The sequence below is a fragment of the Eumetopias jubatus genome, unplaced genomic scaffold, assembly GCF_037043125.1.
Source record: "Eumetopias jubatus isolate StellerSeaLion01/CBP00866 unplaced genomic scaffold, mEumJub1_p1.0 scaffold_3, whole genome shotgun sequence".
NCBI classification, from domain to species: domain Eukaryota; kingdom Metazoa; phylum Chordata; class Mammalia; order Carnivora; family Otariidae; genus Eumetopias; species Eumetopias jubatus.
In genome coordinates, this window is record NW_028274809.1 from 181,169,052 (window position 1) to 181,241,140 (window position 72,089).

The window sequence follows — 72,089 nt, forward strand, 5'->3', positions numbered from 1 at the left end:
CTTAACTGGTGAGACTTGGGTGGGGCTTGGGCACACCCCTCCCCTTACACATACATATACACAGAAAGCAAGACAAAGTGTGAACGCCATGGGGAAAGCTTTAACATGTACTTCAAAGTGAAATACTGTTTCTATACATACTTTTTTTTTGGATAGATAATGTTCAAGTTTCTTGAGAAGACCTAACTCTTAAAATTAGAAAATTTATCATTATATGTATTTATGAAATGTACTTCTGTCCTTTCTGGAACCCTGTAGAATAAAAACAAACAAACAAACAAACAAACACCAAAAAACCAGAAAAAAAAAAACAACACAAAACACAAAATACGTTGATGATAGATATCTGGATGGATAGCTAGTGACCTGAATGACTTGGTAGTCTTTATTTCTGCTTTTGGAGAGCCAGGGTTTGAGGAGTCCTATAAACAGGCCCAATCCCACGCAAAGGTAATTCCCCAAGCCAGGGTTAAACATCTTACTGAGCCTCAGCCCTACCCCCACTCCATTAGTCACAGATCCAGTTAGAAAAACCCGAGGCTTCAGACGATCTACAGCCCTAATACAGACAGCATTGAGCCCCTGGAGCTTTGCTTTTTCAGTATAAAAACCTCAGCAACATATGCTATTGATTGGTCTCCTTTCTCAATAATTTTACTTGGGTTGCTTTCTTTTGAGCACCATAATCATAACCTTAGAATGCCATAAACTACCCATTTTAGCTTCTTTCATTTTGTCAGCATATAGTGCAGAACTGACATACTCAATTTTATTCTTGGAGCTCATTCTTGTTCATATAACCTAATTATGTCGACAGATTAATATCTTTTAGATAATTTTCATATGTTGTAGCATCTTTTCGTTGGAAAGTTTGCATGGGAAATACCCAAAAATCTTCATTAAAAAAAAAAAAAAAAAAAACACAACTAATAAATACCAAAGACCAATCCCCAACAGAATCAAGTCAAGGCAACTTGCATGATGGAATAGTTTAACTCTGTTCAACTACCTGGCATGCCAAGGAAAATAAAAAGGCTAAAATATCCCTGAAATGTGTCCCTCGGCTTCTCTCATTCAGATGTAAACTGGAATCAATTTTGCCACCAGTGCCATTTGCACTGAGGTAGTAGTACCTTGATTAAGCAAACAAGATTTCTCTTTCTCAACTAGTGCAGCCATTTCAACGTGGCTAATCACTCAGTGCTCGTATTGTGAAGCTGTGTGAGAAGCATTAACTAGGACGATAATAAAAGAGGATGTACTGTTCTGTGAGAGTGAGAAGCTGGGTTTTGAGGAGATGACCCTGAAAAAGTAGGATGGATCACTTTCCTTGACAAAATAACCAGCTGGCTGCTGAGAAGGACGACTGGATGGGTCTTCCACTAGGACTGTTCCGTCTTCCCCAGTGCGCCCCAAACCACTGTCGAGCGTAATCCTGTGAGAAGCAGAAGAAATTGATGGAAACAGATGAGGGATGGAGCTCCCAAGTCTGGAAAATTCTTGTAATCACTTGAAAATAAGATATTATTTGAATCTAATTTAAGAATCTAGTAACTGTGAAGGCTGTTATTAGTCATGTTATACCGGGTGAAGAGATTAACCCTAGCATTAAAAAAAAATTACTGTATGACACAAAATATGATGGATCCTCGTGGCCTGTTCATGCTCACTCTGGGCACATACTTGGGCCATTTAACTTCTTTTCTTCTATTTTATTTTCCTTATTTTCTTTTCCCACCAAGTGAGCATAGCTGAATGCCGCCATGTTTATAGAAAGATAGTGCAGTTTAACTGCCTTTCTCCCATTTATATTTTAACTAGAAAAAAAAAAAAGCTTTCACATCAAAAGACTAAAACCCTAGGTGTAAAATTTCAGGCAGCAGTCAGTAGATAGAAAAGTTGATTTTCCAAATCATTCTTGGCCCTTCTAAAGTCCAAGCCCATAGACTGACCTTACCTTGCCTACTGAAGACCTACAATGTTTGAGCTGGGAGTTTCTTTGGGGATAAAGCCAGTTTTAGAGGAAATATCTATATCTCCTCCTCAATGTTGAGAAACTCCCCATTCTTTCCCCTTGTTTTCATCTTCTCTGTTTTACAGGATTTTTAGAAGCAAAGTTATAGTCCATTCAATTGTTCATTCATTTGCAAACGTTTTATGAGTTCCCACAATGTTTTATGCAATGTGCCAAGTGCTGCTAAAACTCACATGAACCAAACACTGTTCCTATCCTCAGTTAGTAGAGGAGATGGTGCAGCAATGTGCTACTGGTGTTAAGACAGAAGTCTGCTCAGGGTTACACCAGGGGTCACAAGAAGTAAGTAGTGAATTCTATCTCCAGTACATGCTACCATACGAACTGAAAAACAGACATTTCTCCCACTGTGTAAAAAGAATAGTGTCAACCCAGCAAGACTTGCCCTTACTTCAAATGGGAAAAGCTATTTTGGAAAATTATGTTCTTATTCAAAATCATTAGGTTAACCAAAGAAGTATGATAAGAATTGTGAAACTTACAACTTAAACATAAACCAGGAAAAAAAGAGATTATAGACCATACATAGAGATGTATCCTAAATAATGCTGCACCTACACTTCTGTAAGCCACTTTTTCAAAGCAAAACCTAGTTTTTAACAAAATGCCTGGTCATCTACCTACATATTTATCTATATACCTATCTGATGAGGAGGAAGTCTCCTTTTATTCCTAGCATAGTGCCTTGCACATTGTCGGTGGTCTAGAATTATTCCTTGAATGCTGATGTTAGAAACCAAATAGCATGATGTGAGTTGTATAAGAATTTGCTTTTTCTCCAACACAGGTGTCTTCTTAATTCTCTTTTGACTTTCGACATGTTTGATATTCAAATAGTCTTGTCAACATGACCTATAAAACAGCATCTCAAACCTCATCTCCATTGCTCCCCTGAACAATCCACTGTCTATCACCAATATAGTAGCAACACTGTTCATTTGAAATGTGTCCAGTCTGGACGCTGTAAGTGTAAAATATACACCAGATTTCAAAGGCTTTGTATGAAAAAAGGTAAAATATCTTAATAATTTTTGTCCTGATTATACATTGAAATGATAATATAGTGGATTAAGTAAAATACATTTTAAACATTAATTTTACCTGTTTCTTTTGACTTTTTTCTGCTATATATTATATTTTATTTTGGAATGTGATTTTTAAAAACCCAAGGGTTTTCTTTTTGTTATATGTTGTTATTAACTAAAGTCCATAGTTTATTTAGATTACCTTAGTTTTTACCTAATGTCCTTATTTCATTTCAGAACCCCATCAAGGATTTTACATTACATTTAGTTCTCATGTGTCTTCAGGTTCATCTTGGCTATGAGAGTTTTTTAGGCTTTTCTTATTTTTGAGAAGCACTGGTCGGGTAAATTGTAGGATGCCCCTCTTTTTTTAAAAAAAAATTTCAGTTTATTTAAACTAAAACAAAAGCAGTTTACCCATATTTCCTACCTCTCAACTCCCCACCTCTAGCACTGACCAATCTGTTCTTTGAATCTGTGAGCTTGTTTTTAAAAAAATTTTGTCTTAATTCCACAAATGGGGGATGGTATGGTATTTTTCTTCCTCTGTCTGGCTTATTTCATTTAGCATAATACCCTCAAAGTCCATTCATGTCATCACAAATGGTAAGATTTCATTCTTTTTAATGGCTAATATATATATATGCATATGTTATATATATAATGTTATACATATATATATACAATTTTTTTATCCATTCATCCATTGATGCACATTTAAGTTGTTTCCATATCTTGGCTATTGGCTATTGTAATACAGCCAATGCCGCAATGAACATGGGGGTGCATAGATCTTTTCGAATTAGTGTTTCCTTTTCTGATGTGGGGTTCAAACCCTTCACTACTGAGGAAGAAGCGCTGGAGTTTGGGTTCCCTCCTCGTTGTGGGATACTGTGCCAGGGATGGGGCTTATAGAGGGATTATGTGCCAGCCTCTCTTACCCATTTCGGCGTGGTTTTCTTCTCATTTGTCCAATGTGTAGTCATCACTCAGTTGGCCTTTAGATGTTTCTTTTTTTTTTTTCTTTTTGCCTTTAGATGTTTCTTGAGAGAATTTTCCCATATGTAGGTACAGACTCAGTGTGACCATGGGAGGAGGTAAGATCAGGATTTTCCTGTATCTTCTTTTCCAATATACACATTAAGTCTATAAATTTCCATCAAAGAACCACTTTGCTGTATCTCACAAGTTTTGATAGATAGTATTTTCATTATCACTAGGTTCCAAGTGTTTTCACATTTCTTCTTTACCCCAGGAGTTATTTAGCATTATAAGCATTTTTTAATTTCCATATGTATGGTTCTTCATTTGTCTTTTTGTTGTTTTTAAAGTTCTAATGTAATTATGAATTCACAATCTGAGTGATAGCTATTCTTTGAAGCGTATTGAGATTTTCTCTATGGTCCACTTTACGATCAATTTTTGCCAATGTTCTGTATGTGCTCGGAAAAAAAATATGTATGCTCTAATCATCGGTTATAGAATTCTCTATGTCTGCCAGTCCAGTTTTGTTAATGGGCTATTCAAATCTTCAGTATCCCTGTAGTTTTTGTCTGCTTGAGTTATCAGTAACTGAGAGAAAAAGATGCACCGTGAGAGTGGAATTATCCATCGTTGTCAGTGTGGGTCTCTGTGTTAGCAATATTCTGGGATTCTGAGGCCTTCTATGCCTATGAATATTTGTATCTCATTCTCATACCTGAATGTCACTCTGGCTGAATATTAAATTTCTGTTTCTAGTTCTTCTTCCTTCAGGATTTTAAAACTCTTACTCCATTGTTTTTCTGGCTTCTAATGCTGCTATTAAGAAATCTGATGTTTAATCTGATCTTAATTTTTCATATGTAAACTTTTAAAACTTTTAGTCTCAGATATCCCAAATTTCTCTATGTCTGTAAGTGTAGGTTTTCCAAATCACTTTTCTTTGAGGCTCCATGGGCCCTCCCCCCGAGGTCTTTTACTTTTTATCCGTCCATTCATTCATGGGAAATTTCACATTATCATTTCTCTAAGAAGTCATTTTCTTATAGGGATTCCCACTATCTGTATGCTGCCACTTCTCTTCTCCATTATCTCTTGATTTTTCCTTTTTCTATTTCTTTGAACTTCCCTTCCTCTTTCTGTGACGTGACCTCAATCTGGTCTCCCAGTTCCCTCATGTGGTCCTTAACAGTGTCCCTTCTGCCATCTTATTGTCCTTTGTTCATTGTTTCAACTACTATACATTCCATTTGTAGTATGTCCACTTGGTTCCTTTTGTGTTTCTTGGTTTTCATATGTCTAACATTATCCCTTATCTTTTTTAGCATGTTTATTGGGGGCTAAATTTAAATGCTTGGTCCATTCTAATGTTTATGCTTCTGATGAACTCTATAATTTTTTTTTCTTCTGAAACAGTTGTATTTCTCAAAATATCTTGTCATGTGCATTCATTTTTTTCCTCCAGAAATGCATATGAGAACAGATGTAGGGTGATCCACTAGGGCTGAGGGGAGTTTGGGGGATGCTGTACTAAAACCATGACAGTTCTGGGGCGCCTGGGTGGCTCAGTCATTAAGCGTCTGCCTTTGGCTCAGGTCATGATCCCAGGGTCCTGGGATCGAGCCCCGCATCGGGCTCCCTGCTCCGCAGGAAGCCTGCTTCTCCCTCTCCCACTCCCCCTGCTTGTGTTCCCTCTCTTGCTGTGTGTCTCTCTCTCTGTCAAATAAATAAACAAAATCTTTAAAAAAATAAAATAATATAAAACCATGACAGTCCCAGGCAAGCCAAATGGTTGATCACCTTTCTAGACCCCATTTTGAGTCACACCAAGGTGCTCAGGGATGAGAATAAATGAGCTCTAGAGCAGAGAACCCCAAGTCCAGGAAAATCACAGGCAATGATTCTTTAGGTGTAGAGTTCATCTTCTGCTTCCCCCAAGAGGAGAGAAGCAACATCAGAAGGAACAGGCCTTAGGTTGAAATTCACGAGCCCAGGGAAGTAAGAGTAGGAGGTGTGGGTGGGCAAATGCCCTAAGTTGGTTAGAACCTAAGGAGTTTCTTGGCTCCTTACAAGCACCTCACAAGCTCCTTACAAGGTCCTGTGTGGCCCTGATTGTCCTCTTGAGTCCACTTAGACTAGAGCTCTGCGTCACCACATGTGTAGGGGCAGGCACTGATTTTCCCAAGGCAATAGTGAGTGAGAAGCATGAGCACATGTGTAATGGTTCTTTTCCTATTTTATTATTCTTCGGCAGTGTGGCTGGCTGCTTCTTGCCCAAGACCTAAACTACCACCACCTTCCTCTCCCAGTCCCCTTACTGAACAGTTCCCTTAAATCCTCTCATTACCAGGGTTTTCTCATAATTTTCTTCATTTGATGGCGTTGTACCCTCTACATTGCTTCCATGACCTTGGAGGAAGGAGCAGTAATAATGCTAGTTCAGCATCTTCATATCACATATTTGTATGGTGGTTCCTAATTATTTTTACATTTTTTATTAAAAAAACTACAAGCTTCTCAGACATGTAGCAAAAGGGCTCTGGAAATGGCAAAGCACCATAAATATTAATGACATTATTATAAACAATATCAAGATATGTTCATATGCCTATGGTGGCCTAATTTTTAAGACATATTCTTACATAAAATAGCATTAGAAAAATACTACAACCATATTTGACCAGAAACCACATAAAATCTGACAAACTTCTGACTTTTGTTGTAAGTATTTATTATTGTTGCTATACCATTACATTTGGCACATCTACGGGTTTTTTTTTTAATTTTCAAAATATGTCACTAATCTGTAACTTATTATTCCTTAGAACTTCTTTATTGAAAAAACTTTTCTATGGCAAGGTACAAAAGGCATTCTAAGAAAAACATTCTAAAGTACATTATTTACCTAAAAGACTATCTTTATATATTACTGGTCTATTGAAATTTTTTTCAATCAAATTCCATTCGTTTTTACATAATGCATGTCAGGAACAGCTACCGTGAAAAAATAACCATAAGCAAAAACGGTTTTTCTGCCTGTCTTCATTTTTTGCTACCCCTCATTTTTCTACTTCTGTTTGTGAAAGTTTGAATTCCACCTTCTTGATGCCCTCAAGTCCATAATTACTTCTTATAACAATTCTTTCATGATGCCCACATTATAAATTATTCATCATTTTGAATAATACCTTAACTTCTTCAAATGTACCCTTGTACTCTTTCTACTTTTTCTTCTGTTATTGTTTTTTCCCGGATTATTTCTATACCTTTTGTTCTTGCCTTGACACTTCTAGCCTCTGATTTTTTTTTCCCCTGATAGCTGTCCCTAGAATGGCACTGCTATAGAGAATTAAAGAATCAAGTGATTCTGTCTTTTCCATATTTCACTCCTACTTCATTCCTGCTGCCTCCCCTTGCTCTCTCAATTCCTTGCACCTAGAGTGTTCCTTTCTGCCCCATCTAGTCTATTCTTTGGCCACTGCCTTCAAAACCTGGCTCCATATTCATTTCCTTCAGACAGCTTTTCTTTATTAAACCCATTTCAGTTTATTCTGTTTCTCTTAACCTCTAAGAATTCATGTATAAACTATACATAATATTATCATGTCCTTGAAAGTGCTTGTTTTTATAATTTTCTTCAGTTATGTGGTTATATATTTTGTAATATTTTACTATTTATATTATTACATCCTTGTAATCTCTAATTTTTTCTTGTTAGCATGAATTATAAGCTGTTATTACATAATGTAAATGTGCAATCAGTTGTTTAACGTCAGTCTCTTCTGTTTATAATGTCTATAACTACAAGCTCTTCTGGCTAATTGTGTATTTTTGTATCCCCAGAGCCTAGAATAATATACATAGTAAGTGCTCAATTAATACCATAATGTCTTTGAAATGCCATTCAGGATATCAGTAGGCTATCCATCAGAATATCACAAATGCTCACTGATCTTTTAAAATACCATTTTGTCTCGAATCTCTTATACTTTCTATGGTAGTTGGGATGTATTTGAGTCCAAGACACAGAAAACCTCATGGACTCAAACTAACACAGACTTCAAAGGAGGCTAGCTGTTTACTGAGTAAGTCCAAAGGTGGGCATTTCCACTATCAGCATGACAGTTCAATACTGTTTTCCAGGACTTGGATTCTTCTCCTCCTCCTTAGCCACCTGAAGCTCGATGGTTTGCAACCTCAGCCATAAGGCATCACAGCCCAAAGATGGTGGCCACAGTCTCTTATTTCAATGTGCAAAGCAGGAAGCAAGGGGAGGGGCACCAAAACAATGGGGATATCTACTCATTCTTGTCAGACTCCCAGGAATCCCCCAGTCCCAGTGGCTTCTTCCCGTTCCAGTGATGAGAACTGAGTCACGTGCCTACTGCTGGTCTAACTGGGCAGAGAGGAGAGGGCTGCCCTTAACGATCAATCCTGACTCATCCCTATATTTTCCAGCTAGAAGAGAGGGAAACTGCTAGGAATGCAGCAACACTGTGTTTACTCTTCAGCCGTGTTAAGCAAACCATACTGGAGCTCTATTTTCCTCTGAACATTCAAGCTTTTAAGATTCTTCAGGCTTTTTTCTTTTTATTTCCTATATCTTAATCATTAAGCCTTTTCCTTCAATAACATTTACTTTTTCAACAGAAGGTTTCTTTCATTGACTTGTTTACATAGTCACTTCATTGCTGCATTCTTTTTCTTTTCAAAAGTGCTGAGACATATTGCATTTTCAAAAAAGAAACAAGTTTATTTTGCCCCTTCCTTTCCACTGTTTATACATACTTCCATTCCTCAACTGTATCAGGAGCCTCAGAGGCCAAGGAAATGTCTTCTGCTCTAAATGTACTTGACTTGCCCTTCCCCTTTATGGCTAATCACACACATGTAGGCTTTAATAGGAAGCAATAGGAATCAGGGTTTCATAGACAAGTAGCACTGCTAATATTACAAACATCCTCTTCTAACTTGTTTGTATTCAGTTCTTCACATACTTGCCTCTTCCTCTAGTCAGAAAGTCCCCAAACACAATGTATTTCCCACTTCCTCCCACCTTTTCCAACATCTTTCACAGAAGCAAAGGAGCTGGGTTTCCACAGTAACACAAGTATGAAGTTGAAGGTATCTGGGTATAGGTGAGATAACTCTCAGATTTAGTGGGGAGAGGAGAAATGAAGCTTTTCTTTTTTTTTTTTTTTTTTTTTGTTCTTCCAGTAATGCCCTTCTGAAGCTAAACAGAGCCTAAAGTGTCAGTGCACAGTGTTAGGTTTTCACTATCATAGAGATTTACAGCCCTTAGAGAAAATTCAATTTCATTTTATCTCATTTTTATTTTGTCTTTCCCACAGACAAATGGAGACATAAGTTTTTATTTCTAAAATCACTCTCAGAATAGATAGTTCATGCTGGCATAAAAATGAACATGATTAAGGAATCAGGAGACAGACACCCATCTCCCAACCAAATCTTCAAAATTCTCTACACGTTCTGACATCCTTTCTTACAGAAGCTAATCCTTCAACCAGTATTTCACATAAAGTCTCAAATTAGGTAAGTACCATCATATAATACAGAACAGGAAAGAAACTATGCCCTACTTATCATGTTTCTTTTGCTTATTAGTGGTTAAAAATCTACCCTTATGGCAACATTGAGAATGAATATCAAATGAATGAGAATGAATATCGAATAGCAAGATGAGAAATATAAATGAGGTGCAACTACCCTAAGGGCAGCAGTCTGTATACTTCTCCTTATCAAGAAAAGTCAGCAGTAATGAAAGGTCAGAGAAAGCCTGAAAAATGTCAAAAAACTCTCCTATTCTTTATTATGCTAAGTGGAGTGACTAGGGAGCCCACTCACTATTTTTTGTGTGACAACTTCTATCAGATGCACTGCAATCCAGAGCTTCTCAACTTCTGGGGACCTAGGAAATGAAAAGTTGCTTAAGGTTACATTGTGGATTCACAATCCCAAAGCAAATTTCCAAAAAAAAACCCAAAACAAAACAAAACAAAAAACAAAAACAAAAAGCCACTGGACCTTTATTTGCTTCCAAAATAAATGATTTTGCAGCTCCATTGCAATGCAACATACTACACAGATTGTAATGATCTATACAAAGAGAGAAAGTTTGATGCTTCTCAAAAAGCCTAGGAATTTTATCACCATGATGCACAATTTGGATCTTAAAGAGACAGTCTGTCTTTCTTCTGAAAAGAAGTGTGACTGTTACAAAGCTAAAGTAACCTCAAATCAGCATATAAGTTTCACACAAAATACGAGACTTGTAAAAAGCTAGGTGAACACTGCACTCATCTACATCTTCTTGAAATAGCCCTGCCCAAAAAGCTCAGATGTGATTTCCTTTCATTTTAATTCACTTTTTCACATTACTAGTTTAGATATCAGATCCTCTATGGTTTCCATGATCTTAAAAGATTCTTCTGATTCGATTTTTTTTGCAGTCTGCCTTCACTGCTGATTCCAGAGGCTCAGATATTAAGTCTCATACTTTGACAATATTTAATCAAGAAATGAAGACTCAGTTTTATATATATTACACATTTTGACATGACACTTGCCCTCAATTAGTTTAAGCAAAAACTTGGTATGTGCTATACTATAGCAAGGTAATGCAAATATAAATTCTCCATTCTAATATAATGGACTAACAGAGGAATAGAACACTGGGAGATCTAAGTACACCTTTGTAGTAGTTTGATAATTGACGGAAGAGATGGCAAAGGAACACCTGGTTTTTCCAGAAACTCAGACCATCTCTCTACCAAACTCAGACCGTCCTCTCTACATGATGACCTTGTGGGGAAGAGAAAGGGCGAAGAGGTATGCCATGATCAAAGAGAACTGCAGAAACTTACTATTCCCAAGAAATGTGATTTAGTAACAGATGGGTGTAGACTAGTCTGAGAAGGACAGAGTTTAAGTAAGGTAAATCCAATAACCAGTTATTACAAAACATAATCCAGGAATACTTGGAAATATAACTTCTATATTTGACGGTGTGGGTATGAGAGAGTGCAACTAACATATCATGTACAGAGACCGAACGGTTAAGTTTAAAAAACTAAGTAGTTTAAAAAAAAAAAAAAAGTTTCAGGAGGCACGCATGGAAGACCCGTGCCAAGTGCTGCAGTATGTCTCCTTAAGTACCGGAAAATTTCTCACCCTAAAGACAAAAGTCCCTGTTTTCTCGATTCATCCCACGATTCAGCCCACATTCCCTCAGCACCATTTCCATGCCCATCATTTAGGCAGCACGCCAAGGAGACGACGTTAAACGCAGAATTCATCACTCTCGCCTGCAAAACACCTTGCTCCTTGCCAGCATAGGACACTGCGACCGGCCCCTCATTCTCCGACCCCTCCCGGACCCCACGAGCCTCCCTGTCTCCATACCACCGGCCCTAGGTGGCAAGGGAATCGCGAGTCCTGGTTGGCTCACATCGAACCGCCGTCATCCGCCAGCTCACCTACGATTGGTTGGCAGAGAGTGCGCAGGGGCAAACGCCCTGCCTGGCCGGGCAAAGGGAGGTGCGTTGGTTGATCCCGCGACCAGAGTTTTCCCCATTGGCTGACGGGTGGGTGTCATGTGGCATGAAGTGGCTCTCTATTGGCCGAGAACGATACCATGGGGGTACAGAAACGTGAACTGGTTGGTTGGACTGAATCCCAGCTTCCTACTAGGTGCCCCCGCTAGCTGTTGCTATGAGGTGTCCCTGGGCCTTCTGTTGCGGGTGGGAGCTCCGTTCTCCCGGTTTTCCAGGCGCCCGTAGCCGAGAGGGCGTGGGAAGAGCTCGACACCAGGCCGGCGCTGGAGCAGGGCGGGACCCCCAGCGACGTCAGCGGGCGTGCGCCTGGCTTCCGCGGACTCGCCTTCGCCACGTCGGGCAGCGGGCAGAAGGGGCCCTGCAGCCCCTCCCTCAGGGTTCGCTTCGTTGTGTTTATGTTCGTCCCCTCAAAAAGGCTTCTCGTTACGTTGATGCAAGATAAAAACCAAAGCTCTCAGGAGTACTGAGAGACTGGGTGGTGTCAAGCAAAATCCCTCACCAAGACCTCCTTTTGGGCCTTGTCCGTTTCTTCTTTTCACTCTCCGCCTCACGTTAAAGCCTGCAGATTGCTCTGCCCCGCTAACATCTCGTCTCCCCCAAATGCCGAGCGTGGGATTCTCCAGTAGACCAGGTTCCCGGTTCAGGCAAACGAACTACGCATGCTCAGGACGCAGGCCCCAGGGTTCGACGGGGCGTGCGGGATAGAGTGGTGTGGGGCGGCAGAGGAGGTTGTTTATCTAACCGCGAGCGGAGGCTTCCGCACGGCGCAGTCTCCCGGGAGCGCGCGCGGTCGGTCGCCTAGGCGACAGGGAGCAGGGGCGGGGCTGCGCCGCGGAGCCCCGCCTCGTGCCGCCGAGCCCCGCCCCCGGCAGCGCTGCGGCTCCCCCTCGGGCGCGCGCTCCGGCAGCCGAGGAAGCTGCGGTGGCGGCGGCGGCGGCAGCGGGCGGGGAGCTGGGCGTGGAGGCGCGAGGGGCGGGGCGGGCGGGTGGCACTGCGGGCCCGCGGCTCGGGCGGCTCCGGTGGCTCCGGCGGCTCTCGCTCGCTGCTCGTGCTCAGTGCCTGCCGGCGCCCGCGAGCCGCATTGCCGCCCGGCTCGGCCCATGCCCAGGGCTGCTGCTCCCTCCGCCGGCGCCCGGGGGGTCGCGGCGGCCGTGAGGTGGGGGCGGCCGCGGGGGGCGGCGGGGCCGGCCGCCGGCGCAGGGTCCGGGGGCACAGCGCGGCGGGCGTAGGTCTATGTCGCGGGCGGCGGCGGCGGCGGCGGCCGCGGAGGGACGATGCGCGAGTACAAAGTGGTGGTGCTGGGCTCGGGCGGGGTCGGCAAATCCGCCCTGACCGTGCAGTTCGTGACCGGCACCTTTATCGAGAAATACGACCCCACCATCGAGGACTTCTACCGCAAAGAGATCGAGGTGGACTCGTCGCCGTCGGTGCTGGAGATCCTGGACACGGCGGGCACCGAGCAGTTCGCGTCCATGCGGGACCTGTACATCAAGAACGGCCAGGGCTTCATCCTCGTCTACAGCCTCGTCAACCAGCAGAGCTTCCAGGACATCAAGCCCATGCGGGACCAGATCATTCGAGTGAAGCGGTGAGAGGGCCGGGGGGAGCGGGCAGGGGGCTTCGCGGTGCTGCCGGCAGCCGACGTCCCGGGGCCAGAACTCCCCCGTGCTCTGGGTAGCCGTGGACAGGGGGAGCTGTCTGGGGAGATGGCTCTGGGGGTCTCATGCTCTATTATATATATATGTATATATATATATATATATATATATATATTTTTTTTTTTTTGCCAGCATCACCACCACCATCATCTTGAATCTCAAATTTGAGTGCTTTGTTTCACAACTCAAATTTGGCATCCCGTGAACCTACAGCACAGCTCTTTGTCTCTTGGATATTATTAGTAGCACTTGTGCAGAACCCCAAAGGAAACAAAGTTTAAAACTTGCAGTGGGGGAAAGGGTTGGGTAGGTTTGTGTTGGGAAGAGGGGAGCTCTGCAGGCATAGTGGAGACATTTTCAGATTGAACAACAACAACAAAAAATCTACCTTGGCAATATTTGACAGCGAAATTGCTCACACATATATGGTAAAAATGTCAGGTCCAGAGGAAAGAGACCTTTCTCCTCTCTTAAAAGATTGAGTGGTGCCAAGGCGTTTTACAAAAATGAACTGTGCCATTAAGACGAAACTTTAAAGACATTAAATTATTTGAAGACATCCTAACAGTTCAGTGAGATTGAGAAAGTTATTAGCATAGAGGAGCACAGATATGCCATTTACATTAAAGAATGCGGCTTAACTTTTTTTTTTAATCCAACTGCCTTACCCCTTCAAAAAAAAAAAGAAAGAAAGAAAGAAAGTAAGGGAAAAAAGCATTCCTGGAAACAAAACTGAAGTTTCTTCAAAGGTGTAACTCAAGTATTAGCTAATTTAAAGTTAATGCAAACAAGCTCTTTCCTGATATAAACTTTTTTTTTACAGTGTGCCTTTTGAAAATATGGCTCGTAGCTTAAATGGCTTAAGATACTCATTTTCTCTTAAATATGAGTGTATATTTTCCTATAATTTCAAGCATCAGAAATGTAATAATATCTCAGTTCAAAGTTTTAGCAAATTTTTCTAATTATTACACATTGTTTTCTGTGATTTTTTTTTTTGAAAGATTTTTTTTTTTATTATTTGAGACAGAATGAGAGAGAGAGAGAGAGCACATGAGAGGGGGGAGGGTCAGAGGGAGAAGCAGACTCTCTGCCGAGCAGGGAGCCCGATGCGGGACTCGATCCAGGGACTCCTGGATCATGACCTGAGCCGAAGGCAGTCGCTTAACCAACTAAGCCACCCAGGCGCCCCTCTGTGATTCTTATTATTAGCTAATAATTGTTAATAATTTTAATGTAGTGTAATTTTTTTTTCCTACCTAACTCTAGCTTTAGAGTTTGAAGACATTTACTGAAACATAGTTGTAAGTGAACTGTAGACACAATCACGTTGTAGGTCAGAGTCACTTATTTTGAAAGAGCAAAGACCAAGTCATGTGTCCTCAGTGGGTACTCAAAAATTCATTACAAGAGGTGGATTTTTAATGCAACATATGATCAAAGGAGATGCCTTGTCCCCATCCCCGTTTAACTCATTGCACATGCACTTTAATAGCGAAAATAAAATTTTGTTTATTATTTCTTGTTAAAACTCAAACTAGAATAAAGTGAATATTTTCATGGTCTCTGTTTCCATTCTCACTCAGATCTGTAAATCTGATAGCTTTTTACTTCTCCCATCTCATTTTCTTAAAGTTAATTGCTGTAGATAACAAATGAGCAGTTTTGGTGCTAAATTTAATAAATGTATACTTAAGGGGCTACATTGAAGTGACTGAAATCCTTAATTAGTACGCCCCCCCATACTACTAAAAAAAAAATACAGAACAGGGCAGTCTAATACATTGTCACGTGTCGATCTTAAGCCATATACATACATCAAATAATAAAGTGAATGCCCCGCTGCTCCAAACTTTACATTTAAATGTATACATATAATTCAAACATTGATAAAAGGGCAAACAAACTTCTTGACAAAAGCCTAGGGGACAGAATATGGCAAAATATCCTCAGATAGTTTAGTCCACATGATTTTGTAGTTTCTTATGATTTCGTGGAGATTACTAATAGTGGGCTAATCTAAACTTGGTATGCTAAAACAATTTGCACCACAACCAAGGGAGAAAAAAAAAAAAGTAAAATTCTATTTGCCCAGGTGTCATTTTACTCACTAGTCTCAGTTCTTGATGTGAAAAAACCATGGGTCTGCTGACATCAAGTTCATAAACTCTTTTCACTGGAATTCATCCATTGTATCCATAAGGACCCCTTGGGCCCTTCTGTGTTCTGACATTATGTACCTCACCCTAATTTTATCATCTAGCCTCCCAGCCTATAACATATTATAAATAACTTACATAGAAAGAAAGGATCTGTGTATATTATGTATATCAGAAGATAATAGATAATGCATATATGATGCTAAAGTAAGCATTAAATGTGCTAGTGAGTTAACTCCTCCCACTTAAGGAGAATAAAACATGATTTTCAAATAAGTAAATTTTCTGTTCTTTTTGGGAATCAGTTTTTAAATTAAGCAGTTGCTATAGGAAGTATTCAGTAATTATTCCCTCCTCTCTGCCCACTAGCTGCTTTACATATTACAACAGTTGTTTGGGGATATTTAATATCACCATAATGCCAGTGACAAAAGCGAAGTGCAGAGAGGTTTGGTATTTTACCCAAGACCAGTCACTGATGGAAGGATATAAACCAAGATCTGTTACAATCCATGTACTCTTCTTCTATACCAGGCTGGCTTTGAACTTGTTATTTACTGGCAAATTCAATACCCAGCTTTTGGTCTAGGGTGGCATTGTTCCATACAAGTATAATGTGAGCCACATATGTAATTTAAAAATTTCTAGTAGCTTATTTTTTTAATTATAACAGATAATAAGGCATTTTTTTGATGTACTATTTGCCATATTAACATGTAACCAATATTCAAAAACTGAGATATCTTACTTTCCTTTTTATTCTAAATTTTCCAAAATCTGGTGTGTAATTTACACTCACAGCACATTTTAATTCAGACATATTTCAGGTGCTCAGAAGGCACATGTGGCTGCAGGCTACCGTATTGGGCAGTACGGGTCTAAGATGTACATATTGCAGGGAAGTAGTAAGCCTCAGTTTCCTTATCTGTGAATGAGATGCACCCTTCAAAGTCTTTATTAGGATTAAATGAGATAATTTGTTTTAAGGAGTCCAACACAATACCTTGAACACAGAAATTGCTCCAAAATTCCAGCTGTTCTTTTATTAATAACCTTGTCACCCTACCTTCTTTAAATTTTATCCTTGCTATAAATGTAATTTTAGGGGAAATAAATTTGTGACTGCCTTTTGAAATTCATTACCTGATATAGACAAGATGAGAATAAAAAGCAATTGGGATTAAAACAACCCTTGGAAAAATTTTGCTCATATATTCTCAAAATATTTTCCCTCATTAAGGGCCTTATGGGAAAGGGGAGGAGACTGAGGATTTAACTTCAAGAATAGCACCAATTCATGGCCAGTGACAGTGAAATGGAGCTTTTTATTGGATTGTTCTTGTATGGAATGTTGTGCTCTTAGAAAATGTAGAACAAGCCCATACTCCCTCAAGTGTTTACAGGTGCAGACTACCTGTCCAAGCCAAGTGGCCCAACTAAAAAGGCTGTATTTGTTAATTCACATACTTTCCCTTTTCAGCTTGACTTCAGATGAGAACACACACTCAAGAAAGTGTGATAGGGATACAGAATATGTTTCAGTTGAAATAAAAGTGGAATTTTTTTCTGATTCCATAATTGCTTTCTCCCATTCCTCCCAGGGTAGGCCATGGTCCTGCCTTAAAGTATCTTGGAACATGCCGTTCAAGCCCTGTTGTTCTCAGAATAAAGCCCAGAAATCTTCTACATGACCTTCCGAGGCACAGCACGCTCCTGCCCCTGTCTGCCTTTCCGGCCTCACCTTTTCAATCTTGCTCTCCCTTAGGTTCCAGCATCCACACCTGCTTTTAGTTCCTTGAAAGTACCTGTCTGGGCTTTCCTTGCATTAACTCCAAAAGCATTTACCTTTTGCAGTTAATTCCTACTCATTTTCACCCCTATTTAAAAGATTTCCTCCTCAGGGAAGCCTTCTTCCTCTTCCCAAGCTGAGTTAACTCCTTCCTGTGTTCCCACACTAGAGGAAAGGTCATGCCTCACCCCTTCCCTGAGCCACGCCTACCTCAGACATCTCTGGTACCCTGAACTTCCCTCTTCTTGTAGCACTCACCAAAGTTGAACTATTTGTGTGATGAGAGATGTGCAGTCGGTCTTTCTCATTAAACTTTAGTCCTGTGTGGCTAGCACAGCTCCCGGCAGAGGGGAAACGCTCAGGGAAAAAAGTGTTGAAAGAAAACCAGTGTTTGGAAAGAAAACGATTTTTATTGTCCTTGGTAGCCCTGAACATTTTAATTTTATAGATGGGGGAGGTGATTCTTCAAAGTCCGTTTTGCACGGGGAGTAGATGGTCTCCCTTCAGCTCTAACATTCTGTCACAGTTTTTGTACCTACTTGAGGTGACAAGGGAAGGGGTGAAGTTTAATAAGAATCTTGAAGCATCAGGAGCTCCAAAGCCTTCCAGATGGAAGTGGCATGGGAAACTCCTACAGTGTGTTTGTTGGCTGTTAAATAGACCAGATTGGCTAAACTAGGAATTCATATAGAAGTGTGAAAGGAGGGAGGTAAGGCTAAAAAATGTAAAGCTAAGTTACAGAAGGTTAAACAGTTTGGACTTGATCTTGTAGTAAAGGACCATGATCAAAATTGGTATAGAAATGATAACATGGAGATGATGTGATAGAAGGTTTGGTGACAATAGACCAGAGTTAGGGGGAATAATCCTGCAATATTGTGATCATCTATCCTAGTTTCTGTGTGAAGTAGAAAGATTCTGAATTAGCATGGTGTCTGTAGGAACAGAAAGGAAAGAAGGGATGCGAATAATATTGTAAAGAATGAATTAAATTTAGTTGCGGGGGGAGGGTCAAATGTAACCTTGGACACTTTGAACATGAGTGAACAGGATTACGGAGGAATAGCGGTGGGGGGGGGACATTATTTCTGCGTTGGAGATGGTAATCATCCATATTGATGCACGTAATAAGTAATTAGAATATTTGAATAAAGCCTGAAAGATCACTTTACATATGAATGTAAGGACTCAGGTTCTTCCCTGCAGTTCAGATGTGGAGAGTAGATGAGACCTCCTGGGTAGAATAGAGAGAGAGAGAAATGAATGGATATGGCCAGAAATAGAAATTGTAAATGAATATGGCCAAGGATAGCACTTGAGGGTTGTTAAGATATATAGAGGAGACTTCACACATTACTAAATAGGCTAGAAGGCATGGGGGGCATTTTAAGATTGGGAAAAAGAGAATGGGAAGAGGCAGCTGATTTGCACTACCCAAAGCGAAATTCGTTACAATTTTTTTTTACTTTCATTACTAATATTTCTATATCATTTTAAGCGATCACTTTTAAGTGACCAAACTGATGGTTTGCACTTTTTCTCCTCACAATAAGTAGCCATAAAAACCTTCTCTAAAATAGAGGCAGGTGGCCAATTGCTAACACATAGATCTTGACCCATGACAGATTGGCGCTGTGGAGCCGAAACCAGGGAATACATCAAATGTTTGTCCCAAGTAAGTGGAATTTCTAGAGTCTCCCACCACTCCTTCCTCCACAAACACCTTCTTCCCCGGTTTGATACCTCTACTGACTAAAATTGTCATTGGAAGCTGGGCCTCCAAAGTACAGAGCGCCTAGAAGCCATGAGTCACTTTTTATAGCCCCCAGGTGTTGTCTTCCTGAAGGGGAACTTGTATTTGCCGCATTATGAAATTAGAACATTACAATGTTATGCTTTTCTCTTTGCTATCCCGAGATTGGAATTGTTTAAGTTCACTTTGCAGATGGAGCAGATGATCTCCCCTTGGCTCTAACATGCTGTTGGTACTTCTCTCTAGTGGGTGCCATGAGGGAAGAGGTAGGGTTCAATATGAGCCTTAACAAATGAGCAGCCTGTGACCCGCAAATCTTGTCTAGTTAAGATTTGGTGGTAATTGTGTCAATGAAATCTATAATCAGAGGGATCATTCCTGTAATTTTTTTTTAAAAGGGAGAGGGGGCAAAAGTAATTTAAGTAGCCAACCGTTCTACTACTGCACACAGACAAAAGATATCGCCTGTCCCTGCATATTGATATAACTCCTCCGGCAGGAACAAATGGATGATTTGAAGGTGACCTCACTGGCCACCCAATGAGAAATATTCAGGTCGCCAGGCAAGTGGTTGATGTTGACTCTCTAGCGCTCCTTTAGGAAAAGGTTAAGTGAGGAATAGGTAAACTTACTAAGGAGAAGGTGGAGGAACTGATAAAATGTCTCTAGATGACTCAGCCAACAGGAAGACCCAACAAAGTTGGAATCCTTTTATTTGTTAAAGTTTTCCAGTTGGTAATACATTTGAGTGTTTTCTCTGGGTCCTCTTCCAGTAAATTATATATGGCACACTAAAATGCATAGATTATACATTTATGTATATTTCTAAGCAATGAACTTTACATAAAAGCATGTACACCATACTTAATTCATGAGGTTTTTTTTTTGTTTTTTTTTTTGTTTTTTTTTTTTTATCAAGGGTAATTTTGGCTACACAGTTTTTTCCTTAGCCATTGTCTTCAAACCTAAGCCCCTGGGGAAGGATGTGTGATTCTACTTTAGGGTTTTTGTTTTGTTTTGTTTTGTTTTTTGCTTCTGTTTTCACTTTTCCTTGTTACCTGTTTCTCTCTCTCTCTCTGTTCTTACCCACTATTTTCTTATGTACTTATATTTTTCTGGCTTATGGAATAAAAAGAATTGTTAAGTACTCTGCAGTTTTTTTGGAAAAATATCTGGGTTTGGATATGAGTAGACTCCAATATGAGATAAAACTGATGGAGACAGAATAATTACAAAAGTATAAATGTACACATACTATTTCCACAGGAAATGCATCATGAAATTTTAAGAGTGTGCAGAAATACTTTTTATTTCTTACTTTCACAGTTGTGGTTAATTATATTAAAAATTATTCCCAGCCTGGCAGAGAAAAGTTAAGTTTCTTAAACATACCGTTATGCTTTACCAGATCAAACTGTGCCCTTCGGTAGAATAATACCAATAATGGTAATGCTATGATTTTAGACATCTGCATTTCCATAAAGTGTGTAAGTAAAATGTAGATATGTTGGTAAAGTTTAAGGTTATCAAAATATCTAAAAATAGCATATCTCTAATTGTGAAGATTTTAACATGATATATACCGAATACTCTTTCAATAGATTTAACTTTATACTTCCAGAAGATTGAAATCTCTTTGGAACTATTGGCGCCAATATTCCAACTATTTCACCTTTTATTCTTGTAGGAAAACCCTAATAAAACACCTACATTAGCCTGATTTTTAATACATTTCAGTTTATATTAAAGGTCACAACTGTGAAAAAAAATTTCTTTAGGCCTGTGAGTCAAAATAAAATTATTGGGTATCTGAATCAAATAGCAGCAGCATATTGTATTGAAATCATGGTTTGGTAAGTCCAGTAACAAAGCAACATTGGGAGTCTTGGAATCTGATTCATTTTATTACTTAATGTTGAAGATACTGCACATTGCTGAAAACTCTTATCTGAATAAGCTATTTAAAACAGATGACAGTGTGTAAATTAAGTACACTTGTAAAGTATACATTCTTTTTACTCAAAATGCTCAAATACATTCACTGTCAGAATTGGCTAGATTATTGTTTTCGCTTGGTTCTGTTTTTTACTTTCTCTAATAATCTTTCTTAATATGTTTAAGGTTTAAAAACATACCAAAATTGATATTTTAAGGGCAAGTATAATGATCTATAATTTTTGTGTTTTTAAAAAATTTATTTTTATTGAGATATAATTGACATACAACGTAGTTTTTTTTCACTTAGTAGAATTATGCAAGAGAAACATTGTAAACTTTTATTTAAAACATTTAGAAGTGTCACTCCCCATAAAACATGATAATTTGATATGTATAGACATTGCGAAATGATCACTACAGTATGTTTAGTTAACATCCATCACCATTCATCGTTGCAATTTTGTGTGTGTGTGTGTGTGTGATGACAATTTTTACAATTTTCTCTTACCAGGTTTCAGATATACAGTACAGTATTGTGACTATAGTCACCATGCTGTGCATTAAACCTCCAGGACTTACTTATCTTGTAACTGGAAATCTGTACTTTTTTACTACCTTCACCCATTTCTCTCTCTCTCTCTCTCTCTCTCTCTCTCTCTGACACACACACACACAAACACACATGCACACGTGCACGTGTTCACGTACACACCCACACATCCTGCCAACCACTTATCTGTTCTGTGTATTTGTGAGTTCAGGTTTTTGTTTTCTTTTGTTTTAAGATTCCACGTGTACATGAGCTCATACAGTATTTGTCTTTCTCTGACTTATTTCACTTAGCATAATGTCCTCAGGGTCTATCCATTTTGTCTCAAATGGCAGGATTTCCTTCTTTTTTATGGCTGAATAACATTCTGTTTGTGTGTCTGTGTGGATATATGTGTAGACAGACAGACCACATTTTCTTTATCCATTCCTCCATCAGTGGACACTTAGGTGGTTTCCATGTCTTGGCTGCTGCTGTAAGTAATGCTTCAGTGAACAAGGGGTACAGATATCTCTTCGAGATAATGATTTTGTTTGAATAAATACCCAGAGGTAGAATTGCTAGGTCATATGTAGTTCTACTTTTAACTTTTTGAGGAACCTCCATACTGTTTTGCATGGCGGCTATACCAGTTTACATTTGCACCAACAATGCCCAAGAATTCCTTTTCTCCACATCCTTGTCAACGCTTGTTGTTTCTTGCCATTTTGATAATTACCATTCTGATAGGTGTGAGGTGATATCTCATTGTGGTTTTGATATGCATTTCCTTGATGATTAAATTACCGTTTCATGTATTTGTTGGCCATCCATATGTCCTCTTTAGAAAAATGGCTTTTCAGATCCTCTGCTCATTTTTTAATTGGGTTTTTGTTGTTTTGTTTCTTTTGAGTTGTATGAGTTCTTTATACACTTAGGATACTAATCAGATCTATGTTTGAAAATATTTTCTCCCATTTCATAGATTGTCTTTTCATTTTGTTGATGGTTTCCTTTGCTTTGTAGAAGCTTTTTAGTTTGATATAGTCCCACTTATTTATTTTTCTTTTGTTACCTTTGTTTTGGTATCACATCCAGAAAATCATTACCAAGGCCAGTGTCAGGGAGTTTACCCCCTATATTTTCTTCAGAGTTTTGTGGTTTCAGATCTTATGTTCAAAGTCTTTAATCCATTTGAGTCGATTTTTGTGTATGGCGGAGATATTGATCCAGGGTCATTCTTCTGCATGTAGCCGTCCAGTTTTTCCAGTACTATTTACTGAAGAGACTCTCCTTTCCCTATTGCATAGTCTTGGCTTTGTTGTTGTGAATTTGTTGACCATGTATGCCTAAGTTTATTTCTGGGTGTTCTAGTGTGTTCCATTGATCTGTGTGTCTGGTTTTATGTCAGTGCCATACTGTTTTGGTTGCTGTAGCTTTGTAATATAGTTTGAAATCAGAAGTGTGATGCCTCCAGCTTGGTTCTTCTTTCTCAGAGTTGCTTTGGCTATTCAGGGTCTTTTGTGGTTCCACACAAATTTGAGATTTGTTCTATTTCTGTGAAAAATGCCCTTGGGATTTTGGTAGGGATTGCATTGAATCCGTAGATTGCTTTGAGTGGTATGGATATTTTAACAGTATTCTTTCAGTCACGAGCACAGAATATCATTCTATTTATTTGTGTCTTTTTCAATTTCTTTCATCCGTATCTCACAATTTTTTTTAAATTGTTATTCCCGTCAAAAAACGAAAGTATTGAAAAAAATAACACATCTCCCTGTCTACTTCTGTGTATTCTCTCTGCAGTGGCTTTCACATTTTCTTAATCATGGCCCTCAGTAAGAAATACATTTTACATTGTGACGGTACACACAGCATAAATACAAGTTTCATGAAATAATAGTTAAACTTGTTATGTTCCTTGTATTATATTTTCTATTTTATTCTTTTAATTTTATTTCATTGTTTTTAAATGTTCCTCTTGATCCACTAAATTGATCTCATCACACACAATTTGACAACTGCTATCCTAGAATATTTGTACTCTAAGAAAAATAAATAGAACTATCTCTGTAATTGTTGGAAACAGGATTTATCTTTTCCTGCTTTTCCAGTTTCCAGCAACCCTATATAAATGCTACGAAAATGAAGTGCCTCCTAACATGAGTTAGTGAATGCGCTCTCCATTACAAAGAAAGATAACATTTAGTCACTAAACAAAAAGACACGTAAAGTCTGTCTTTGAAGAAGCATTTATTTCTGTTGGTTGTGCATATTAGAAATATGGGGGCCTATTTCTCATTTGTCGTGGAATTTTATTCATTCTGGTAAGGCAGGAGAGGTCCTGCCTTGTGAAGACTTTAAACAGAAAGAGATGTAGTAGGGTTCAGCCTGGGATGTGTGCTTGTTACAAGGACTATCCATCACTAGAACAGGTTGCTGAGGAGGTTTGGGAAAGTGATCTTTCTTAGAGCTTTGGTGCATCTGTCCAGGATGTCATTGATTCAGCTCTCCCTTTAACAGTAAAAATAGATGAAGATGACCATAATTATATATATCTTAATATCACTTAGTAGAATTACCCAAGAGAAAGATCATAAACCTCTACTTAAAGCATTTAGGAGTGTTATTTCTCATTCTTTTCTAGGAGCAACCCTTAAAAATTAATAATTCAGATGTGGAAATACTACATCATATTAATAATTCAGTACATATTAGTATTTTCTGCTTTAGGTGTCTTTACAGCTTTCTGTCAGTGAAATCTTAGAGAGTGTTTTTCTCTATTCTGGGATGGAGAATTCTGTTGTTTTATTCTAAGTTCTAAATACATCCATCGTTAGGTTTCCAGTGATTATAACAAATACTGCATATATGATAATTGCTCTAACTTATTATTTTATTTTACCACACATACTGATCTTATTTATGAAGACAGTGTTAATCCGGTTAAAGCTGAGTCGCAGTACTTATTAGTCACATGATTTGGGGCAAGTTAACGTTATCTGCACCTCAACTTCCTCAACTTCTGTAATATGGGTATAATACGAGATAATGTAGTGTTTCTTTACGTAGTAACCCTAAAATATCCGTAGTAAAGTTTCCCCAAAAATCTCACACACAGGAATGCAACTCCAGCATTTATCTGACTTGGTAAAACAGTGTACTGCCACATGATTTCTTAAGAATTGGACTCAATTGCGATTGCCTTACCATATCTAGGTAAACTATATAGCCGATCTGGTAGTGTTTTTCCATTTTTTTCCCCACTGCCTTCTCGCCTGTGTCTGAGTTGCTAGTACAGTATGTTACAGAAATTTAGCATAGACCCTGAGTGTTCTGTCTTTGCCTTCCAGTAGAGACTCTGTTGGCTATAAATGGTAACAGTATGTTTTTGTGACTCACAAAGAATTGTGATGAGTTTTAGTACATATATTTTAAGCATAAGAAGTACTTTATAAAAAGTGATGAGACATATAATAAGTATTTGTTAAATAACACGTCTTTAAGTTGATAATGATAATAGACCTTTTTATGAATACCAGAAACTATACAGGGGATGAAGACAATTTTAACACTCTATATGGCCAGTTTAGATAGGTAGATAGAAGAAGGATGGCTAGTGTAGAGAGAGAAATATGTTGACAGCTTTTTAATAAATTGATTACAGAAGCTTTATCTCTGTATAAAAGTCATCACTGTCAACATTAAATACTATAGTTTAACCCACTTCATTTGCATAACATTGCTCTGGGCGTTATGTAAAATCAGTACAAGGTGGTATCTGTCCTTCTGGTACGCCAAAATGTTCTGTAAATGAATATATATTTGACAGTGTTGAGTTAATGGTATATAGAGAGAGGGACAAAATGCATTCTCTAAAACAATTTGATTTCTAAGTTTCAAAATATTTTTCCACCAGAAAACATTGCTTTTACTAGGCCACCTTTTTTTTTTTAAAGATTTTATTTATTTATCTGACAGAGACACAGCGAGAGAGGGAACACAAGCAGAGGGAGTGTGAGAGGGAGAAGCAGGCTTCCCACGGAGCAGGGAGCCCATTGCGGGGCTCAATCCCAGGACCCCGGGATCATGACCTGAGCTGAAGGCAGACGCTTAATGACTGAGCCACCCAGGCGCCCCTAGGCCACCTTTTCTAAGGACTTTTTCATGCATTGTAACTTGTAGAAATGAAAAATTTGTCTATAAGAGTAGTGCCAACAATGATACATTCACTTTGTTATGTTTAGTATATTTTGATCCTCCCTGGAAATGAAATCTTAGTTTCTGTTTGTATTTGGTTATAGAATGGTTTGAGCAGAATTGTTATTTTAGAAAGCATTAGAAAAGTAAACTGATTTGTGGAAAATTGAGGAAAAAACAATAGCTAGTCATCAGGGAAGTTAGCTGGGAGCCTAGCTAAAGATAAAAGTTGATTATCAAGGATAATCTAATATAGATTAAGAAACGAAAAATAAGCTTTATCTTTATATCATTTTTTGTTTTTGCATTTAGCAAAGTAAGTATCCAACTGTAGTGTATATAAAATTATACTGTCCAAAATATCATCCCCCCCCCCCAGATGATCCACATACACTCAAGACTATTCTTTATCTGCTTTTGAACCAACACTTCAAACAAACTTTGGCCACCAGTGATGTTGGTACAGTGAAGTGCGGGATGCCCGTGGTGAGACAAATAGTTAAATACATTTATGCACACATACGTGAAAGCTAACTGGAAATTAAGATAACTTTTTTTAGTTTATTTTGAAGAGCAAGAGATGAGAAAAGAATTTCTCCATGGTTAATTCAGTTCGTGCATACTGACTAATATAATACTACTAATGAGACAGAACTTTTTTCCCCAATGGTCTTGCATTGAGGAGCAGTAATGTTTGCATAAAAAAAAAAATGTTCTTGCTCTCAAATGGCCATTAACCAGTTTCAGCGTGCTGGTTCCTTAGTGAGGAAGGCTCTAAACAGAGGGTTCATCTCAGTGATGGAGCTGCCCTGCTGAGTGCTGGGTGGGAAGGACCCTCCGGCAGCGTGCGGGCTCAGCAGGGTGAATGCTGTGCCCACCAGCAGCAGTTGCCCTGAGGGAAGCAGCCCGTGTGGCCTGTTCCCATCCGTGCCTAACATGTCAGCACCCTGATTATGGGAGGATACCTCCCAGAGGTACATACATTTGAAAGGCTGCCCTTGATGACAGACAGTGTTTATTCCTGAGGCCTTTCTGAACAGATCATCTGTTTTTGAGAGAAACACTTGGACACTGATGGAAGGAAACAGTTGTTTGGGGGAAGGAGATTTGGTCCATGGCTCTCATCAACTCATCCTATTAAAATAACAAGTCTGGAAGCTTGTCTTTTTGGCCATACTGATTGGCTCCAAACAATCCTATATATCTGTTCCTTTGATTAAGTATCACTGCTTTGATCGCGTCCCTTTTTTCCAGCAGTGACCACGTGTCTCTGTTTACCTGGGACAGTTCAGATGTCTGTTGCCGTGGCACATTTTTGTACAGTGCCCATTTTCATCTCAAGAGTATCTCTGGGCAATAGATTATATGGTCATTCTAGACACTTAACTCAAATGCCCTGTTTTTAGAATCCATCACCATTTAAATCCCATTTTTACATATATTTTTGTGATACCTAGTCTCTATAGAGTCTGTTTCTTTGACCAACATCCTTTTGTATTGCATTTGTTGATGTGGGTCAACAAATCCTGATAAACTGGGACTTTCATTCTGTTTTTAAAGACAACATCATTTTTTTCTAAACACGCTGGATTAAAGATGGCTGCAGAATCTTTACACAACTCCCATCGAGAGGATGTTCTGTCTCCCCTCCCCTTGAGTCTGGGCTGGCCGGTGACTACTTTGACCCACAGAGGATGGCCGAAGTGATGCTAAGCAAGTTTTGGGCCTAGTCACTAAGAGGACTAAGCAGCTTCCACTGTGGTCTTTTGGAGCCCTGAGCTGCCATGAAAGAAGTCCAGCCAACTTGCTGGCGATCCCATGAAGAGGGCTGAGACTACGATGGAGAGGAGCCAGCCCACCAGCATTCCAGGCCTGTGGGGAGGCCATCTTCAACCTTCTGTTCATCCCAGCCCTAATTGAACACCACTGACTGCACCCAGTCAGTGCCATGGGGAGCAGCAGAATTGCCCAGCTGAGCTCTGCCTAAATCCCTGGCCCATACCATCATGAAATACAGTAAAATGGGGGCGCCTGGGAGGCTCAGTCGGTTGAGCGTCTGCCTTCGGCTCAGGTCATGATCGCAGGCTCCTAGGATCGAGCCCTGTGTCGGGGTCCCTGCTCAGTGGGGAGCATGCTTCTCCCTCTCCTGCTCTCCCTGCTTGTGCTCTCTCTCCCTCTCTAATAAATAAATAAAATCTTTAAAAAAAAAAGAAAAACAGTAAAATGATTATGTTAAGCCATTAAGTTTTGGGGGTGGTTTTTTTATGCAGCAGTAGTTATCTGAAACAACAAAATATTTATAGGTACACATGTTATTTTAGAAGTTATTTTGATAAAAGAGTACTATTGATCTTTTGGATTTCTCTGTGAAGATCTTTAAAAAATATTAAAGGTAAATGATAAGTGAATCAATGAGTTGATGTATCTTAACTCTTAAGAGGTAGCAAATTGATGTAAGCACCTACCACCTGCCCTCACATTTATCTGCCCTCACAATTTATCTGCCCTGTGTCATTTTACTCTCCCCACCCACACATAATTATCTTTGAAGATCGCATTTGATTTTATTGAGAATGTAACGTATTAGGGGTGCCTGGGTGGCACAGTCGGTTAAGCTTCTGACTCTTTATTTCGGCTCAGGTCCTGATCTCGTGAGATCCAGCCCCACGTCAGGCTCTGCGCTGGGAGTGGAGCCTCCTTGGGATTCTCTCTCTCTCTCTCTCTCTCTCTCTCCCCCTCCCTCTCTCTCCCTCTGCCCCTCCCCCACCAACCTCTTCTCCTCCCTCTCTAAAAAAAAAAGAAGAAAAGAATATAACATATTAAAGTTTAGTTTCAGCAGAAAATCTTAAGTATATTTGACATATGCTGCCATCTAATTTAACAAAAAAAAATTCCTTCCATGTATTTATTTGGTGGTAGACTGCTTTGATTTTGATTATCAGGCATCTGGCACATATGAATTAATGAATAGAGGTCCCTTCAGGTCATTACATTCTGCATTTTGGCCGTTTTCCTCCCAAATATCTGGAGACACCCTCCCCTCCCCCCTTACCACAAATCAAGCATTTCAGTATCTAATGCAGGGTATAATAAAGAATAAAAAATAAAATATTCTGGATAGTGTTCATCCAAAAATGCTTTTCTCAGACTGGTGGCCAGGGATATTGTTTCTGTGACATTTCCACTGTGGTCTACACGCAAAAACTGTTGTATTTGAAGATCTTCATTTTATGTATTGCTCTGTTCTGTACGTCTATAAAAGAATTGATTCCAGCGTTGGCGATAGAGGTACATAGATACAAAACATTCCTAGCCCTTGTTTTCCTGAGGGCCCAGATCTGACTTCAAAGGTAGCCCCCCTGGTGTAAAGCAGACACCAGACTTTACCCCAGAGCTCCTACCTCTCTTTGGAGTTTTGTTTTGTGTTGTTTTCTATTTTCTTTCATTATCTCACTAGGGCTGAGCCATGGCTCCTATCTAATGACTTAGCAGTGTTTGGAGTGAGAAGATGACTGGAATAAGAAAAGATACTTCTGTTTGGAGAAGATGGGAAATTGTCAGCCTTCGATAGTAGAAGGAATCATATTTATCCTGTTTTTTTCTAAAATCGAATGGTCTTCCATAGACGGTTAGATTTACTCATCCTTGCCAGACCAACGGGAGCCAGAGATAGAAGATTCTATGTAACATTTTTTGTACGTTTTTTACAGATCTATCACCACAATTAAGATTCTAGAACTGACTTAACTAACAGATGGTTTGAGCGAACTTCGAAAAGAATAATTAGCATTTCTGTAGTATTTTACAGTATCCATAATACTTTCAGGGCTAATTCATGTAAACTGCCTAGCGCCGTGTCTGGCACCTCCTAAGCCGTCTACAGATGCCAGCTATTATTAGGAAAATCACCACCGTCGTGTTCCTCAACATAGTAATGCCTAAGTATCATTAATATTTCTGTGTCACAAATAAGGAACCTGCGGCTCAGAAAGGTCACCTGACATCCAGGGAAGCAGAGCTGGGCGTTTTCTAGGTCCCCTAAATCCAAATGCAGTTCTCTCTCCCTTATAATAATGCACACCATCAGGATTTTAGCCAGGGGCCAAATTGTGGTTGACCTTCACTCTTAGCCTAGGGATAAGCTTTATCTAGTCATTGCAGAGCCACTACATTTTTTTTTTTTTTCTGAGGGAGCGGGTTCAGGGGGATGGGGAGAAAACTGTGTGCACTGTTTTAAGATAAGTATTGTGGAAGTAGCATAAAGGATAGAATACAGAGGTGAGAAATTGGAGGTGGGATCAGCTAGGAGACTGTTGCATAGTTCAAGGGTTTCTGTAGCAGGAATGAAAATGAAGGGACAGATTTTCTCACATCCAATGATCCTTGCTCTCCCCATCCTGTGTACTCACTGTACTAGACCTGTTACAGCCCCTCATCCCAAACCTGATTACTATTAAAGGCTACTGAAGACTTTGCTTACCAGCCATTCTTCCTTGCTGGCTCCCACAGAGACTTCTTACAACTGTTTCTAATTTCTTTTACTTCTGTTTCTGTTGGTTTCAATCAGTGTCTGTAGCTCATCCTTCTCCATTGGCTGCTGTTGGACACCCTAACCTCTGCCAATAGTGATAGTTTACAGCTCTTTCATTGTGCATTTGTTTGGTTTTGCATTTTCCATCTGTCACCTGTTATTCTCCTGGTTCAAAAAAAAAAAAACCTTTTTAATCGATATCACCAGGCGGTCTTACGCTGGTTGAACCAACCAATTACAGCATCATGTGTACCTGATGTGTTCTTCCCCCAAGGTCTTTATTGCTGGAGAGAAGAAATCCTAATTGTATTGTCTAGAAACCAAGCTTTCTAGACATCCGATGTATTGGGTTTTGGGGTTAGCTTTTTCTTTCAGATTTATTTGGTGCTGTTTGTATTGTAACTTGTAAAGTAAGAAATATTTTGATATCCTTTGGTGCTGTTTGTATTGTAACTTGGAAAATAAGAAATGTTTTGATATCCTACTGCAATCGTAGAGCAATCTCCCAGGACAAATACTACCCTATTCATCATTTAAAAGTTCCTAAAAAGCTTTAGCTCTTCATAGCTTTGCTGCATCTTTAAATCTTCTTCATTCAAAAGTAGCTTTTAAACAGTATTCGTAATTGAGCTTTAACTGTGTACCAGAGACATAGGAGTTTTCATTCATAAACATTTTTGTCAGAAATTCTGAAATGAAGAGGTGTCAAGGAGCTGTATTCTATAACCTAACCTGGTAAAAATGTATGTAACAGTTCAGAAAACTTGCTGTTCCTGAGCAATTGACTCAGTGTAGTCTCTTCAAGTACAATAGTTAGACCTGTTTTTAAATGCACAGGTTTCAGATTGCAACTGTCACTAAAGGTAAAACACATGTTTTATGTCTGAACACATTTGTTCCTTTGATAGATGAAAGCTGTGTGTTCTTCATATATGCATGCAACCTTGAATTTTCCCTGCTATTTAAATTATGTAGGAAGACCCATACTTTGCTGACAGATTTTTAAAATGATATATTTTGATTTGGTGACTGAATATATATTAAAATACAGATCGAAATTTAGCTACACAGTAAAGTATCAAAGATAGACCAATCACTGCTTTCTACCTTATTTTGGGTATCGTGAATATTGTGCTTTAAAAAAAAAAAAAGAATCAACTGGTTTATTCAGATAATTTTTTGCATTTGGTTTTTAAGTGACAAGATTTTAGGCCTCTAGTTGTAAACACTTCCTTACAAATAACACATTACTTGGGTAGAAAATCTCCATTTCTGATAAATAAAAAGCCAAATTAAATGTGGAGTCATCCCTGTATTTTTTCTTTTTAATAGAGGTATTTGAAGTGCTGTGGTTATCTTGATAATCCTGAAAAGAACTGTGGTCAGATGAATCCAATTTATAGATCGGAGAGTGAAGAAAATGTTCAAAATTATTATCATTTGTATTTCCAATGACATGTACTTTAGTATTAGTATTCCTTACGCTTTCAGTCTTCAGCCAGTTTTGAATATAAATTAAGCAGCGTAGAACCTGGACAGAAATTTAAAATTGATTACCAGCGTTCAGCTGAGTAATAAACTTAACTGATCGACTGAATCATGCACTTTATGTGCCTTAAACCCCATAGCCAACATGCATGCTCACTCAGTTTGTCTTGAAGGTTATTTTCTGTTCCTATTTTAATGAGGAAATCATTTAGATAATTATTTATTGATCTTTTTTTGCAGTTTCATTTTTTTTTTTAATTGAGGTATCACTTCTGTGCAGTAATGTGCATCCATCTTAGGGGTCCAGCTGGACAAATCCCAGATGAAGATGCAGGACAGACATTTCAAGGAACAGTAGTTTCCCTCATGTTCCGTCCCTGTCACTTCCATGCTCAGAGACCAACACAGATTATTTGTGTCTACTCCCGAGCTGCTGACTTCTGTCCTTCAGCATCCTCTTTGTGAGAGTCATCCATGTTACATAGAGCAGCAGTTAATTCCTCCCTGAGCTGCAGTAATCCCCTTGTATGTATACACCATGGTTTTATTCTCTCTCCTGCGCATGGGCATTTGGGTAGTTTCTAGATGGGGGCTATTATGATTAATGCCTCTTTGAAGATTCTGCGTACATGGACACTTTCTCATGGTATATACCTACGAGTGGAATTACTGGGTTGTAGATGCATATGTTCAGCAGTAGTAAATACTGCCAAGTGATTTTACAAAGTAGCTGTACCAGTTTCCTCTTTCACGGTTCCTGCCAGTCTTTAATTTTAGCTAATCTGGTAAGATTCTGTTGGTACCTCATTGTGGTTTTAGTTTTTGTTTCCCTGGTGTGTGATGATGTTGAGCGCCTTTTCACATGCTTAATGATCATGGGTGTCTTCTTAAAAGAAATACCTACAAGTGTTTTGTCCATTTAAAAATTGCATTGTTGTTTTCTTTTGTAGAAATTCTTTATACGTTCTGGATAGAAGTCCTTTTAGATACATGTGTTGCAAATACCTTTTCCCAGTTTTTGGCTTACCTTTTCACTTGCTTAACAGTTTCTTTTAATGACCGTAAATTCTTAATTTTAATGAAGCCCAGTTCATTAACCTTTCCTTTTATGGTGAGTTCTTTTTTGTGTCCTATTTCATATATTTTATTTTATTATATATAATTATAAAATTATATATAATTTTATAAATAAAATTATTTATTATTTTATTACTTTAATAAAGTAATAATTTAAAAAGAGCTAAAAATGTACATTTATACTGTTGCATAATTATCATTCACAAACTTGGAGAAATAAAATGTCCAAGTGTTTGGTAAGAGTTGAAAGCTGAAATATCAGTCTCTTTTTATTAATAGTAATTTAAGAACATATAGGAAGACTTTGGTAAGAGTTGAAAGCTGAAATATCAGTCTCTTTTTATTAATAGTAATTTAAGAACATATAGGAAGACCTTCGAAGACCGATTTGAGTGGCAAATGATTTTTATCTTAAACAGTAAAAGAAAAGTTCGTATCTGGAGACAACATACATCTTTTAAAGAGACTCACAGGTATAGTCAGTAAATGATAGGTGGAAATCCAGAAAATATTAAGGTAAACATGAAGTGAATAACCTGAGTAGGATATTTTAAAAATAAAACTTTTAGAGGAAAAAGAAGTAGCTAATTCTACAGGAAAATCATCATTTTGTAAACTTGAAGCTAAGAGGAGGTGATCTTTAATGCTTATTAAGAACTCCATGATAAACCAAAATCTTCTTAGTAAGAAGTAGTGATTTGATAACCAAGATCATTTTAAACATGGTCACAGTGAAAGTGTATTAGAAACAGGGTAATAGAAGGCATATGGTAGTTCCCTTTGGGGTCCTGTGTTCTTAGTCATGACATAAAACTATACTTGTAAAAACAGTAGTTTACCTGTGAATCATTTCTGATTTCTCTTTGCCAAAACCACTGCCTGCTCTGTGTCTTTCAACCAGTCTATTAGCATATCTTGTTGGTACAAACTCCAAATATATTTTATGTCTCATTTCTTTCCATGGTCATCGCCATCATCTCAGTTCAAGTCCTTGTTGTCTCGTGCCTAGAACACTGCAGGTGTCTCCTGTCGTGCCCCCCAGATCCATTCTCTGCATGTTAGCCACACTGATCTCTTAACACATACGCCTTGTAACTTTCCCGCTGAATGGCCTTCAGTGGTTTTCTCCTGTTCTTAGAATAGTGGCCATCGGTCCTTTTTATGCCTCATATTCTCTCCTCGTGCTCTTTATGATGTAACCATGCCAGTCTCCTTTTTGTTCCTGAATAAGCCTTTTTTCCTACTGCCTTTTATATTCTCTTCTAAAATGTTTAATTCCAGGTTTTTCCCATGGTTCATTCAACTTTCTACCTTGAAGCTTGTGCTTCAATTTCATCTTCCCTGAAATGCCTTCTTTCATCACCCCATGTAATTAATATTGGCTTGCCCAAGTTAACTATATAATAATCACTATTGGTTTTCTTCATAACAGCCATCCACGATCTTTATATTGTCCGTTTTATAGTGTTTCCTCCAACTTGAATGTAAACTTCAGGGACCTCATTTGTCTTATATCCCTCGTCCCTCACACAATGCCTAGTGGATACTCAAGAGATACATTAATGACAATCTGTGGATCCCAAATTCTTAATGATATAAAATGTAAATGAGAGTTCAGACAAATGAGCTAATTTGTTACAAAAGGAAGGGAAGATATTTATTAAAAGAGATGAAATTTGACCTGAGCTTTGAGTGGTAGTTAGAATTTGATTGGTGGGAAGTGATGAACTGCTGAATTCTGCACCTGAAACTAGTATTGCCCTGTATTTTGACTAACTGGAATTTAAATAAAAACTTGAAAAAAATCAAAAGATAATAAAAATAATAACAATTTGATTGATGAGGGCCACTACAGTTAAATGACCGCCGTGAACAAGGAAACAATTTAGAGCAGAAGATTCTCTTTGGAAAGTTGTAGGAAGTAAGGTTGAATTAGATATGAAGGGCAAGAGTTTGGCTAGCTGAAGAACTAAACAGAAAGGTTCAGGTATAATGTGGTTAACAGTGGAGAGCTAATGCCAGCCCCTGAGGAGGGGCTATGATTTTTCTCTGTGACATGCTTTAACTGTATCCCACAAATTTTGGTGTGTTATATTTTCATTTCCTTTCTCTTAAATCTTTTCCAGTTTTCCTTGTGATGTCTTCTTTGACCCATGGGTTCTTTAGAAGTGTATGGTTTCCAAATATTTGTAGATTTTCTAATATCTTTCTGTTACTGATTTTAATTTAATTCTGTTATGGTCTGAGAACATATCTTGTATCATTTCAGTTCTTTGACATTTGTGACAGTTTTTATTAGCTCAAATATGGCCTATCCTAGTGACTGTTCCCTACACTTCAGGAGGAATGTATTCTGCTTTTAGTGAGTGGAGTATTCTATAAATGTTAATTAGATAAAGTTGGCTAATAGCCTTTTGCACTGCCACACAGTTCTCACAGTTGTGGTCATCTTCCTGGTAAAGTAAGCAAAGAGAAAAGAGAAGGAAAGACCGAGATTTCCCATATAACCCCTGACCCCACACATGCATAGCCTCCCCCATTATCACCAACCCCCACCAGAGTGGTACATTTGTTAGAACTGATGAACCTACATTGATACATCATAATCACCCAAAGTCCGTAGCATTTACTCTTACCTTAGAGTTTACTCGGTGTTATACATTCTGTGGATTTAGACAGATGTGTAATAACTTGTATCCATCATTATGGTATCCTACAGAGTATTTTCACTGCCTATAAATACTCTGTGTTCCACCTATTTATCCCTTCCCTCCCCCATCCCAATTCCTGGCAACCACTGATCTTTTAACTGTCCGTATAGTTTTGCATTTTCCAGAATGTCATATAGTTGAAATCATACAGTATGTAGCCTTTTCAGATTGGTTCCTTTCACTTAGTAATGTGCATTTAGTATTCCTCTCTTTCTTTTCATGGCTTGATACCTCATTTCTTTTTAATACCGAATGAAATCCCATTGTCTGGATAGACCACAATTTATCCATTCATCTACTGAAGGACATTTTGGTTGCTTCCAAGTTTTGGCAATTATGAATAAAGTTGCTGTAAACATCCATGTGCAGGTTTTTGTGTGGCGGTAAGTTTTCAGCTTCTTTGGGTAAATACTAAGGATTGCTGGGTCGTATGGTAAGAGTATGTGTAGTTTTGTAGGAAACCACCAAAGTGGTTTTAACATTTTACATTTCCACCAGAAATGAGAGTTCCTGTTCCTTCACATTCTCACCAACATATTTGGTGGTGTCAGTGTTCTGGATTTTGGCCACTCTAGTCGGTGTGTAGTAATATTTCATTGTTTTAATTTGCATTTCCCTGATGACGTATGATGGTGGAACATCTTTTTATATGCTTATTTGCCATCTGTATATCTTCTTTGATGATGTGTCTGTTAAGGTCTTTGGTTTGTTTTTTTCTTGGGTGGTTTTCCTATTGTTGAGTTTCAAGACTTCTTTGTATATTTTGGATTATAGTCCTTTATCAGATGTAAAAGTATTTTCTCCCTCAAATGGCTATTTAATACATTTAAAATGCCTGAATAGCATTGTAATGATCAATTGGTCCCTCACAAACTATTAGGAATCCATTCTTCTGATACAGTGTCAGCTCTTAATTTCTTGGAAAGCAGATTATCTTTATTAACCTTGGTGTGGAGTATCCCTGATAGCTTTGAATATGTTTTTAGTGTCATTACTCTCCTTGCTTAATTTTTATATTACATTTACAAATTTCTCTCTGTTCTTCTTCAGTATGCATTCTGAAACCAAGAGAAAGTCAGAGTGGAGGATTGTGGTTTCCTTTCATTATTCAAACTAAATTACCAGAAATGCCCTTTTAGGATGAAATATTCAGTCACTTCAAAACAAGTCAGTGTAGAGGAAGAGAGCAGCCTTACTTGGCTCACGTTTTCCATCCTTACAAGAAGTAGTGATGTTTCATGCTAGCAAGCTGTGGCAGGGGCTGTCACGTCCTAGCCAAAACAATCTTTTTTCTTCAGTACTTTATTGAAAGATTAAAAATATCAACCCCAAGGGTGGGGAAACGGGCACTCTTAATTTAAGCACTATGGGTTGAAGTGTATATTTTGGGGTGTCAGTTAAGTCTGTGTGTGTGTACACAACAATCTGATGCACTAACTTAGAAATACGATTTTTCTGGTTCAGGGGTTATGTCGTACACACACAGACACACATGTATACCATTGAGACGGAAATCACACTTCTAGGTGTAGTTCATCAGATTGCTGTTTATGTTAGTAAAAAAAAAAAAATGGGATGGGAGCCCTTCATATGTACTAATAGGGAAGGAATAATTAAAAAATTATGGTACAGCTGTAGTGTAGAACCTATAAAATGTAATACTGCTTGGCCCTTAAAACGTATATCATTTATTGTAATAGAAATTTCCATGATACCAAGTGAACATTGAAGCTACTGAATATAATTGGTATAATCGCCTTTTCAAGAATTTATATCTATGTTTATATAGATTCATATGGGAAAATAGTCTGGAAGGCTATATACCAAAATAGTTAGATTGTTCTCACGGTGATGCGACTAAAAACGTTTTTCATTTTCCTCTTTACCTATTTAAATATTGCTGGGGATTTTTATCGTTATGTATTACGGTTGACCCTTAAACAACACAGGTTTGAACTGTGCAGGTCCACTTACATGCAGATTTTTTTCAGTAAATACAGTATAGTACTGTAAATGTATTTTTTATGATTTTCTTAACATTTTCTTTTCTCTGGCTTTATTGTAAGAATACAGTATGTAATACATACAACATACAAAATACATGTTAAACAACTGTTTATGTTATCGGTAAGGCTTCCAGGAATAGTAGGCTACTACCAGCTGTTTTGGAGGAGTCAGAAGTTATATTGGAAAAAAAAAAAAAGAAGTTATATGCAGTCAGGGGCCCACTTCCCACATTGTTTGGGGTCACCTGTACTTACTTCATCTGACCAGGGAGAGGGGAAAGCAAACCTGTTTTCATTTTGGAGAAAAGAAAAGATTTCTATATTTAAAAGGGTAAAAGAACTAAAACCTTTGGGAAGGGCCAAGTTGTTACAAATGACAGCTCATGAGAATGGGATAAAGTTTTTAACATTGACTTTTTAACACTAATGTTTCACAGAACTGACAGGACAGAGCGGGTTGTTGGAGATAGGAGTTCCGCATCACTAATGAGGTTCAAATAGAACCATTTGGTAAGGTTGTCATGGAAGTGATTGGAGCATCGAGGGGTTTGACATTTTGCCTTGAGACTCTCTTGGTAGATGAGATTTTTAACACGGGTAGAAGGTTGAATAAGGGGACCTATAAAAGTCTTTCTGATGTTCATTCCTGAATTCAGAGAGAATTGTAGTCTAACCTGCTTGTGAAAAAGTGACTTAAGAAGAAAGCAGCACGATAAAATTTACGTGAAACATGGCCTTTTTTTAAAATATGCTACAATGTAACACCTTCCAAAGGCAGTTAAAGGGGCTGACAGTAGGGGTTTCTGTCTACAACTTATCACTGGTGAAGAAATGAGGGGAAGGAGGAATTGATTCTGGACTTGCTGCAGTGGTAAACCAAGAACTATATAAATACGATATTATCTGGGGTCACGAAGTAGTAGATGAGGCCAGTGATTTCTAAGCCCTGCTGAACCTCACAGTTAGTCTTCAGAGCTTCCACATATAGATACATATTTTAGTAGGCTCTTTGTGGGTCCTGACCCCACAGATTCAGATTCAGTAGCTCTGGAGTAGGGCCTGGGGATCAGTATGTTTTAATTCTCAAGTGATTTTGCCGATCGGCCAAGTTTAGACACAAGCACAAATAAGATACACATACGTACACGTACGCACATATCAGGACCATTACCAAAAAAGGAGAAAACAACATAAAGATCATTGGAAAGCATCACATGTTTTGAACTATCTACAAAGCTGCCTCACTGCGAAGCCTATCCACATTCCCCCTTCGGGTGATGCTGGAGCCTGTATTGCTGATGTTCCATTCAGTGCATTAAGCAGACCTACTTAAAAGAATGAGTTTTATTTATCAATACATTATGTAATCATGCTCGTGAATACACGATAAGCAATATGAAAATGCATGTTGATAAAACATGCGTTTGTCTGCAGACTCTAAACTGATTTGAGCTACGTAACCATAACCCCTGGTCATGCCCTTAAAGGAAATGTCAAGGAAGATACGCTAAAGTTGAAGAGAAACCAGCTGATGTTTAAGATATGGACAAGGGGGTATCCTGCTTGTGATCAGGTTAACAATAATACGTCAACTGAATATTTTTTGGAATTTTGCATCTTCAGTGAGTTTCACTCCCAGATGATGTTAGTTAGGGGGGACTTGAAGGCAACTGGTAAAACTATTAGCAGATCTAGAACATAAAAGGAACTGCCGTCACCTACTATCCAAGTGCCTAGGCTTCCTAAATAAGAGAGTTGACCCGGTCATAACTGTCACATTTGTCTTCTGAGGTCACTTCTGCCACCCAGATTCCCAAGTTCTGTTTAGCCTCCAGTGAGCTAGTTCCCTGCACCAGAGGGTTTCGGGCCACGGCAGCTGTGGCATGTGACACAGATGGACCCCACAAGGCCGTGGGCTAGTCCCTGAACCACCGCACGTGTTCCCCCCGCTCCCGGCTTCCACGTTGTCTGCTCCGGGTCCTGCTGGAATGCTTTTTCCCGGGCACCCACTCGGCAAACTCCCTACTCCTGTCGTGTCTTTGCTCACACACCGCCTTCCCGAGGCCCACCCTGATCATCTAATTTAAAATTGCACCTGTGCCCCAGTCCCCGCCCAGACCTACATTTTCTTTTCTCCAGTGCACTTAACCCCTTTCAGTAATTATTTACTCGTGTTTATTGTCAGATGTCTGTCTCCTCTGCTAGATTGTCATCACTGTGAGGGCAAAGATCTTTGTTGGCGTTCATCGATGTATCTTAAGTGTCTTGAATAGCATCTGACACATGGTAGGCTCTTATCAAATAATCATGGGTTAAGTGGATGCATAAATATATGACGCCTTGGTTGTTTATCGCTAATTTTTTAGGCTGCTGCAGGCTGCTTTCAGTAGAGCCTTCTGTATTCCCACAGCTAGAGCCATCCCGCAGCTGAGGTCCCGAGTCCCAGCTCCCTGGCAGGAGCCGCTCCACGGGTAGAGTTGGAAGCCTCTACTGCTTGGTGTCTTGTCCCCACGAGATGTGGGGTTTCCCCTACACTTTGGCCTTCGTCCTGCTCTATACTTTAACATCCCTTGTAGATGTTGGCGTTGTGCTGAGATCAGCGCTCAGCAGTCACTCGGTAAATGATATGATTATGGGAGTGGCCCACTATGTTCTGATTTTTAGCATAAGAGTGCCTTAGAAATGGTCTAGTCCAGCTCATGTTATACTTCAAGACCCTGGAGAACCAAGAGATTAATTTTCCAAATTCACAGAACTAGCTGGAAGCAGTTCTGGGACTGGAGTCCTGGTCTGGCATTGTTTGCTGGCTTTTAAGGACACCGTTTTGCTACAGCAGGGAGGAAGGTTTCCCCAGGCCCTCCTCTGTTCCGTCTACACAAGGCTTTGCTTCGTTGCCTTTGCCTTCGTTCCATGACTCCGGGTCAGTCTGTTCTGCCCGTCTGTCCTCAGGAGCTCCTCGCCTCCATCAGCATCTCTTGCTTCTGACCCTCGGGAGAGGCAGTGGGGAGGGGAGAGAAGTGCTGCCCGGCTTTGATCGAGTCCTCGGGGATTTCTGGGTTATCTCGTGAGCTTTGCAGCATCCCCATGTGGTGAGTGGGAGCAGACACTCTTACTCCTTCCTTTACTGACAAGGAAGTGAAATACAGGTGAATAGGGTTTGCTCAGTCTCGCAGTCTCCGTGGCGGGGCTGGAAGCTGAGCCTCCAAATCCTAGTTTAGAATCTTTTCTTCTGTGTCATATTTTAATGTTAACAGAAAGAGACAAAAATTTCTCACCGTCTGCTCTTCTGAAATGTACATAATACCTTTTTTTTTTTTTTTTTCCTGAAGACCTTATTCAGTCTTTGAAAGTCTTCTGAGGATATCAGTCTGGATTTCTCTAGCATTTTTAGCGTGTTTGTCTTAGAAAAACCACTGACAATTCGAATAGCGATAGAATGGACAGGCTCCCTGATAACTAACTAAATTGTCGTCTGCATTTGACAGTCATTAAATGCTGTTACATACGGACCTATGTTCGTGGTGTTCTGGTTGCCCTTTTGAGACTCTCTTGGTGACATTTATTCAGATTCTTGATTCAAACAGTGTATCATACAACTGTTAATGATTTGATATTTTTACAAGTTTTGAAAACCCACATATATGTGGTTTTTATTTAGGAGTGTAAGAAATATTTCTTCACATGTAAAACACGATATATTACTGTATTTAAACTAAAAAATATTCTCTAAAATATGTCTCGCTTAACTCCTACTAGAAAGCGGTGTCTTATCACTGTCCTTGTCGTTAAGTCTTGTGAACAGATTGAAATTAATTTTTTAACCTAATTAAATTCAACCAATACAGTGACTGAATTGTATTAGTGTTTATGTTACCTCACTGCCAAACAAAGTGTTTTCAAACACGCCGTGGCGTATATACTCTCATAAGAAAAATGAAGTGCATTATATGTTTTGCGAGGCGCATAAGGAAGGGACATCGTCCCGATGTGACTGGCACTGGTAGCCCCTGCCAGGCTTCCCTGCACAGCAGGTTGCATGCAGAGCACCTGATACACAGTGTCTGTAATGCGCCTTCATCTTGCGGCCTTTTGTCCTTCCCGAGGCCACGGGCTACACAGAATTGGTGGTGGGTAAGGGTCCTGGAAGATACGAAAGGCTCTCGTGTCCTGTGTTCAGAGTCCTCAGTAGGACGAGGCCAGAAGGCGTAAGGCAGAGTTGAGGTACAGTAAGTTCATACAAAGTCACTGATAGAAGTTGGAGTTGTCTGAATCCCATTTCCTGCAGAAATGATACCCAAGTTCTAGACTGACCATTGATATTGTTACCCCTACACATTTTTAAGTTGTTTTTGTTTCAGATGGCCACGTGGCATGCTGCCTGGAGCATGCCCTCTGCTCTCCATTTGATCTAGTGCCAGAGAAAGAAAAAAGCAAGCTTCTGTCGAGAATATAGTTTGCTTTACAGGTTAGAGTGAGGGGAGAACCCCGTTTTACCAGGATGATGAGATTGTGGAAGTATTCTCGCTAATCGTAACCATCGGCCCTCACTCAGTTTCCTGAATGATAGAAAACTCTGTACGAGCCCCGCCCCGGTGAGGTCTCCACCACGTGACAGTTTTCTGGCAGATGAGCTGTGTCCAGTCACATTTGTTATTGCTTGCGTGCAATTTTGCAGTTTGCTTTGTTTATAAATTGGAGAGGCACTCTGCTTAGGGGACAGTACAAACACACACACACACATTGATTTATACTATGAAATCACAAGAAGCTTTTCAAATGGTGTCTAGAGTAAAAATGATAGCCTTATGAAAATATATGCGCAACATTTCTTACAACAAAAGTAGTAAATAAACGTGCAGAGTAACACCATGTAGTTTTACATGGGGAGTAAGCATCGTAAAGAGAATCATCTTTAGGTACCAAAATGATGTAGGGCCTTTCTTCTTTCTTCCCTTCATATCATTTGTTATCTTTATTAGTCGAGCCTTTTCCTAATGTCATAACTCACAGTCACCTGGTGTTATTCTGTCTGGCTCCATAACAAAAATACCATAAGACCGTGTGGCTTAAACAACAGGAATTCGTTTCTCACAGTTCTGGAGGCTGGAAGTCCGAGATCAAGCCTCTGGCAGATTCCAAGTCTGATGAGGGCCCGCTTCCCTAGTTCATAGACTCATCTTTATGTTGTGTCCTCACATAGCGGGAGGGGCGAGGGAGTACTCTCCTATCTCCTTTATATACAAAATGGCACCAGTCCCATTCATGACCTAATCACCTCCCAGAGGCCCCCGATACAATCCCAGTGGGCCTTAGGTTTCAGCGTCTGACAGGGAGGAAGGACACTATGACACACCTGTTCTGTTCAGGAAGGAAAAGGAGAGACAGCGTCAAATAAAGCTAATGATCGAAAGGTTTAATCCATGCCAGGCTGAAAAGAACCATGATTGTCTTTCAACTGGCCAATCTAGAACAGTTTTGTAAAGGGATAGAGTGTAGTTCTATTTGACAGTTTCCCTCCTAATGATCTCTCCTATCCTTTTTCATATTCGGGAGCTGTTCGCACATGACCAGTGTGTGTATTTATGGAACAGAGTAAAAATGCTGACAATTACAAATTGATTGTTTTTTTCAGTAGAGCTATTACCTCATCAACTGGTACTTTGAGTAAGCATCTCTTAAAATGAAAAAAATTTAAATTAATCCACCTAACAAGACTTATTCTGAGATTCTGAGAATAATTTTCCAAATATATCTGGAAAAGTAAATTGATTTTCAAAGATGTATAATGGATGAATTAACCTCATTTTCAAAAAACCCATTTACGATCCACTGTGAGAGCAGCTTCTAAATGCCCTCAGGTAGGCGTCATGTCAAGTGGAGCAAATAATTTCTCACGCAACTGAAGAGAATATTCGGAGTAGAATAGAAGGACAAAAGAAGAAAAATGCGTTTTAGCCATTGAACTTTGTGCTAACTTCTACAATTCATGTGTGTCGTTTACTCTCTTGTAGGTATGAGAAAGTGCCAGTCATCTTGGTTGGGAACAAAGTGGACCTGGAAAGTGAGAGAGAAGTGTCCTCCAATGAAGGCAGAGCCCTTGCGGAAGAGTGGGGCTGCCCCTTTATGGAGACTTCCGCTAAGAGCAAAACAATGGTGGACGAACTGTTTGCGGAAATCGTGAGGCAGATGAACTATGCCGCGCAGCCCGACAAAGATGACCCGTGCTGTTCTGCATGTAACATACAATAGCATTCAAGTACGGCTGTCCTGGACAGGACCCGCCCACTACCGTAGGCGACACACACCTCGTCCGCCCGACTGCGGAGCTTGCAGGCTGTGTGGTGTGAATCCACAGTGAAGTAGCAGCCCTTATTCAGCATTGAGCAGTGATTGTCAGTTGCTATCTCTGAGTAACATTTGGGTTCAGTAACTCCAGTTTCCACCACGGGCCTCGGTCTCCTCTGTGCACCTGCAACTTGAAGGCATAGCCAGTCGATCTACAGGGTGATCTCCTCCAAAAGCTATGATGGCCTTGTCGCTGGGTTGACAGAAGCACCTACTGTATAAATTAAAAATAACCATGAGAGAGAATCCAGAAGAATCCCTATGACCACTTACAGTTAAAGTATTTTGTCTTCTTTAAAAAAATAAATAAGTAAAGGAGAAATATTTTCCTAGGAGAGTACTGAATTTCAGGACTTGAGATAGTGCTTCTAACCAATGTATCCTGTCAAGTAAGATAATAACAACTGACCTGCCGACAGCATTACAGGGAGCGAATCTTCCCTCAGCTGACGTATTCCTGTTTCTCAAAATTGATGCTTAATTGTAGATGTTATCCCAGTCTGTGACGCGCAACTAACTCGTGCATCAGACCTTGATAGAGCAGAAGTCAGAACAGGTTGTGGTAGGAATACAGTCTGGCTTTAGAGTGTGTTAAAATCACCTGCTTTGCCACAGAAGATGGAGGCTCTCACAAGGGTTTGATCCACATTAAAACCCCAAGCCCACCCTCTGTTAACAAAGCAGGGATGGTCTTAATTACTTTACTGAACAAGAAGGAAGCAACTGTAATGGGAAGATTGCCTAGCCTTACTCACAAGACGCGTTCTGGTAGATTAACTAGTACCATCGTGTAAGGAAAATGAAGCCATGCTGCATCCACATGTTCCCATTTGCAGAAACCTCACAGGACAGTACAGATATCTTGCATTTTTATGTTCGTTAAAGCAGCAAATTCCTTCTTGCCTTTAAGGGCTATGGTTGAGGTGTGATTCTTGGCTAACCTGCTTTCGAAATCAAGTTTGCTATAGCGAGCTTAATTGCAGGCATCTAAAAATTGAATAACCATGTGAAATAATTTGGGCTTAAAAGTAGAACATAAATTATAGAGTGGAAGGCAAGGGACAAAAAAAAACCCCCACAAAACCTTTTATCTTTAATTTTCCTGGGGAATTATATAAAGATTTTCTTATAACAATTTTGCCCTGATTACTGAAGTGGCAAAGCTAGAGTGAATATTTTGTTTTGAAAAGGTGCTCAAGCTCTGACATTTTTGGTTTTCATAGCCGTGAAGTATTTATCATTTGCATGACTAATGGCACAGGAAAAAACCTATTCATAAGTTTTTACAATCAAGCGTAGAAGGGTTTTCAACGAACTTCAGAGTTATAAATGCTGAAGAGAGTATCTTGAGCTAATCCTCTGGAGATAAATCTGGCCTTCAGAACTGCACTGTCACTGAGCCTGCGATTTGCGTACTTGCCTCACACTTTGTTGGCTTCACACACTTGTGCAAGTAACCTCTGGTCTTACGTGTGTACCTGAGAGAAGAGTGTGTGTTTGTGTGTGCATGTGTGTTAACTGTTCCTAAGAATTTGGCACAAGTCAGAGATAATTGCCTATACTGAGAATCCGTACTGCAGAATATCGTGTATCAAAAAGCATTTTTTTTCTTTTAAATTATTTGCGTGGGCTTTTTTTACACGTTATGGAAATCATTGCTGGCCCCCAAATGTTTAGTAAACTGGCATTGAGCTTAGAGGTTAGCAAAAAGGTGGCTAGTACTTTTCACAGATGAGAAAACAGATATGTGGGTACAGGTCGTGATTGTGAAAAATCTTTGAATTGTGAATATTTGCATTCTTCAACATATTTTTTTCTTACAAACCCCAGTTGGGAAGCACCTTGTTTACAGGACAGAAAGTTCTAACCCGTTTTCTTGAAACCAGTTTCGGTATGTCGCAGTTGATTCAACTGAAAACATTTAGAGAAATCAGAGATTCAAGAAGTATGATTTGTCTACAGAAATAGAAATATTTGCTATTTGCTAGTGAATCGGCTGAGATTTGAAGCCTCTAACTTCTCAGAATGATTGTTTTTGTTTTTGTTTTTAGAATTCCATATTTAACAGCAATTTATGACAACTAAGATTACATATTAAAAACATCTGTAAAGACTCCAAGTTTTACGTTATGGATTGCTATGCAGACCAGAAAAAGAAGTTAAATAATAGGAAAGGTATGGCAAAAACGTAAGGTGGAAAAGATTATTATCTGCCCATTCGGATTTTCGTTGGGAAGTGTTTGTGTCAGACAAGAAGGCGGGCTTTTACTGTACAGACGTTGCCGAGAACCGATCTGGCTGCCTGATCAGTGTTGCCACATCTTCCTCCGTGATTAGTGATAAAGCATCAGAGATCCCCAGAAACATGGGCACCCTCTTGTGCCCTTCCTGTTGGTGTTTCATCTGGTAGGAATATAACTGGGTTTGAATGAATGGGTTTGTGGAGATGTTACTAACAAGCTGAAGAACAGGATGGAATGACACGACGTCACAGTGGCTACAAGAGAAAAGGCGGCGACCTTGTGTCGCTGTTGGTTTTATGCCCTGATCAGACTAGCAACTAGTTAAGTGAAAGTTTTTCTAACATGCCTTAAAAGATGTTATGGTTTGATCCAAAGACCCACTTTTTCTTTAGCTGTTTGTGATAAGCTTTTCTTTTGTTTTCATTTTGCCTCATTTTACTTTCAACAAAGGCGGTGTTTTTTTAGAAGTTTGTTTTTTTTTTTTTTCTTTTTTGTTGCAGCTTTTTTGGGGGGGAGGGCAGGGTTGTTTTTTAAGCTGTGATAGTGATGGTAACTGATGCCTTTCGTTTTGTTCAATTTACACCAAACAAGCCAGCATCTGATCAAAAGCATTACATAAAATCTTCCTTAAACTATTGAAAGGTGCTTCGACGATTTTCTCCTTTGGTTTGTAAGAATTAGAACTGAACTTTTGACTAAGCGCTTAGAGTTGCCATCACTTCTGTGGTAAAACTACTGATATTTGCTTTTTCTTTATAAGGAAATGTTGCCTAAGGATGTCTGCTGTTTGTTTTCAGGAGTTTTCCAGGGGGAATGTTGTCTGCGTATGTCTGAATGTGAAAAGTACGTATTTTGTTTGTTGCCATTGGTTTTTTGGTTGGTTTGTTTTGTTTTTCAGTTGTTGTTCTTCTCACTAGTCTTGTGTTCACACTGGTAAGCTTTACTTGTCTCCTTGGCCAATCAAATGTTAAAGACTATGGGGGTCTTTTTATTTTATTTTTTTTTAATTAACGTGTCATTGTGCATCTATTAAATCTTGATCAGGGTTTCAAGAATGACTGCAGTGGGTTTTGGAAACAGACTCATCATTATTGATTTGGGGTTTCCCAGAGATATAGTTCACAGTTAATTGTTGAGCTCTAATACAACTGACCATTTAAAATTGAACAACAGTTTATTGTTTTGTAACAATGTCAGTTGTTAAACCTTGACATTTCGATTAAAACATGAATTGTAGTTATAACTCAATGCAAATTCAACGGTTGTATTTGGAGTTAAATTATTTTAACAAATAAATTTATTTAATGAAACTTCCTCTGGATTTGTTTGGTTCGGTGTGGTTTTGTACATGTTCGTGAGGGAAATGTGTTCAAAATGTAGGAAAACAACTAAAAATTGCCATAGAACAAGTTTAATACACTCGATACAGAAATACTCAAGCTGAATTAAATCGACAATGCATCAGATAAAAAGAGAGGTTAATCGACCATGTTCATACCCCTTAAAAATAATAACACGAGAGACTTTAAAATCAGTAATTATAAATATAACCATCTCTCTGTAAATAGTATTTCATATTTTTTTATGATAGCTAATTTGAAGTCTCAGTGCTAATGTGAACAGAATTGTTCTAGATAATTAACATTAATTAGCGGTTGCTCTGCGGTCCTGCTCGTATCACTGAAATGTATCAGTGTCCTTCTAGTGATGGGTTGGGGCTGTCTTTTTGTTGAGGTCTGGTGGATTTTAAGGTGCCAGAAGCTGGAGGTTGCTGATCTGCAGGGCTGCAGGGCCTGCCTGTTCTATATGGGGCCCTGTGAATGTTGACAGATGCTGTTAATTATGTACAGCCTTCAGCTGCTCTGATAAGGAGCCCATTCATTCCCTAAGCCAATTTAAACTATGCCTTTTGGTTATGTTGCCTTCAAACTCTGTTGAAATCCTCTGGCAACATTCCACCGGTTTAGAGGCTTCATTGTTTTAGAATATAAGAATAATTTGAATGAATATAACAGAGGCACTGTAGATAGAATCTCACATATTTAAAGGAAAATGTGCCTAAACTTCAGTGTAATACATATCTGCTTGTTAGCTTCATAATCTCATTTGAAGCATTTGTGAAGTATTTAAACCTACTGAATTCTAATTTCAATTGGGAGAATTTCTTTATGGCCGAAAAGCGGTATTTTGAGCAAGTACTTGGGAGAAAGTGGCCTTTTATTGATTGTTGGAGGTCCGTGAATGGAAATATAGGTAGCTGGAGGAATAAAGCGCCACCCAGTTTGGAACCCATTTGATCCCGCAGGACCTGCGAAGCAGAGAAAATGGTCACAAACTCCCTAAAAAAGCTGCTAACTTATTTCCTAATTTTCAAAATATAGGTTACTTGTAAATACTAATAAAACAGGGGCTCCTGGGTGGCTCAGTCAGTTAAGCATCCGACTCGATTTCAGCTCAGGTCATGATCTCAGGGTGGGGAGATCAAGGCCCATGTCAGACTCCGTTCTGAGTGTGCAGCCTGCTTACAATTCTCTCTCCCTCTCTCTCTCCGCCCTTCCCTCCACGCCCCTCCCCCCGTGTGTGCCACACGTGCTGTATCTCAGAAAAAAAAAAACAAAAAACTAATAAAACATAGGGACACTTCATTTGTTAAATAAACTAGTTTCACATTGTTTAATCTTAACTTTTTTCCTGGTTTTGGTGTTTGTTTGTTTGTTTTTCCTTTGCAGTATTAGGTTTTTTTTTTTTTAAGATTTTATTTATTTATTTGACAGAGAGAGACACAGCGAGGGAGGGAACACAAGCAGGGGGAGTGGGAGAGGGAAAAGCAGGCTTCCCGCCGAGCAGGGAGCCCGATGCGGGGCTCGATGCGGGGCTCGATCCCAGGACCCTGGGACCACGACCTGAGCCGAAGGCAGACGCTTAACGACTGAGCCACCCAGGCGCCCCTGCAGTATTAGGTTTTTGAAAGAATTGCTGCTCTTCCAGGTCAGGTGATGTGTTACTTCTTTTGATATTTTCTTAGAACAGTCGTCTTCATGTTACTGTCTACAGATTCCTCCAAGACTTACTAGTAAAGAAAAAGCACGCAGAAGACTATGGGCTTGAAAGATTAAGTACAAAGATCTATTTAGTTACACACAAATTAGGAAGAAAGAAAACTGAAGGAATGATTATTTGGTTTGGTTTATGGGAATTTTTTTTTTTTTTTACAAAATCTTTCCACTTCAAAGACTCCAAAGTATGAAAGGTTTCATTGTTTTATCATATGATTGCAAGTTTACATGGACAGTGTTTAGGGTATGGTTTACATTTTTATCTTTAAAAAATCAGATATTAGTAAAAAATACAAAGAAGAAAGGGAAAAGCCACCCAATTTCCAAATCTCCAAAACAACCACATTGACACTTGGTGTAAATGTCTTTCCATGCATATGTACATGTGCACGCACACACACACACACACACACACACACACGTAGAGGGATAAATGACTCCACGTTACTTTGAGAAACTGGCTCTAAGTACTAAAAATGAATCACCCAAGGTTATGCTAATAAAGTGGCAGAGCTGAGGTGCAGACCCAAGTTCTAACTTTAGATCCTTTTTTTCTGCACTGTCAATTCCTTCTCTTGAATGGTGTCCACTCATTTCAGGTTCACTCAGCTATTTTTTTTTAAGATTTTATTTATTTATTTGCGAGAGAACGAACAGGGGAAGGGGCAGAGGGAGAAGCAGACTTCCCACCGAGCAGGGAGCCTGATGCAGGGCTTGATCCCAGGACCCTGGAATCATGACCTGAGCCGAAGGCAGACACTTAACTGACTGAGCCACCCAGGTGCCCAGGTCACTCAGCCATTATTCATCAGGGGTTACTCTTACATCAGGCATGGTGCAGCAATACACAGACAGGCATTGACATCTAATCCCCGATATCCAAGACGTCGGAAATGTCTTACCCCATTCAGGCTGCTATAACAAAATGTCATAAACTGGGTGCTAGTATAACAAACGTTCATTCCTCCCAGTTCCGGAGGCTGGGGAATCCAAGATTGAGATGGGTAGGTTGGGTGTCTGGCGAGGGCCGACTTCCGGCTGACTGCTGATTCCTCACCGTGGCCTCCCAAGGCAGAAGGGAGAAGGTGGCTCTCTGAGGTCTCTTTTCTAAGGGCACTAATCCCATTCATGAGGGCTCCACCATCATGCCCTCATCCCCTCCGGAAGGCCTCACCTCCTAATACTATATCTTCGGGGATTAGGTTTCAACATATGATTTTGCAGGGACACTAACATTCAGTCTACTATACCAGTCTTGTCTTCTGGCTTTTCCCTTTCCATCAAGGCAGATACAAATTAGCTCCCTGGCAAGAAATCATTTATTTCCGTACTTTTATATACCGGAACTCTGGTAACCCAGGCCACGCCAAAGTCCTGGGCACAGCCCACAGAGTCCATAGCTGGTTCCTTTTTTCCCAAGGCCTCAGGGACCAGCCCGAATTACTCCCTCCTGGGAACTTTGAGGAGTCTGTGTGATGGATGAGGGCGGATGACAGTAGGCAGGGCTCCAGGGCTCGGCTGTTAGACAGCGTGTCTACTTCCTAAGGAAGCACTCAGGCTAACAATAGGATCTGCAAGGGGCTGGATCCTCGATGGTGGGCATTGGGGGGCACTGTGCTAGTTTGGGGACACCAGCAAAGCTGAGAGGGGCAGAGGGAGCTGTATTTCAGATAGTACATTGAAAAATGCTGACTCATCTGTGTCCTTGACCTTGGCCCATCTCAGGAAATGATGAGTTAGGGGTGTCATTGAGAGAACACTGTCCAAAATATCCAGGAATCCCTGAATCCTCTCTGCAGTCCTCACCACGTCATCCCTGAGGGAGGCATAAGCTCGTGTGAAACCACCCTCACACGATGGCACATGCACACAAATGCACACATGTATGCGTGCACACGCACCCACCCTAAAACACCAGGGTGAGGGAATGGCAATTACTTGCTGGAGCCTTCCTTTTAAAGCCTAAGTGCAGAACTCTGGTACACTGCGTGGACCCCAACAGACTCAGGTCTGCTAGAGGAGCCTAGAAGGAGAAGCAGACCAAAGGCCTCTGTCTACATCTATCTTGAAGCCTGAATCCAAATCCTGAATCTTGCCTCTGCAATGAAATGGCGAGAACACCTCTGCCAGCGAGAAGAACCGAAAGGGGAAAAGCGAGTTTGGTCCCGCACCTAGCACGGTGCTCCCGTGCTCGCAGGAGGATGACACCCCAGGGGGAGCTGCCTCCAGACTCATTTCACTTCACAGGGGAGAAGAGGGAAGAGCAGGGAGGCCCTGGCCTTTATCCTGGAGGCGCCATCTGGGCAGCCTGCTACACGGCTAAAGGGAGCTTGATCTGACTGGCCTCCAGCAGCCGTCCTTCTTTTGAGAGTAGAACAGAGATGGAGGTGAAAACCAACACACGTTAGGGGGCAGCTTTTTCTCCACCAGAGCCCAATGACACCTTTCTTGTAAGTAGAGTTTGAATATGTTTTCCCTCAATTTATTTCATTGGCTTCATTATTCACTACCTTTCAGTTCATTTACACTCTGTATCAATTACCTATCACTGTGTGACAAATGACCCCAAAACTTAGCGGCTTACAACAACAAACATTTATTATCTCACAGTTTCTGTGGGGTGGGAGTCTAGGCATGGCTCTGGTCACTCACAAGCCTGCAATCAAGCTGTGGGCTGGGCATTCAGTCATCTGAAGGTTTCACTCAAGGTAGATCAACCACTAAGATCCTTCAGTGGTTGTTGGCAGGGTTCAGTTTCTGTAGGGACATTACCATGAGGCCCTTACTTCCTCATTGGCGTCAGCGGAGGCTGCCCATATGGGCCTCGCCATTGGTCAGCTTACAACATGGCGGCTGGTCTTCTCTTAACCAGCAGGTTAGAGCAAGAGAGGCATATGAGCAAAACAGAATCACACAGAGTCTTGTGTGTTTATCTCAGAAGGTATACCTCACCACTTTTGCCCTACTCGCTTAGTTAAAAGCAAGTCATTGTGTTCAGCCCACACTCAAGAAAAGGACATCACACAAGAGTCTCAGGATGGTTGAGGCCCCTGGGTGGCTCAGTCGTTAAGCGTCTGCCTTCGGCTCAGGTCATGATCCCTGGGTCCTGGGATGAAGCCCTGCAACAGGCTCCCTGCTCTGCGGGAAGCCTGCTTCTCCCTCACCCACTCGCCCTGTTTGTGTTCTCTCTCTTGCTGTCTCTCTCTCTGTCAAATAAATAAATAAAATCTTAAAAAAAAAAAAAAAAGAGTCTCAGGATGGTTAATTTTATGTGTCACAATGACTGGGCCATGGGGTGCCCAGATATTTTATGTGTCACAGAGACTGGGCCATGGGGTGCCCAGATATTCTGGGTATTTCTGTGCGGGCGTCTTTGGATGAGATTAACATTTAAGTTGGTACACTGAGTAAAGCAAGATTGTCCTCCCTAATGGGGGTGGGCTTCTTCCAATCCACTGAAGACCTGAAGAGTACAAAAAAGCTGACCTTCCTCCAAATAAAAGTGAATTCTTCCTGCCTAACAGCCTTTGCACTAGAATATTGACTTTTTCCTGCATTTAAACTCAAACTGAAACATTGGCTCTTCCTAGGCCTTGAGTCTGCCAGCCTACAGACTGGGATCATACCATTGGCTCTCTTGGTTCTCGGGCCTTCAAATTCAGACTGGCACTGCATTCTTGATTGGCTCTGCTGGGTCTCCAGCTTGCTGACTCAACTGCAGGTCTTGGGACTTACCAGTCGCCGTAATCTCATGAACCAATTCCATGTAATCGATTTCTATATAAATAGGTGATACATACATACATACATACACACATACACACACACATACATACATACATCCTATTGGTCTGTTTCTTTGGAGAACTATGACTAACACAGGTGTGAATATCAGGAGGCAAGGATCATTGGGTGCCACCTTAGAAGGCCACCTACCGCATAGTATTATGAATTTTATTACATATTACTGCCCTACTTAGAGAATTAGGTCCCACAATCCTAAGGATTTCAGTGTGTGCTCTTTTTTTCCATTCATCTTGATTTCAATTCCTCCCCTACCATCATGTATACCTCTATATCTAGAAAAAATGTCCAGTGCACCACAGACATATAGGAAGTCCTTATCAACTATAATGCTAACTGGAAGGGCAGAAGCCAATTATGTTTAAGTATGGAATATTACATAGGGATGAGTTAAATTTAGCTTTCCCGATTCAAGTAAAATAATTTCCCAAATACCCATTTGGGATATTTCCCAAATTTTATTCCCAAATCAATTCCCAAATACATTTCCCAAGTGTACCATACCAGAACAGTTTTCAAAGGAAATTGATTGGCCTTCATTAAGTGATAAACTAGCATTTCAACAGAGTAGTCTTCCATTGGTGGACTTTAGAAGCAATTCTGCTATTTGCAGTGAGGGGATGGGAGGGTTGAGTTTTATTTTTTTATTTTTATTTTTTTTTAAGATTTTATTTATTCGACAGAGAGAGACACAGCGAGAGAGGGAACACAAGCAGGGGGAGTGGGAGAGGGAGAAGCAGGCTTCCCACCGAGCAGGGAGCCCGATGCGGGGCTCGATCCCAGGACTCCAGGACCATGACCTGAGCCCAAGGCAGACGCTTAACGACTGAGCCACCCAGGCACCCCCAAGGGTTGAGTTTTAACTTGTTACCTTTAACCTCTCTTACTCAAGACTGACCAGACAAATTAATAAAATTAATTTTAAGAATTGTAAATATCTGATTTCTTTTTTTTTTTTTTCTTTGTAAATTTGGTTCATAATTGTCAGTAACAAAGCAGGTTAAGTCTCTGGTGACAGTTGATTTAACTGTCAGTTCATTGCATTTACCCAGTTGCAGATTAACTGGTTTGGTTTATGGACTATCCTAACAGGCCCATGAAATGAGATTATTTTCTTCCCTACAGAGATTCTCTCTCAGAGAGCCTTGGTAATTAAAAAGCAGCTGATAAGATCTGGTGGTAGATATCTGAGTGGGAGGAACTGTTCTGATTAAATCAGGAGCATGAGACCTGGGGGGGGGGTCCCTCTCTTCCCCCACTAGACCACAAGCCCCAAAGTTTGTTTTTTTTCTGCTGCAGAGGAGCTAGGCAATGTACTAATCAGGACTACTTCATTATCAGCCCCACTCCCACCCTCACTGTTTCCAGGAGATGACATCACAGGTCACCATGGGACCTTAACCAAACCAAATAGTCTACAAAACAGTTTCTGCAACTGGCTAATAAAGAATTTACTATAGTTTGAGGTGTGTTTGTTTTTTAACTGACCCATAACCCACCTACAGTAAAATGCCCCAAACTTGTGCATTTACCTCCACGGACTTTTACATATGTAACCACCAACCACATCAAGATATAGAACATTTCTGTCACTCCAGAGGGCTTCTTTGTGCTCCTCTCAGTCAATACCTACAGCCCAGAGGTAAATACTGTTCTGACTTCTTTCACCTTTGGCTATTTTTGCCTTCTTGAACTTGATATAAATTAAATCATACAGTACGTATTCTTCTGTGTCTAGATTCTTTTGCTCAGCATTGTGTCTGTGAGAGTCAATCTTGCTGTTCATGTAGCGGTAGTCTGTCCTTTCTTACCATTGTATAATGTTCTTGTTTATGAACACACTTTATTGATACAATCTGCAGTTAATGGACATTGGGATTTTTTCCTAGTTTGGGTCTGTAATGAATAAAGCTGCTACGAACATTCTTATATGTAATTTTGGTGGACAGGCACAGTGCTTATTTCTCCCAGGTAATATCTAGGAGTGGAACTCCTGGATCCCAGACAGGCTTGTTATTTGGCTTGGGTAGACAGTTTTCTCAAGTAGTTGTACCAGTTGACACATTAATAAGCAATGGGTGACAACTTCAGTTGCACATGTCACAAGATGGGCTCCCTGGGATGCAGGTTCTGCGACAGAGCTTAGGGTGCAGGGTCTTTATTACGAAGTGCCGTTGGGATCTCTCACTTCTGTGGGAGAGAGTAAGATTGGACAAAGAGGCTGAGCCGCCATGCAGGGCTAACAACAACCTGGGAGAAGGGTGGGGAATTAGAATGGCCCCTCAGAATTATCCCAGGTTGGGTCAAGTTGGCTAATCGTTTATGCCCTCCATCCACCAGACAGTGACCTTGGGGGAGATGCAGCCTAGACAGTCTCTGAAGGACTGGAGATGGAGGCCTTCAGCCATGTCAGCAGCTGGGGCAACAATCGCCTTATTGAAAGGAGAACCAGGCGGTGCCTCACAACATCTACCAACTCCACACACCCACACACATACCTATTGCTGTCAGTGTTTTTCATTTGAGTCATTCCGGTGGGTGTGTAGTGGTATGTCATTGTGGCCTTCACTTTGCTTTTCTCAAAGGCTGATAATATTCATACGCTTATTGGCCATTGGTTATCATTTTCTGTGAAGTACTTGTTCAGGTCTTTTGCCCATCATTTAAATGTGCTGTTTGTCTTTTCCTTGTATATTTGTAGTTCTTTATATTTCCTGGATGTGTATTTGCAGATATATCATCCTTGTCTGAAGCTTGCCTTTTACACTCTTGTTGGAGTCTCTTGACAGAAATCCTTAATTTGAATGAAGTCAATATACCAATCCTTTCTTTTATAGTTATTTTTATTCTTTTGGAGACATCTTTCTTTACTTTGGGGTTGTTCTTGACCTCAGTTTCCTCAATGGTATGCTAAGTTGACCTTATGCATAGAATCATTGTAGAATAATTACTTTTTCTTTTTAAATAGGCTCCACACCCAGGGTGGAACCCAACATGGGGCTCGAACTCATGACCCTGAGATCAAGACCTGAGCTGAGATCAAGAGTCGGACACCATCCAGGTGTCCCTAGAATAATTGCTTTAGTCACACAGTTTGCTGAATAAAGATGGAGCTGCCATCATTAATTAGTCTTCGTTTCATATTCCTGATGAAATATGGCAACATTTAATTGGCAGTTTTGGTTCTTGGCCAGTGTACCCCCAACTGTATTTTACCAAGTTTGTGTTAGATAGGAAAAAGAATTTAACGATCAAATAAGTTTGAGAAACACCTGGTTAAACAAAGTTAAGCAGGTTTTCTACGATAGAACTCCTTGGAGTCTCCAACATCCTAATCTACATTATATAACTTCAAGAGAGATGTGAGATTCATTCTGTCTCTAAATTATTTGGCCACACAATGCTTTTTTTCCTCAGAACATTTCACAGGACTAGTGTTTCTCAGGTCACTAGATTGGTAAGTATATCTAAGACAAGTGGTATTATATCCAACAAAAAAGAGGTCAAAAAAACTGAATCCAAGAATCCATAGTGATATACTAAAATGTCACTAAAAATGAGGGGGAGTAGCCATTTTTTTAATAGAAGGATCTAGTTAGTAAATATAGAAAGACAGAATTAAGAAGTCATCATTTTACAATTTTTCACATAAAAGTGGAATCAGGCAAGGACCAACAATGCTAAGACCATTGGGTAAAAATGTTATAGGGAAATGGGACTTTCACATGATCTCAATGTATTATTCCACAAAGCACTTCTTCACTGTTAAGAGAAAGAGCTTTTCAATGGAAAGATCTAGCTGACACGAACTGAACCAAGAGATCAAACTTCGCACCCCCCACAGTGGGATGAAACCCCTCATGGGCCCTTGCTGTGAGGCAACAAAAGCACCCCATGTCACCTGCATGGTGTTCTTGCCACAAACATCCTGAACCTAATCATGGGAAAGCAATCAGACAAACCCACATTGTGAGACATTCCACAAGAATAGGTCTGGATGTTTCAAAAACATTTGTCTCAAAAGACAAAAATAGTAGAGTGAGGATGAGGTGCTGTTCTACATTTAAGGAGACTAGAGAGACATTTTTAAGAAGTAAAGAATGGAAACAATGCCTCAACATCTTCCCTGACTCCTTGTTCTTCACAGGTACAATGTGGTCCCATTAGCAAAAATTGATTGCATATAGGAAGTCTCAAAAAAAAAGGGGGGGGGAATATGGGGCTCCACCCCCAAGGGAATGCATCAAAATCTATGTGTGGGTATGTGTAGAAAAAACTGGTCTTTCCCCTGATCTGGAAATTCAGAAATCTCCTTCCATTGCAGATTGTACTCTACCCCTTTCCTGCTGAGAATCACTGAATTGGGTCGGGGCTTTTCCTTTAACGTAAGTGATGCTCATAACACTCGCTGCTCAAATTGTTCAACTTTCGCCACCCTTATGGCTGACCAGTACAAACTAAATAGGGCCCGGGGTACTGCTGCCCAGTGGTAAAAGAGAGAGCAAATACGGAATTATGGAGTTTACCCTGTGAACCCCAATGAAAGATTTAAGATAGACATCAATTGTCCTCTTAAACCAACTCAAAATTTCATTATCCTTCCTCCCTCCCTTCCCTCCCTCCTTCCCTTCTTCTCTCCCCCACTTCCTTTTGTCTCATTTGCCACTGATGTGGGAAACAAAGGCAGAAGAAAAATTATTAAACGTCCTTACAACCTACAGCCCGTTGACAAGTCCTTGAAACAGGCAGAGTGACCTTCCTCTAGGGACTCAATTGCCTGGACGTCAATACTTTGCTAAGGGCAAAAGGCAATCCTAGCCTGAGCCCGCACCCCCCCCGCCCCCGCAACACCAACCCCCCCCACCCCCCGCCCAGGATCCTGTAAGTCTACTCTAATGTATAAGAATTCCTTTGGAAACTTCCTTTATCTCTAAACCCCCCAAGATACATGTTGGCCATCATCCCCAAGCATACGACCCCCCGATATACATCTGAAGGGTCTCATGACTGGGTTTCTACTAAACAGTAATAAATGACCTTTCCTAACAACAGCTAGCCCCCTCAGGATCCTGGAAACCTTGTTTCCAAAATACCTGGAAGGCTTACACTATTCCCAACCCCTTCCCGACTTGAAAGTATATAGTATATAACGGGCCACTCCTCATGACCCCGTTGCAGCTCTTCCTGCCCATGGGTCTTGTCCCCGTGCTTTAATAAAGTCACCTTTTTGCACCAAAGACATCTCAGGAATTCTCTCTTGGCCCAATGGCTTTGAACCCTAATGTCTTTCCTACATCACCACCAGGATCTTCCATGGACCCACACAGCTGGATTTGCTCCATATCCTAAATCCAGACAATTGCCATTTAAGTCATTAACAGTATTTTCTTTTGAGAACGATTTTGGGCCGGTGGTTGCTCTGGTTGTTTTTTCTAGTAATAAATTAGTTCACTTTAGCATATCCGGGAGTTCTCATTCACCACTCAGGGACATGTGATTTACAACTAAAACAAAACAAACTAAAAATCTTCTACACTCCTTTCATTCACTCATACAGCTAGTATTTCATTGTATAATTGTGTTAAATGACAAACTTTTGTTGTTGTTGTTGTCGCAAATATCATGGGCAACAAAACCGATTTCTCGTCATTAACTTTAAACCAGGACCAGTAATTAATATTTGTCCTGGTGTCTGTCAGGACTTCTCTGTCTGTGTCTCCTGAAGCTGCCATGTCATGGTCTGGGGGGAGGTAAGAAAGAGGTCCCCATCCCATAGGCAGGATTGGCTGGAGTGCTAGAAACTGGCTGGGGAACCAGGGCAGATGCTTCTGGGGATTCAAGGGTGGGGCTTTGGATGATAAGGCCTGGTACGAGTGCTTGATGGGAAATGACATACTAAAAAGTGGGAAACCCTAACAGAGCGGCCAGCCTTCTCATCACTCCTGGAAGGAACTCCAAAGAGTAGCGAAAGAATACATCTTTTCTTCTTGTTTTATTGTCATCTGCAGAATTCCTAATGCTCCTCCAAGATGACTATGTCCTCTTTTCTTTCTTCCCACAATGACTTATCAGCCTTGGTCCTGAACAAATACCGTCTGACATTTTAGCACATCAGTGGCTTAGAAAAATATAATTAAAGGTAAAATGTACTAGAACTGAACAATATAGCTACCCTAGTTACTCACTTGTAATTACATTTGGATGGATCCTCCGTTGCCATGGAAACTCTCTCCTTGGGAAATTTTGGAGGCAGGGATCTGCTCCAAGTTTCACAGTTCTGGATCTTAAAGAAATTTCTTGTTCTGTTTAGAAGTTTTGAAGCTATGCTGCCCACCTTCCACTGCGATACCATGCAAAGTTAGCTGTTGTAGTTGCTCAATGGCATTGTTTGTTTTTCACTGTTACAAGTTGTTATGAATTCTTTCTATATGGAACTGTTTTCTTTATTGTGTAGGGGTTGGTAGATTCATTAAACTTCTATGTCCAATATGGCAGCCATTAGCCACACCTGCATGTAGCTATTTAAATTTATGTTAAGTAAAATTAAATAAAGTTAAAGTACAATTCTTTAAAGTACAAGTAGAACTACTTGAACTTCAAGTCGCGTTGGCCACATTTTAAGTGCTCAATAGTCATGGGTAGTCAATGGCTATGTATTAGGCCGGATAGATAGAGACCATTTCCATCATAGCAGAAAGTTCTATTCAACGACCCTACAGTACAATAACAATCGTTTGTACCAGACCTGTTCAGTTTTCTTTGCTCAGCAACAGTAAGAGTCTAAGAACACATATGCAAGGCTCATTTCATGGGCTTGCAATCTGTGTGGTCATAAAGGGACTTGCACTTAAGAAGGACTCCATGCTTGATTTAATGCTCTGTTGCCACAATCTTGCAACTCTTAATAATCCTTTTGAACAAGGGACTCGGCACTTACCCACCAGGCTTCTCAACTACGTAGCCAGTCCTGCATATATGAGATGGAGCTTGGATATTGAATTGTTTCCCTTCCCTGGAGATTGGTTCATTTTCAGCCTCCTCTCCTACAGTCCTTAGAGAGTGAGGGGGATCAGCTGGCCCATCAGGTAAAAGTCAGGTGCCCGCAAACGTTTAAGGCATCTCATCAGAGACCCTAAGAGGGGATTCAGCTTTTTTTTTTAAAGATTTTATTTTTAAGTTATCTCTATACCCAACACAGGACTTGAACGGGCAATCCCCAGATCAAGAGTTGCATGCAGTACTGACTGAGCCAACCAGGTGCCCCTGGGATTCAGCTTTAAATATATCTCTTCACAGGAATGCTAGAAGCCTAAAGCTGTGTCCCAGGACCTCCAACATTAAGAGAAAGCTGAGTTCTCTTTTGAACAGGTGTTTCCTAATATGGATTCTGAGTTGCCCACAGTGGAATTTCCTTCCCTTCAACAGCCTTGCCAACGCTCCTGTTAAAGCTTGAGCCTGGTTACTTTCACTCCTCAGCCACTCATTCCTTTATTCTCACAATCATTCATCCAACAACTATGAAGCATCTATTATATATGAGACACTGTTACAGATCTGAATAAAATATTATAGGACATAGACCTACTGTTGCCATCAGGTAAATTATGTGCTGTAATTAACCCAACACTAACAGCAGATACTGGACGACAGTAAAATCAAATGCAGCCTGAGTATCATCAAAGATTTATTAGCTGCTTTCCATGTTTCCATGGTCACATTAAAACAAAAACAGTAAAAACAGGATGAATGTAGCAACATTCTGACTGATTCATATACTGTTATGAAGTTTTCCTCCAAACGAAATCTTGGTTGGATTTTTTTTTTCTCAAAAATACGTACCTACCAGAAAAAGAAAGAATAGCACAGGTAATAATAGTGTTAGTAATCAGACAGTAAATACCCAAGGCATTTTCACTTGCTTCTGGAATTCACTGTATGACATGCTTTTCTGAAAACTTTGATTCCTAATTATGCTTGCGTTAAACTAACATTGCACTGGAGTTGCATTTCGGGAGCTTATATGATCCAGGTATGTACCAAAAGGCAGAGGGAAGACAGTATGTAATTAAACTGGCCAAAAAAAATTTGCAAAGCCAGAGACATTCATGCTGAGAATTGAACTGTCATTTTAAAAAGTATTATACTCTCCTTTGATGTCTTGGGGGGGCTTGCAAGAATTCATACCACATAAATTGACTAGGAAACAAGAGCAAAGGGAATATAAAGTAAAAAAAAATTAGAAAACAAGGGTACACTTATTATTCATAATGCGTGCCAGATGGTCCTATGTTTCTAAAAGCTGAGCTCTTCATACTTGATTCTGAGTTCCCTGGAAGCCAAAGTCAAGAGGAAAACAAAACCATAGGATTTGAAATGTCCTATAGGTGTTGAAAGAAAACCAGCTCTGGAGATTTGTTCCAGATATTTCTGTGGATCCCCATACAGGGCACACTGTATGTTGTTGCAAATGATACCATCAACTACATAGTGGGGACTATTCTGTTGTTAGTCTTGTGATCCCTGCCACTCATTTATTCTTTTCGATAATTTTCTGGGTTTTCAGTAAAGGGGCAGATTTTGAAATAATTCTATTCAGAGTATTACAGAAAGATGAGGGTTTGTGTTACTTTTAGGCACAGCAATATTACCAATTGATGGCAAGTGAACTGTTTAAAATGAGATGCCTGGGGGCACCTGGGTGGCTCAGCCGTTAAGTGTCTGCTTTCGGCTCAGGTCAGGATCCCGGGGTCCTGGGATCGAGCCCCGCATCGGGCTCCCTGCTCGGCGGGAAGCCTGCTTCCCCCTCTCCCACTCCCCCTGCTTGTGTTCCCTCTCTCGCTGTGTCTCTCTCTGTCAAATAAATAAAATCTTAAAAAAAAATAAAATAAAATGAGATGCCTGAAGAAAGGACCTTCATGAGGTGCCTCAGAATGTAGAGGTCAGCCTCGTTAATAGAAAGACCCTTCTCAGATCTCTCATTATAGGGAAAATGTGTGTGCTAAAAGTGTAGGAATAGAAGAAACAGGAAAGGCAGCAAGACAGATGAGGGAGCAGAGAATTGTCCTGAGGAATTAACCCTGTTGGATTCAGAATCCTACGCCATGACACGGAGGATGTCCCTTAGAAGATGCTAGACATTCAGCAGAGGCAGAGCTGGAGGTCATGGGCTCTCTGGGCATGGCGGGAGACATGTCTGGGGTTATTAAGTCTATACAGACCATGTGTGTGTTTGCTTTCTTTATTATTTAGACATAATTGACATATAACATCATACGTTTCATACATTTTGGTAAGAGACATAATTTTTAGAGCAGTTTTAGGTTCACAGAATAAAGAAGCAGAAGCATAGAGAGTTCCCATATACTCCTTGCCCCCAACACGTGCATGGTCTCCCCCAGTGTCAACATCCCACAGCAGAGGGGTGCATTTGTTACAATCTATGAACCTATGTTAACATGTCATTATCACCTAGAACCCATAGTTTACAATAGGGTTCACCCTTGATATTGTACATCCTGTGGTTTTGATAAATGTATAATGACATGTATCCACCACTATAAGCTCATATTTTTTAACTGAGGTATAATTGGCATATAACAGTCTATTAGTCTCAGGTGTATAACAATGATTTGATATTTGCATCTATTGCAAAGGGATCATTACAAAAACTCTAGTTCACATTTTCACCATACAGAGCTACAAATTCTTTTTCCTTGTGGTGAGAACTTTCAAAATCGACTCTCTTAGTAACATTCAAATATGTAACATGGTATCATTAACTGCAATCAAATGCCGTACATTACATCCCTGACTTATTTATTTTATAACTGGGAGTTGGTATCCTTTAGCCGCCTTCACCCATTTCATCACCTCCACCCCTAGCCTCTGTCTGGCGACCGACAATCTGTTCTCTGTATTTATCGGCTTTTTTTAAGACTCCACATACAAGTGATAGCACATGGTATTTGTCTTTCTCTGATTGATCTCACTTAGCATAATGCCCTCAAAGTCCATCCGTGTTGTCACAAATGGCAAGATTTCATTCTTTTTATGGCTGAATAATAGTCCATTATATATATATTCCATAATATTCCATTATATATATTCCATATATATACATATTCCATAAATATGTATATATATGTTATACACACACATATACCTACATCACATTTTCTTTATCCATTCATCCATTGGTAGAGAAGCCTATATATTTTTATCTTCAGAAAATCACAGTTCCTGGGATGCCCGGGTGGCTCAGTTGGTTAAACGTCTGCCTTTGACTTAGGTCATGATCTCAGAATCCTGGGATCGAGCCCCACATCCGCTTCCCTGCTCAGCGGGGAGTCTGCTTCTCCCTCTCCCTACTTGTGCTCTCTCTCTCTCTCTCTGGCAAATATTATATATATATATATATATATATATATATATATATATATATATGAAAATCACAGTTCCTTATAGTCCTGTGGCTAGACTTGACCATGATGTCATCAAGAGCTCCAGATACAAAAACAACCAGAACCAAGTCCTCTTGCTGTACAGCAGAAATCTGTGGGTTCTAAGGCCCTGGAGTGAGATAGATGGCGGGCTTTCAGTTCAAGAGATTTTTTCCTAATTAACTCCAAGTTTGACTTTCTCTAGTCTGGCTCTGGAAAACTATACATTCTAGTGGGAGGTGAAAATAGCATGTATAATGAAAAATAATGGAGTGTGGGATAAGTTTAATTAGGAAAAGCCAATTATAATTTTACCTCAGAAGACTGAGATGCTTAGGGAAGTGAATTGAATCTTAAAGTTAATTAGGCAATAATATATTGTACCATTTGTTGAAAATCTTTCTAAAATTTATGTGTTCAATTTCAGAATTACAATAGCAACAAGTTTTTAGATCCATATACCTGTTTCCAATTCCTTATTAAATTGGCCATGAAAATACTGAAAACTAAAAACTGACAAAGTGCCAAAGTCAAATAAATAAAATCAAAAATTAAAAAAGTAAATAAAAGTGCCAAAGTCAAGGTGGGATTTCTACTAACTGCATTATCCCCATATTTTACCACAGTTTAACACACACACACACACACACACACACACACACACACACACACTCATCCCCACATTAACCTGAAGGCAAGATACTAGAAACAATTCCATGACAGTAAAGGAAAAAAAAAAAAAGATGTTTCTTATAATTACAGTCTCATCAATATTTAACACTATTCTAGAAGTTTTATTCAATGACATAGAAAAAGATAGATTAAAAAACAGATATTAGGAGGAGCGCCTGGGTGGCTCTATCGGTTAAGCCTCTGACTCTTGATTTCAGCTCAGGTCATGATCTCAGGGTCATGGGATGGAGCCCCGCAACCAGCTCTGCACTCAGCTTGGAGGCTGCTTGAAATTCTCTCTCCCTCTCCCTCTGCCCCTCCCCCCTCAAAATAAATAAATTTTAAAAATCCTAAAAAAAAAAAACAACAGAAACTAGAAGAAAAAAATGTCACAGGTACACAATTGTCTATTTGGAAAACCTTAGAAAATTAGTTAGAAAACTATTATAATAATTATAATAAAAAGGAACACAAATATACACAATTCAATGTTAATTATACTCAATCAAAATATAATAAAAAGAAGAGCCCATTCATTAAAAAAAAAAAGCAAGAGGGGTGTCTGGGTGGCTCAGTCGTTAAGTGTCTGCCTTCAGCTCAGGTCATGATCCCAGGGTCCTGGGATCGAGCCCCGCATCGGGCTCCCTTCTCCGCGGGAAGCCTGCTTCTCCCTCTCCCACTCCCCCTGCTTGTGTTCCCTCTCTCGCTGTGTCGCTCTCTTTCAAATAAATAAATAAAATCTTTAAAAAAAAAAAAAAAGCAAGCAAACCAAAGCCCCTAAACAGAGTTGGTGATGAAGCTATGCTGAAGGAAACCACAAAACTAAATGAGGTACCTGAGAAGTCTTGCTGTGATGTTGCTGAAAAATCCAGTACTATGAATACATTACATTTCTTAAATGCAGTGTACACCCTTAATGCAACATCAGTCAAAATGCCAGTTTTGAGGGAATTGATAAAATGATTATATAGCTCATCTGGAAAACAAATGGAAAGGAAGAGATCAGAACCTTTTAACAATGTAGAGAAATGTTGCGGGGCAGCGAATCTTGGGTGCCTGATCTTAAAGTATCTGCTGAAAAGTAAATAAATAAAATGTTATATGTTTTGGACTCAGACCTGGTTGAAACTGTACCAACTACAAGCTGGGTTATCTTGGGTGAGTGGCTAAACTTTTCTGAGATAATTTTTTTCATCTTGAAAATTATTATATACATATATATGTAAACAAAGGGTGGTTAGAATTAAGGGATCATTTTATCTCTTAGCACAATAGCTACCACATGTTTTCTGTTATTACCTTAGACAACAGAACCTTTAGGGAAACCTATGAACATGAACCAAAAGAGAATCACTTTTCAAACCTGATAAAGCAAATCATTTACAATGAAGCCATACTGTGCCTCTTCACAGGCTATGATAATACCCATTGCCAGTAATGGTGTGGAGAGGTAGATCCTGGAGTGAAAAATGGTGCAACATTACTGGAGAGTAATTGAAAAATATCTCTCAGGAACCTCAAAAATGTTTCTGTCTTTGACTTGATAATTTTACTCCTAAGAATCTAACCTAGAAAAAAATAATAGGAATGAATAACTTAATTGTTATGTTATATATAACAACTCAAATATTCAAAAAAGAAACTATTAAGTAAAATATACCCACATGAGGATTTTTAGGCCATCTATATTCATGCAAGTAAAGAATCACAAATGACTTGATAAAATAATCACAGCAGAATGAAGAATATATATACTGTATAATCTCAATTTTGTAAGTTAAAATCATGTAGATACCTGTATCTATTTATGACAGGAGGAAAATATAAAAGTATCTCTGGTTTGTTGAATTTCTGTTTTTCTATGTTCTCTAAATATTCTACAATAAATAAAATTATTTGTTTACAATAGAAAATATGTTATTTAAAGTAACATATGTGAAAACAATTAGGCTTCTATAAATCAAGAAATTAAAGAAAAGCATGAAATCTAAACATTCTTTAAATGAAATAGAGAAGACTACTTCCCTGTATTAGTATTATTTAGCTTAATTAATGTTTTGGCATTGATTTGAATTATTTAAAAGGCTTGGGGCTATCTCCGAAAATATTAATCATTCTGTAATATTTATAAATATTAGAGAATAGAATGTTAGACCTAATATGTTTCAGGGGAATGACAGAATATTCCCTGGAATTGTATATATACATGTTTATGTTTTAATTGCTATTAATAAAGTTACGACTCCTGTAATTTTTCTGTCTCTCTTAAAAAAGAAATTCAATTAAAAAAATAATTGCGAGTCACAGTTATCTGGATTCTTGTTAATGAAAATTCTATCAAATGAAAATTAGAGAGTACCTGTATATAATAATTTCCTATCCTACTGAGGCATTGAGCATGGCCCTCAGCACGTATCAGATCTTGGTGAAAATTCCAATTTACTCGCTTGCTAAGTGTAGATCTTGACTTTGTCCACATTATTTCACTTCTACCCACCTCGGCTATCTCAACTAAACAATGGAGACAATTGTTACGTGTTGCTTTGGGTAATTCCTGGCATACCTGCGGCTAGCACCAGAAAACCCAGGCTTTGCCCCCAGAGAACTAAATTTTAGGGACAAAATTTTAAATGGAAAGATAGCACTGCGCAATTTAAAGAAGTGTAGTATTTAGAAGATAAAACATACTCTCACAGCAGCACAGAAAAAATAGGTTTATGACAGAGTTTGCGAGAAAACAAATGGCTACAATTGGAATTAGCAGACCAGAGGGTGCGTTCAAAGCTCGACTTGCTAGTTTGGCTTCTTTGGGGTTTTCTGCTCTGCCCCTACCTGCCCCACCGCATTCCTCCTTTCTCCCCAGCGGAGTGAGAAATTGAGTTTTCTGGTAAACTGGTTATTCTGATTCACCAGTGCGTCCACCAAAGACTGTGGACACATTCCCAAATAACTCAAATCTTTTAATAAAATGTTCCTTATCTGAAAGTGCTCCGAACATAATCTTAGATTGTGAATCACAGATTGTATCTGAGTCTCTGTAGATTCGAACAGTAGCCCAAGATCGTACAGGGTCTCAGGTTGCCCATTCGAACATTGCTGGCATTGAACAGTAAATGAAACCCTGGTCATTTTCATTTTATGGCTCTCTGTGTCCTTTTGGAGTAAGAGTTTGTGACAAAAATGTTATAATGACAGCTATTGAAAAAAGAGGGGCGCATGGGTGGCTCGGTCAGTTGGGCGTCGGCCTTCGGCTCAGGTCAGGATCCCGGGGTCCTGGGATGGAGCCCCGCATCGGGCTCCCTGCTCATCGAGGAACTTGCTTCTCCCTCTCCCTCTGCCTGCCGCTCCCCCTGCTTGTGCTCTCTTTCTCTCTCTGTCAAATAAATAAATATAAATCTTTAAAAAAAAAAAAAAACAAATTACAATACTTTGGGAATCTTCTGTACTGGTCAAAAACAAATTGGGGCAGATTTTGCTGGGCGCGGTGACTATGTGAATATACAGAGAGGACTTAGATATTTTAAATGACCCTGTTTTGGACAGTTGCCTCGAAAAGTGAATAAAAATCAAATAGTGTGTTATTTTTATTTTGGGTATTTGTGTTGTAAATGTACACACTGACCTTTAGAAAGTCAGAAATCTCCAGGACTTGGGCAAATAAATAGGACAGAGCAGAACAAACCTTAAATCCACGCCCCTTGTCTTTACAGTGTTAGAGAAGATAGAAAGTAGTTAGGGAACTCAAGAGGAAGAAAAAAAGGAGACAATACAAATAAAATATTCAGAAGTCGGTAAAGAAATTAATTTTAAGAAGGAGAATCAATATGAAAGGCTCAGTGTTATTTGGCACTGATCTTTCTGACTTTTTTTTAGCCCTGGGCAGAGGGACAATGTTGATAGAAGAGGAGCTAAAGCATTCACTGCTGGCGTCTAGATGTATATTTTGGTCCAAGATTGTGGGAGTTAATCGTCCAGGGGGAGAAAAAAGATAGCATTTGGTTTTGGCAGAAAGAGCTGTAGAGCTTGCAAAGTGGTGGGCCTGGACGATGGAAACATTGGCTCCAAGGTGGAAGGTAGAAACTAAAACCAAAGAATCCAAGGGTTGAAAGAGATTTGAGAGATCTTGTTGATCTGTAAGAGGTAAATGGGGTAATCAACCCACCAGGCCTGCCCTAGTTGAAAAATTTCTCGGAAGTCATTCCCAATCTCTCTTAGAATCCAGCTACAGATATTAAAAGAATAACGTCCAGCTAAGTTTCACAATATGTTGGACGAGAATCTCAAGAACAGTCTGCTAACGATAGATCAATTTATTCACTTTAATTTAAGCATAAATGGCACACATCATTTTGTAGAGTGGAAGAAGGCATCAGAAAACTGGATATTTTAATATATCAACACACAGTTGTCTCCTCACTGATGACTTAGCATTCCCACATTTTAAACTTTGTTAGACCTTGGTGAATTCTAGTCAGCTTCATCCTTAATCATTATACCTAGTATCGTAGAACTTGAAGGTAACCTGGAGATCACCTAGTCCAAACCCTCAGTTTTATCCATGAGCCCAGACGTTTACAACTGCCCAAGACTCATAGACGTTCCCCTGAGCCACAAATGCTTTATGTCCTAAACAGAGCTCATTTTGGTACAGAAAATGTGTTCCTTTCCTTATACCCTTTATTGCAAATAATAGTGAAAGCATTCTCCTAGTTGTCTTAACTCCTTTCCTTAATCCCAAATTTTTTAAATGAAAATTAAAGAAATTTTGAGCTTTTTCTCTAAATTCCTGTAACATATTGCATACATCAGTGTCTTTCAGATTTTTATTATTGAAGTATAGTTGACATACATTGTTATATTAGTTTCAGATGTTCAACATAGTCATTTGACATTTCTCTACATTACTCAATGTTCACCGTAATAAGTGCAGTCACCTTACAACATTATTATAATATTATTGACTCTATTCCCTATGCTGTACTTTTCACCTCTGTATCTTACTTGTTTTGCAACTGGAAGTTTATGCCTCCTTCATCCCAAATTTTATCATCTTCACTCGTTCATCCACCCATTTCTCCATCACAGTTTATTCGGCAATGACTATGTAAAGACATTATGCATGGCTCTCTGGACATCAAGATTAAGTAGAATACAGTCTCTGCTTTTCAGACCTCAGACAGAAAAAAAAGGCTTATCTGGGAGATCCAGGTAAACCAAGCATTACCCTCCATTGATCCTTTTGGTAGAAGCAGGGACCTTCTCTCCTGCTAGAGAGCAAAAGTGGAAGGGGGATGGATGAGTTTAGTTAGATTTTAAGTGTTGACTTCAACTTTCTACAACCAAGCAAGTGAAGAAATGTTGTTGTACTATTTTAAATGCATTTTTTTGAAGATCTTATGGTTTGGTTTATGGTCAAAGTAGTTTTGTTGGCATCTTCAGCTCGCTTCTACATGTTCTTACTTCTTACCTGAGCCTGCCTGAATGACCTTCAACTGTCTACCCATTCATCCTGGGGCTCTCGGTTCTCAAAGTTGAAAAAGAAAGCACGAACATAAAGGGCTGGTATCCAAGATCTATAAAGAACTTCTCAAACTCAACACCCAAAAAACAAATAATCAAGTCAAAAAATGGGCAGAAGACATGAAAAGACACTTCTCTGAAGAAGACATACAAATGGCTGACAGACACATGAAAAAAATGTTCACCATCATTAGCCATCAGGGAAATTCAAATCAAAGCCACACTGAGATACCACCTTATACCAGTTAGAATGGCAAAAATGGACAGGGAAAGAAACAACAAATGTTGGAGAGGTTGTGGAGAAAGGGGAACCCTCTTACACGGTTGGTGGGAATGCAAGTTGGTACAGCCACTTTGGAAAACAGTGTGGAGGTGCCTCAAAAAATTGCATATGACCGAGCAAATGCACTCCTGGGTATTTACCCCAAACACACAGATGTAGTGAAAAGAAGGGCCATATGCACCCCAGTGGTCATAGCAGCAATGTCCGCAATAGCCAAACTGTGGAAAGAGCTGAGATGCCCTTCAACAGATGAATGGGTAAAGAAGACGCGATCCATAGATACAATGGAATGTTACTCAGCCATCAGAAAGGATGAATACCCAACTTTTACATCAACATGGATGGGACTGGAGGAGATGATGCTAAGTGAAATAGGTCAAGCAGAGAAAGTCAGTTATCATATGGTTTCACTTATTTGTGGAACATAAGGAAGAGCATGGAGGACATTAGGAGAAGGCAGGGAAAAATGAAGGGGGGGAAATCGGAGGGAGAGATGAACCATGAGAGACGATGGACTCTGAGAAACAAACAGGGTTTTAGAGGGGACCCGGGTGGGGGGATGGGTTAGCCCGGTGATGGGTATTAAGGAGGGCAGGTACTGCATGGAGCACTGGGTGGTATACGAAAACAATGGATCGTGGATCACCACATCAAAAACTAATGATGTACTGTATGGTGACTAACATAACATAATAAAATAAAAATAAATAAATAAAATAACTGGAAAAAATAAAATTAAAATAAAAAATTTTTTAAATGTAAAAAAATAAAAAAGAAAGCATGAACACTTAAGAATTTTCCCACTTGGGTGCCTGGGTGGCTCAGTTGGTTAAGCGACTGCCTTCGGCTCAGGTCATGATCCTGGAGTCCCGGGATGGAGTTCCGCATCGAGCTCCCTGCTCAGCAGGGAGACTGCTTCTCCCTTGGACCCTCCCCCCTCTCGTGCTCTCTCTCTCTCTTTCTCTCTCTCAAATAAGTAAATAAATAAAATCTTTAAAAAAAAGAATTTTCCCACTTGTTTTTAGACACATTATTTGAGTGTGATTAGTGTCTACTTGTGATGTGTCTTATTTCTGATGTGCTTTCCGAGACTTTAAGAAGGACACTCTCTATTGCAACTGTAAACTTTTTTTAATTGAAAGATCTTTAGTTCTCCAAAGAAAACCAGTATATGTTCATCATAGAAAAAGTAATCAAAAGTCTTTTTCTCCTGATTTTAAGCACTTTAAACTGAAAATCCATTCATGCTTCTAGAAGACTCTTCCAGAGTAGAGGTGCTAAGGTCCTGTGATAGTCTATTTACTCTTGTATCAAGGGAATCTACAGAGAGAACCTAAGGGTCTTGATGGGAAAAGTCTGAGTTAGTCACAGCTTGATTGCAGCTCAGGTTGATGAGAGAAGGCCAAGCTTACAGCTGAATTTTCTCAAGTGGCTTGTTTTAAATTAAATGTAGTTGTGAAGACATTTGACTCCCAGCCCTAGCTGTGTTTTTTCACTCTCATGAAGGTCAGCACTGGGCCTTTCTTGTTCACGGCTGCCTTCTCTAGCATAAGACACAGAGTAAGGATGGGTACGTTCTACCTTTGCTGACTGAGAGTTGAATTAAACCAGGAAATTATGACCCAATATGAAAATTTCTGCAGAGCATACCAGGTCATTGTGCCTTAAAGGACCTAGTGGTCCTTTAATTAAAAAAAAAAAAAAAAAAAAGGAGGGTACATCTGGGGGTGAGAGGTCTTCCAAGCCTAACCAAGCGGATTTCACCACAAATGATGGTAAGGGAAGTTTCTACTTCAATAACAGTAACAGTTAATGTCTATTGTACTTAACTATGTATTAGGTGCTGTTCTAAATATTTTACAAATATTAACCAGTTAAATTCTCACAGCAGCCCCTATTTCAGAAATGAGGAAACAGACTGATGACAGTGAAGCCATTTTGCTTAAGGTCATATCACTGGTATGTTCTGAAGGTCACAAAGCTGGGATGGAACATACAGCTGGCTCCAGAATCTGTCCTTAACCACCACACAGATCACTTCTTTAAGGGGCCCTTGATGGTGAGATCTTCCAGCTAAACTAAACTCTGCAAGTTGTTTCTAGAAACTGTTCTAGGGTCTACCTTCTCCTTTGGGATCTACAAGGCTGCTTGAGAACTGTGCTTGGCTTGAGATTCAGTAGTGTTGAGTTGCTAAGGCTATGTGAGTTCTGCCTCGGGAGTGGGAACTCCTGGGACTGTTTGGTTCATGGTCATACTAATGGCCCTGTAGACTG

The 72,089-nt window shown here is 39.7% G+C and overlaps 1 protein-coding gene and 1 long non-coding RNA gene across 2 annotated transcripts; one reads left to right on the plus strand and one right to left on the minus strand.

The window, feature by feature from the left end:
- Positions 1–311: 311 nt before the first annotated feature.
- Positions 312–12,344, minus strand: LOC148164778 (uncharacterized). Its single transcript, XR_015767938.1, has 3 exons — positions 11,538–12,344; positions 9,907–9,970; positions 312–1,435 (listed from the first exon to the last, which is right to left on the minus strand). It is a non-coding gene; the product is annotated as an uncharacterized LOC148164778 (long non-coding RNA).
- A 472-nt stretch (positions 12,345–12,816) lies between these two features.
- On the plus strand, positions 12,817–46,558 carry RAP2A (RAP2A, member of RAS oncogene family). The gene is made up of 2 exons (XM_028112096.2): positions 12,817–13,203; positions 43,466–46,558. Exons 1-2 carry the CDS (start codon positions 12,890–12,892, stop codon positions 43,701–43,703), a joined length of 552 nt encoding a protein of 183 aa, XP_027967897.1. The 5' UTR covers positions 12,817–12,889; the 3' UTR covers positions 43,704–46,558.
- The last annotated feature ends 25,531 nt before the right edge of the window (positions 46,559–72,089 follow it).

Bases quoted from the DNA above. Each gene is read 5' to 3' on its own strand.
- RAP2A (XM_028112096.2), top strand. From the start codon at position 12,890: ATGCGCGAGTACAAAGTGGTGGTGCTGGGCTCGGGCGGGGTCGGCAAA. The intron at 13,204-43,465 runs GTGAGAGGGCCG...ACTCTCTTGTAG, and splicing joins CAGATCATTCGAGTGAAGCG to GTATGAGAAAGTGCCAGTCA.